Here is a 68,138-nt window from a genome sequence, read left to right as displayed (position 1 = left end):
TGATGGGAAAGCTGAAAGCAAAAGAAGCACTTGGCCGTGTCATATCAAAACTCGATATTTTTCTTCTTGTCATTATTTCAAGAGGCCGTGGGCCGCACTGGCGCAAACAAACATCACCGCCACATGGTCGATCCGGCCCCCGTGCAATGCCCGTGCCCGAAATGTTGTCTGTCGACCAATCCAGTGGCAGTTCGTGATCGATCTCCCAGCGCTTGGTGGTGGAGGACGGTTGGGTTGACGAGGTTGGTCGCTGCCGCCCCACGTTGCCCGCATCCAGGCCCGCTCTCCGGAGACCGACGCCCCCACCGGCGCCCTCCTGCACGCCATGCAAACAACCTCAAGTCAAAGGCCAGCGGTGAGACCAACAGGAAAAGCGTTGATCCCGCCCATTGCCACTGTACCAGTCGCCGAAACAACATCTCGCCCTTGTACGAAACAGTGAGCGAATCTGCGGTGGTTCTGTGGTGTTCGCATCCTGGCCGCTGAAACAGGAGAACAGCAAGGGGCATCTTCCTTCTTGTAATTTTTCCTCGCACCTTTCCCCCCGCGGCCGAACGGTTCGTACGACGTTAGCGCGCCACCTATGGCAACGGAGCCGTTATTCTGGATGTCGGATCACATCCGCCCAGTCTCCGGTTTCATGGTTTCATGGACTTTCTCTTCTTCTTTGGTGCCCGCCGAGGAAACATGATTTATTTCAGAGGCCATTTCCGTCATAGCGAAGAGGGTCAGACGGCGAGGAAGGAGGCCACTTACAACGTTGCATATCCCTTTTTTGGCATATGACAAGAAACATGTCTCACTCGCAGCATGTCACTTGGTGGCTCTAGAAGGGTTGACTGAGACACCGACTTTTGTGCTCACTCAGTCAGCAACAAATTGTCTACCGACCAGCTGTCATTCATCACGCGTTTAAAGTGTGGCAGTGCGCTTGGGTTCGCATTGAAAACCTTCTTGGACTTTTCGGCCCAACCAAAATACGATGTCGCATTCAACGCACAAGATCTCAGCAGTTCCCAAGTCTGTTTTCGACTGCGCCTGTTGCTAACATGATGCTAGCTCGGAGCATGCTTTCTGCTATGATTATCGACAAAGATTTTTTCGAGTTGTAGAGCTCAGCCCTACGACAAGAGCTCTCCCGGTTTTCTGGGCCACTACGGGACGGCCGTTGCAGCGGGTGGACAACTGCCTCGGCGGGACGTTGTGAAAACCCGGACTACGAGTGAACACGGGAAGCCCAGCTCATCGCATCTCCATCTCCATAGTCTCTATTTTTGGGTTGCTTATAACAGGTTGAGTGTGGGCTGATATTGATGCCTCAGTATTATATGGTTCCAATATTTTCTATTTTCCCGGTGCGGCCTCCACGCCTTCTTGTGACTGGTAAGAAGATCCTGAGACACATGCCAAGATGGCAGGCGGTAGGAAGTTCTCCATGAGCCAGCCGCCGTTACTTTTGCAGCGAGCAGCACATTCGCAAATTTGGATGGATATGGGTTGTGAATTCTGCAATGGCAAAAAGACAGAGCAAGCTAGTAAAAAGGCAAAAGGTTGTGGTTGACTCTCCCGCCGGGAATTGAACCCGGGTCTCGAGCGTTGTTGGATGACAAGCTCACATACTGACCACTATACTACGGAAGATTTACAGATGTGATCATCTGTCGTAGCTGGTTTGCTGGGAATGGATCGAGGATTTTGCCTTTACATCAGGAGTCACCCAACAACACTAGGTAGTTCACATGCATAAACTTCGGTCCCTACCCAGACTGACATCATCGTCAACGACTTCAAACTCAGGTTGTTCTCACTCACACAATGAGCTCGGCAAGCATCAACCACCCGACTTCTCTCTCACGGGTGCAACAACACTATCCAAATATCTCTCGGTACAGCCCGAAAAACCGTCTGTCACATCACCACCACACCTTTTCCAGACCAACCACAGGTGCGCGTCAGGTTGCCGATGTCACAGATATTTAAACCAAACGACTCTGGGTGCTACAGAACTTCAGAGATGTTACGCAACGCAAGACATGCATGGAACCTGCTGATCGATGTACTGCAGGATCACGACCGCCGCATGCAGTCTGTCGTGACCGTTTGTGTGTCACAACGCCTTGCCTGATTCTCTCTGAGGAAAAAGGCGGGGATTTGAGGGTTTGAGCGTAAGACATGGCTGGTGATATCGCTATCTTTGCTCCCTTGGGTGGGATGAAATCATCGAAGGTCGTATCGCGAAAGTTCCCCCATTCTCACCTCACGGACCGATTCGGCCGGGTCGGGAACTTGGGATCAGGTACCACAGATTCAGTGACGGATTGACATTGGCATGATTGAGCCATATATGACCGCAGCAGTTCAAACCGTCGAAACCTTATCTTCGTCTGTCCTTTCGCCCTTGGCGGCAAGATCTGGCAGCTTGGATGATACCACTGCATCAATCTCTGTTCTCCAAGCCAGCGCACAGCTGTCAGAAGAACCAGAGATGGCAGGTGAGGCCAATTGCCTGGACGATCACCATCATCACTATGTTTGTGTCGGTCGCACACATGCAGCGGAACGCTGGGTGAGCTTGTCTTTGGATGCCAATGTGTTTGCCCGCACACTCCGACTTTCCCCTCTCTAAGGTATCTCGCTGTTGTCTGGCTGGTGGTCGTTGGTAGTTCAACGTTGGAAGACAAGCTGCTCAACCACACTGTTGACAGCTAACCCCCCACCGGCTCTTCTCTTTCATGCCTCCCTTTTTCTGCTCGCCCGTCGAATTACCCCGGGTTTCACCGTCGGAGCAACTCCGTTGAGTTGAGGGAAACCAGCCACAACACTGCCATCTCCACCAGAAAGTACCAGGACGATATCAACATGTCCGTCGACAGAATAAGAGCAATTGACAAGATTGAAAAGCTCCCACCGCCTGTAGACGACGATGAGGATAAGCATGAGCTCGGTGTTTCTCTCCAACCTTATACTTCTAGCCAACATGGACCCAGAAACCAGGATAGACGAGGCAGCACCCTACTGGGCGACGTCATTGTCGAGATCGACCCTGTTGTTGAGAAGCGGGTCAGGAGGAAGTTTGACAAGACGCTGGTCGTGCTGGTGTTTCTGGCTTATATGCTTGCCTTTCTTGATCGGTCCAATATTGGGAATGCGCAGAATGCGGGAATGGGCGATGATCTTGGGTTTGACGATGAGCACTATCGGTGGCTGCTCACCATATTCTACATACCGTATAGTAAGTGCCTTATGCTCGTTTCTTGGACTTGGTGCTGACAGCTTCTCAGTCTTGTTTGAAGGCTTTGCCCTCATGTGGAAGATCATGCCTCCTCGTATGCCTGCCTCCTATTTTCTCCTAACACATCAGATCCTAACCTAACCCAGATATCTGGGCCACCATAACAGTAGCAACCTGGTACTCCCCCCTCACCTCCCCCCTTTTCAACCCGCTAACCGTCCCCCCAGGGGCCTCGCCTCAACCCTCCAATCCGCCGCCCCCAACTGGCAATCCCTCATGGTCTGCCGCTGGTTCCTCGCCATGGCCGAAGCCGGCTTCGCCCCCGGCGTCCCCTACCTCCTATCCTTCTTCTACCGCCGCCGCGAACTCGGCCTCCGCTGCGGCATCTTCCTCTCCGCCGCCCCCCTCGCAACAACCTTCGCCGGCGCCCTCGCCTACGCCATAACCAGCACCCCTTCCCCCCCTCTCCCGCCCTGGCGCCTCCTCTTCCTAATCGAAGGCCTCCCCACCCTCATCTTAGCCATCATCCTCTACTTCCACCTCCCTTCCTCCCCCACCACCGCCCCGGTCCTCACCCCAACCGAACTTTCCGTCGCCAAAGCCCGTTTATCCCTCCACACCCCCCAGCAAGGTCAAACCCCCACCGGCTGGCGAAGCATCTCCCCCCGCGAAATCCTCTCCACCTTTGAAAGTCTGCAAACCCTCCTCCCCTCCCTAATGTACTTCTCCCTCAACGTCTCCTTCTCCTCCTTACCTGTATTCCTCCCCTCCATCCTCTCCTCCATGTCCCTTTCCCCAAACACCTCCACCGCACAGGGTCTCACCGCCCCGCCTTACCTCCTCTCCTTTCTCATCTGCATCCTGTCCACTTACCTCGCCGACAAAACCCAGCAACGCGGCCTGACAATCATTTGTCTTTCCCTCGTCGGCGGGGCGGGGTACGTGCTACTAGCAACCCTGCCAGAACACCTCGTTTCGGTCCGGTATTTTTCTGTTTTCTTGGCTGCCGGGGGTGTCTTTCCTAGTATAGCCAATGTCCTTCCGTGGACATTGAATAACCAGGGGAGCGACACCAAACGGGGGGTGGGCATCGCGGTGCTGAATATGGTCGGGCAGTGCGGGCCGCTGTTGGGGACGAGGCTGTTCCCCGAGGGGGACAGGCCTGGGTATACAAAGGGGATGGTGGTCTGTGCGGTGTTTATGTTTGTTAATGCCGGGCTGGCGGCGGGGTTGAGGTGGCATTTTGCGAGGAAAAATAAGAGGCTAGAGGAGAGGGAGAGGGCTCAGGTGGTGTTGAGGGTGGGGGATGGAGGGAGGAGGGAGGATGGGGAGAGGGAGGGGATGGTTGGGTTTAGGTATGTTTTGTGATGAGGGGCTTGTTGGAATACCCCAAAAGGCAGTGATTGGGGTGTACTGACTTGCAAGGGAAATAATGAGATGTGATGAGTTTTCATGACGGTAGGGATGGTATTGTTTCTTTGTTTATCCAATGGTTATCTGTTTGATGACAGTGCCTATGCTTGGGAGCCCAATCCTTAGTCTCTGAACTGCCCCTGAGGCAGATACTGCCAGTTCGAGACATATGCCGGTGTCGTCCCATTTCTCCCGTTATTCGTGGCATACACGCCAAGGAGCACCCCTATTTCAGCCAGTTAGCAACACAATGATATCCCTTAATCTTCCATGGAGAACCTACCAGTAAAACCCCAACTAACAGGCTCATTACTCGCATACAACAACGTCTGCATCAAGCTCTGTCTCCCCGCTGGCCCAACACTGAAGCTGTAATGAGTCCTATTCGCAGCCTTGATCTCCAGCCTCAGTTTTCCATCTCTCCAAGCCTTGGGCACAGGGGCAATGATGGGCTTCGGAACAGGCACGTAGGATTCCCCCCTGAACCTGATCTGCGGAATCAGAGCCTCCTCTTCTTGTCCCGCGGGCTGTCCCGGCAAGAGAGTCGCAGTGCTGGCACTTGGAGGCAGCAGCACGATCCCAATGTCGAGATGGTGGTTCTGTGTCAAGAAAGCAGATACACCGGCTTCTTCTTCGATGACTGTGGGAGAAAAGTCAAGGTCGACGGAGAAAGTGAAAAGGGTGTCTTGCTGTCGGCGCGAGATGAAGCTCTGACCACCTGGGCCGGCGTAATTCCCATTCAGAGCGGTCAGGTTGATGTTCGAAGGGTTGATTCGCAGAGTGTTTGGCTTCTCAGGCGGCGAGATGGTAAAGGAGGATGGATTGGGGTAACGCCAGTGCGTGATGTGGGCTGGGAGAGCGGTATCGTTGGAGAAGGTGAGAATCTCGGGTGTCGGATGGTTGACAAATGGCCTAAAGCATGAGGAAAACCGAGATTAGCTAGGCACATGACGAGCAGAAGTTGCGAATTCACAACTTACCCCACCCCTTTGATATCCAGTGCCGCAGGCGGCAGAGGCCAACCGCTCACTTCACCGCTGATGGGTGTCCAAACTGGGTACTCTCCCTCGGGCCAGGATACAGCCGTCATGATGGTTTCCCGTCCCATGGGATAGTGTATGTATTCAGGACCTGAGCGAGTGGACAAAGCAACACCCCACCAGTTTCCATTGCCATCATGAAAGAGATCCGCATGGCCTACGGTTTGGACTGTTGACGGGGGTGTAAGTCAATCGAACCACTGCTGTTATGGGTTATTCGGCGCTTACAAAGACTTGAGGTATTGGCATTGGACAAGACCGGGTTGTTCACATATGACTCGTAGGGTCCAGAAACATTCTTTGAGCGAGCCATCGTGACCATGTGGTTAACACCAGTTCCACCTAGAAGATGGTCAGCTTAGTCCACTTGGACAGAATATATGGGTTGCCATGTTCTTACCCTCTGCAGCCAGGAGATAATACCATCCATCCTTGTGGTAGATATGCGGTCCTTCAGGGGCAAGGCCGCCGGTTCCGTTCCATATGACGTTCCATTCGCCAACTTCTCCTGTGTCAAGGTTGACTTCCGCTTGTTCAATGTAAGGTCTTTAACAGCCATGGTCAGCCCACACCATTTCAAAGTTCAAATAGTTAAAGCAGTACATACCCAACTTGCCATGCGTGGGCGGCGTTGATGTAAGCCTTTCCATCCACATCCCAAAAAGGCTCAGGATCGTAACCAGTAAGATTGAAGTGGATGGCATTCGACCACGAGGCTGGGTCGTACGGATCCTTGCCCTTGAAGATAATCTGCCAAGCAGAAAAAGATAAGCATCCTCTTCGAAGAACAGGTGGTGGGGAAGACATACGTTATCCCATCTGGTAAAATCTGCCTGAGGGCGGTCATCATCTACCAGTGTCGTGACAAGCCAAAAAGTGTCATCATGAAATCTGATGGTCGGTGCCCAAATGCCACTTCAGGCTGTCAGCCATGATACTGTCCTCAGTTAGATCGATTCAATTCCTACCTGGTTGATCTATTCGTCTCCGCCAGCCTGGGGAGTTGCTCCTTGCGGTTCAGCACATGCCCAATCAGCTGCCAGTTCTGCAGGTCCTTGCTCGCGTGAATAGGAATTCCTGGAAAGGCATTGAAGCTCGACGAAGCACAAAAAAAGGTATCATCCCACTCAGGGACAAAGATACAACTTGGATCCGGATAGAAGCCCGGGAATATCGGGTTGTAGATGGTGGAGTTGGCCGCGTGACCCAACGAAGCTGAGAGACGGGCTGACAAGCCCAGTAATAAGAGTGACTTCATGGTAACCAACTTCAACGTTGTCCATCTCTCTGAGAAATGTCTCATGCCAAAGACGATACATGGTCAATATGTACCCGAGTCGTCACCAGCAACCTGGTAGTTGGGCCCCGCACGTGGAGGAGATCAACGTGGGATTGCCGGATAAAGGGGGTAAACAGCGGGATGGCCCATCGCCGGGTATAAAATAGGTACCGAACGTTTAGGCAGCTGGTTAAGCATAAGGACTGTTACCATGCCGATTTGGGGTGTTTTGGTACATCTCGTCGATGTAGAGAGATTGCTGGTTGTTGAATGAGGGTACGGTTTCCAAGATGCTGCCATGGTCGGTGAAAGCTGCCAGGAATCAATAGCTCTGCCATACAACAGAAAAAAGAATTGAAGTTTCATAGATACTCCACAACTAATTCTAGTACATGTGATGGGGTTGCCCATGGGAAGGCAGGAACGTGAGAAGTCGCAGGGCCGCTGCGGGGAAGGAGCCATGCAAGGTACATCAATATGGAAAGGGAACGCCCGTATTGGCTATGCGTCATGAACTACAGCAGATCCGGATGAAAGCTCAAATCATTGTTTTAAGAGCTTAACGTGATCCTACTGGCTGTGTCATCCGGTTAGCTTAAGTCGCGTGGTGTGTGTGAGTTGAGGTCTCACAGAAGCTCAAGCATGGAAGCTCATGACAGTGCCCAGTGCAGACGAACTCAGCCATCCCATGTCAGTAAGAGATACCTCATTCAAAACTTGATGGCACATGTTCCAGGGCAGGAAATACAATGATAAGGGAGCCTTCACTTGCCAGAGAACCTGTTGGTTTTGGCCAAGCTCGCCTCACTTCTATCAAACCTCTTGCACAATACCAACCTCACCTTCGAGACCTAAGATGGGTAAAATCCTGTCAAAGTTGTCCCGGTCGGTATCCGAAATGAGCTTTGACAAGGAAAACAAAAACTCAAACAGCAACGCCAACCACCACCCCGACTCGGACAACACCGTCGCCATCCACCATTCCGTTCCTGGCAATCTCGAGGTCAAGTCCCAGAAAGTCAAATTCCGTGGTTCATGGCCTGATGGAGGATCCGGTTGGGGTGGAGGATATAGTGGGGGTGGAGGAGACGGAGAGGGTGGTGATTGAGAAACAAGCTGGACACCCGACGTTATATAGCAACTCAGGAAATTCAAATTTGGTCGAGACACCAATGTTGAAGATGTCGAATACACTACAGACAAAGGGTTAGGGAAAGTTAACATAAGTATTCTATGCCAAGACATATCTACGCTAGAAGCCCACTAAGAACGCCACCTATGCACCCCGGCCGGCAACTGGGTGTCAGGGGTCTGTTAGCTGCGTCACTCGCTAAACTTCCGCGCTCCTCAACATGGACGAAACCTCAACCTTTGATCACGGCGCGATCGCCCACCGTCGAGCGCGCTGACCATCTTGAGTATTCAACCGTCAACTAACACAATTATCGAGCCTATCCATCCATCGCGCCCTCAAATAACCCACCTGAACCCCCTTACGCACCTACTCCCTCCCATCAACCCCCCGCCCACCTTCAAAATGCAAGGCTTCAACATGGGCCGCTACGTCCCCCCAGACCTCGAAGGCCTCCTCACCTCAGGCAACCCCCTCCACAAAAAACATCCCCTCGGCCCCCGCGCCTCCAAACCCGGCCTCCTCACCGTCCGCTTCGAGATGCCCTTCCCCATCTGGTGCGCCACCTGCCCCCAACCAACCCTCATCCCCCAAGGCGTCCGCTTCAACGCCTCCAAGTCTCGCTCCGGCTCCTACCACACCACCCCAATCTACACCTTCACCCTCCGCCACCCCCCTTGCTCCGGCACCATCACCATCCAGACCGACCCCAAAAACACAGACTATGTCGTTCTCTCGGGCGCCCGGAGACAAAACGTCGCTACCTCGACTGATGATTTAGTCACGACGAGCATCAAGACGCAGAGGGAAAAGGAAGAGGAGAGGAAGACGGCGTTTGGGAAGCTGGAAAAGACGATTGCGGATAGGGAGCAGGCGAGGGATGCGACGGTTAGGATAGATGAGTTGCGGGATAATAATGAGAGGCTGTGGGAGGACCCGTTTACTGCCAACAGGAGGTTGAGGGCGGGGTTCAGGGAGGGGAGGAAGAGGCGGGAACGGGAGGGGGAGAGGGATGAGGGGATAAGGGAGAGGATGGGGTTGAGGATCAAGTTGCTTCCTGAAAGGGAGGAGGATGGCTTGAGGGCGGGATTGGTTGATTTTGGGGGTGTGTCCGAGGGGAACGAGGGGATGGGGGTGGAGAGGGTTTTGGCGAGGCCGTTGTTTGAGGATGGGAAAAAGAAAGAGGGGCTTAAAAAGGAGGGAAAGGGGAGGTTGAAGAGGGAGATTAAGGCTGACAGGATGAGGGAGAGTTTGGTGGAGGAGATTAGGACAAATACCAGGGCGATGAAAGACCCGTTCTTGGTTGCTTTTGGGGACAACAAAAGCAGCAGGGACAAGGGGGGTGGTTTGCTTCCTGGGTTGAAGAAAAGGAAGCGGGGGGCAGAGGATGAGGGTGAGAAACCGATACCGGCACCGGCACCGACGCAGCCAGAAGATACCCTCGCTGGAGGTGGCAAAGGGGAGCTTAAGCCGACAGCACCTGCAGGGCAGCGTGCTCTACTCGTGAGTTACGACTCTGACTCGGCTTAACTCCCGGAGGGACGCGGAAAAGGTTTGCATTTTGTTTTATTTGCAAAGCATAGCGATTATACCCCATACTCATGAAAAGATTGATTGTTTTTCGCTTTCCCCATTTGTCGGTACCTAGTGGCTTTGACTAGAACTGCAACTACAACTACAACTTGGGATACTATTAGTCAAGTCATACTCTGTCTTATCGGCGCTGATTGGCTGGCTGCAGCTTGCTCCAGATCTGTAGCTGCTGCCTTACTCTACAACACTAGCAGTCGTTGTAAAAGTTGCTCTATAACCTTGCTCCTGAACATATATAGTGAAGTCGCCTAAACTGTGTGCAGTCAGGTTCACAGTCTGACTGTTTCTCACACAAGCCAACCTCAAACCCTTTGTTGCCGGAAGTCCGGAGCCAAGCAAACCAAACAACACATTCACAGCCTCCGAGTGTGCATCAACCTCCAAGAAAAGAAAAATAATGGATATCAAAACCAGGAACCAGAACCGTTAGAAAACCCTTAGTACCGTACCAAGCCATTGCAACTCCCTTATCCACCCATACCTGTAGTCCATCCATGATTTGGTCAAGACGAAAAAGCATTCAACACACCGCTGGAGTACCCCTCGGAAACAAACGACAAATCCAACCCTATACATCATCCATCTTACCAGCTGGCTGCTGTTCCTCATCGTCGTCGTCGAAACTCGCCACCGAGGACAGATCGTCGTCGTCTTCGCTTTCGGCGCCGGCATCGTCGGCTGCTTCTTTGCTGGCGTATTTCTGGACGTACTCTGTCATTGGGATATCGTCAGCAATTTTGTACTTGTCCATTTACGACCCGAGGATTCCGGTAAAAGCGAGTGACCGTAAAAAGAGAGCAGAAGGCTACTCACCCTTGACCTTGATATCATAACTTTTCGGCTCCCTCATCAACAGCGCCGCCGCCTCCCCATTCAGCGGATCCGTCGGGTTCGGGTAGCGCAGCAGCTGCGGGAGGAAGACTTCGAAAATATTGATCATGTCGAACATGGGCGACCAGGTTTGGTTGATGACGTCGAGGCAGACCGATCCAGACCTATAATCCCCCAGTCGTTAGCCTCTCATTCCAATCTTGCCTATATGCTTCCGTGTGGTCAAACTTACAGCTCATCAATATTAGGGTGAAAAATCCTGTTCACGAACCCAATACTCGGCGACTTATACGGGTACTGATCAGGGAGCTCGACATGAACCTTCCAGACACCACCTTCGAAGGGAGCTGCACCGGGTTAGCTATCCCACCTCTTTTATCGAGCAGATATCACATACTCTCAGTAGGCCCCTTGAACCGCACGTAAAACTCCTGCCTATCGTTCCCACCACTCGCATCAGTCATGAAGGTTCCCATCTTGCAAACCATCGCACCGTGTGGAGTATCGGGCCGCTGTAGCCATCGTCGTGGCGTCGAGCTTGACTTACACTGCAAATTAAGCATAACCTGTTAGCATCCCACCGCATCAAGCCCCTTGCCCCACGCTGTCGGGTATATGTATGTATACGTACTATTATCATTGACCAAGGTGACCTCGTAATCGCTCATGAACCTATCGACCCATTTCCCATCAGTCTTGGTTTTTTATCACCCTCCCTCGCAGGTAGACGTACAGCTTCATGACATCTGTCTCGATGCGGCGACGCGGGGAAGCCATCTTTGCCGACTTGGATCGCTACGTTACCAGTCGTTTGGGATGGTGTGGCTTTCAAAGGGACACGCCCGCGTGGAGTTTTCGGCGTCGGTCTTGTCAAAATCGAGGAGTTTGAGTTAGCGGGTGGCAACTGGCAGGGCGTTCGAGGTTTGAGGGATCGGTGTTAGGAAAGGAAGAGAGGATGTAGTAAGTAGCAAGCAGAGCCACAGCAGGATAGGTATGGCGTAAAAGGAGGAGATCAATCCCACAGGTGTTTTTTTTTTTCGCTGGCCTACCTTGATGGTTTTCTTTTTGGAGTTGGCAGGGGCGCACTTGCGAAAGAGGCGAGCGAGGGCTGCTGCTATTAGGTGTCGACGATCGGATCGGTTGACTCAGCTGGGTGGTGGTGGTGGTGGTGGTGGTGGTGGTGGTGGTGGTGGTCTTATGGTGTACTAGCAGCGGTGGGTGTGGCACGTAGTGTTAATGCGGGATGCGGGGAATGGGGGGTCTTTTATCTGTGGTTGTTTGATGTGTTGTACCTGAATGGCGGCTTCTTGTTTCTGCCTTTATTAGGTGCCGTTTTATGCAGTTACAGAGAGAGGCGTTGAAGGGCTTGCGATTTTATTGGAAAGGGGGCAAAAGGGGAAGGGAAATGATTGCTTCATGAGGTGGTAGTCCCTTTCAAAGGTCACGACGTCAGACAGTGGAAGTCACCCGCCTGCAGCAGCCTCAAGGTGGATGCGTTGCCCGCCCGCTCTGGGCCTCTTCCAGCCGCTCGGACAATTGCCAGTTGCTCCGAGAGAGAGAGAGATTCGATGAGGCCACCCAAGTACAGGAGAAGCCAAAACCAAGAGTATCCCGCAATGGTTGGCTTTTAGGCCATCACGCCAATTTTGTAATCAACAACCCAACTGCCCGATATTGCCGATCTCTCTTGTTCCTGGATTCCATTTGGATGTATGAATGGACATTCATGAGTGTTCGATGATGTGTCAGTGATCGGTGGAGACAGATGACGCCATGCGATTGGAGGGCCCAAGCATTTGGGAGAGTTGATGTTGGCCCGATGGCGGTCAGGTCTCAGGCACGCCTTTGTCTTCTTTCAACGGGCCCCTTAATCCGGACTGACAGTCAAGTCTCCAACATACAGAATATCCAGGCTTTGATCTCTTGTATACCGATATCTTGTCAAGGAGACCACTTTAAAGCAACCCGGGCCTGCCGGGTAGTCCCCGCGGAGTTAAACAGACAAGTACAGCGAAGCGGGGTAGGGAACAGCCATCTCCTCACCTTTTGTAGATGGGCATACGACACCATAGCCCAATGGGCGGTAGCTGAGGGCGAACGGCAATGGCAAAGGCGGAGGAGTCACGCGTGCCTGGCCGGTAACATTTGATCCTCAGAGCTGACCCGGAATCGGGCATGCAAATCGACGGCTTGGCTCCGGTTTTCTGGCTTTGCTGTTGCAAGTCCAAAATGTTGGAGGGGTAAGAAATCTTTGAACTCCGCTCACAACATAGTCTTATTAAAAGACTCAATATCAAAAGTACATCTGACACCAAAGCAACCACAATGGCCCCAAGGCTGAGAGTAGATAACACAATCAATAACAAGGCTGCCACTTCAGCTGATGGATGCATGGAAGTGTTGAAAGATGTCTGATGGAAAAGCACTCGGCGAAACCACTGCCTCGGCTCCAGCGGCCCCAGTTCCAGCTCACCGTTCATGACCAATCATGTTCCACCCCGATCGCCCGAACCGCTTGCAAAGAGCCGGCCTCAACCTTTTTTCGGGGTAAGAAACCCGCCCTGTAGTTTTACTGGGCCTCTGGGTGGAGGGGCGCCGCAACAAACAAAACTCCAGCGGATTCAAGAGAGATACTCAATTGTACGCAGCAAAAACCATCATGACCCTGCTGATTAAAAACTGCGCGAATTCGCCCCAACCATGCTCATTTTCAGATTCCCAAAAACTCTTCTCTTTCTGTTCTTTGCAGAGGAAAAAAGAGAGCTGAGAAACAACCACCACTTTTTTCCACTTTGAAACAAGACGTCACCGTGCAGCAAGACGCACACGCACACACACACCTCTTCAGTGACAACAAGTACACCCTATGTACCTATCATCACTGTCCTCAGTTGCTCGGAGGTCGTGCGCTACCCTTTCCAGGGGCACACGACCACCACCAACAACACTATCAACAACATCAACACTCAACACCACAACACCCTTTGCCTCTGTATTCCGCCAAAAACATGCATCAAATCAGCAAACTAGAAGCAGCTCCCACTCCCCCATGGGCACGCCACCCACCAACCCCCGCAAAAAGGTCACCATCGGTACCCTCCGAGCCATGCACAAGAGGGGTGAGCCTATCACCATGATCACTGCCCATGACTTCCCCAGCGCCCATGTGGCAGATGCCGCCGGCATGGACATGGTCCTCGTCGGCGACAGCCTTGCCATGGTGGCCCTCGGCATGGAAGATACATCAGAGGTTCTTCTGGAAGAGATGCTGTTACACTGTCGATCCGTTGCACGTGCCACCCGAGCTGCCTTTACTGTATGTGTTCTATTCTGGTCCCCTCTACTCTGCAATAGACTGACTGACATTCCTCCTAGATTGGTGACCTTCCCATGGGCTCATACGAGATCGCCCCGGAACAGGCTCTTGAGACAGCCATCCGGTTTGTCAAAGAGGGCCGCATGCAAGGCATCAAGCTTGAAGGCGGCAAAGAGATGGCTCCCACCATTGCCAAAATCACCAGAGCCGGCATTCCAGTACTTGGCCATGTAGGCCTCACTCCTCAACGGCAGAATGCCCTGGGTGGTTTCAGAGTCCAAGGCAAAACGTCTGACGGTGCTATGAAGGTGCTGGAAGATGCACTCGCCATTCAAGAAGCCGGGTGCTTTGCCATGGTCCTGGAGGCAGTCCCTGCCGAGGTGGCATCCATCATCACTGAGAAGCTCTCTGTTCCAACTATTGGCATTGGTGCTGGAAACGGCTGCTCTGGTCAGGTGCTTGTGCAGGTCGACATGACGGGCAACTTTCCCCCTGGAAGGTTCCTCCCCAAGTTTGTCAAGAAGTATGGCGATGTCTGGTCAGAGAGTCTCCGGGCCATTGAGACTTATCGAGACGAGGTCAAGAGTCGGCAATATCCTGCCCCTGAGCACACGTACCCGATTCCAAAGGATGAGCTCGAGGCGTTCGCGGAGACGGTCAAGGATGTGTAAAGAATATTGGGATTTGGGGGTGTTGGATGCTTCGCATGGCGTGGTTGTCCCTTTTGCACTTGGGTTCAGCGTTGTGGTTTATTGTATGCATTGGCGGTAACTGGTTTTCTGTTTGGCCATTTGATTGCATTTTGGCGGATACCATGTTGTGTTGATAGGTAGTTAGGATGCCTTTGGTGCGTTTCATCAAAGGACTCTTCAAATAATACTCAAGGATAATAGCTTCATGCTTTTGACTGGGACACATAACTTTGTCGCGGTTTCGGTCATGCCAGCATGGTTGACTTACTATCCAAACGCAGGAGTAATCGAGTAGGACACATTCAGTCTGTTTTCCGAGTCTTTGAAGCACTGCAGCCCGTAGTGTTAGCAAAGTGTCATGTCAGTACAAGTCGAGTATCGCTTACCCTCCATAGGTTGCCCACTACCTCGTCTAGTGACGGGGCAAAGGTGCTGTTAATGTAGAGAAACACACTGTCTGTATCCCTGACCTTGAGAGATCTCCTCAGATGGGCTACAACACTCTCAAACTTGTAGCTGCTGGAAACCTTGACCTGCTCTCGAGGTACGGCCGGGGCTGCTCCGACAGGCCGGAAACGCACGATGACTTTCTCCTGAGGGAAGGCTCCGGCAGCGGCGAGGGCAGTTGTGGCATCACGGGGCAGGGTCATTAGAACTGTGGATGCTGTCATGGTAAGGGGCAGATCCGGAGAGTCACGACCTTCCAAAACAGGGGATGCCGGTGGTGATGTATTGGTGTCGTCCGCTGTCGGGCGGGAGGGTGAAGGTGAGGATGCCATGTTGGCTAAGATATCGGTTGCTGTTCTCCGCCCTTTGGCTATTTGTTGTCAGAGATGATGGACAAAGCGGAGTGGCGGCTCAGTAACGAGCAAACGGATGAGTATCTGTGTTTTTTGTGAAAGGTTTCCCAAAAGAGGAGTCGTAAGCTTTGAGGTTGTCCAGTGCATCAGGGCAACCAGGCAGCCCCACGATCGATCATCAATCTTGGCATGTGCTTCTTGTGGGGGACCCCACCCCACCATGTGCTATTTTCAGGGTTAGGGTATAGGATGAAGCTGTCAACAACCACACGCTTTGCCGTCCATTTTGACGACAATGGCTTTGGAAATGTCAGCGGGCCGGGCCGACCTTACCAGGTTGGCTGGTTTTGATGTATAAATATCAAATCCACGCTTTAATAGCTCCGCGACGCAAATGGAACGAAATGGCACGGCAATTGCGGCTCCCTGTTTCCATCAGGCTGCCGAATCGCCCGACTTTACTTACCTAGCTAAGAGGTCTTTGCTTTTCTTCTCGCCGCTGAGTAACAAACATGCAACGCAACCTTGACCGCTTCAACACCTCAGACAAATATATATATATATATCAAGTGGCATCCGATGCTTCCATGACTTCGAGAATATCGTTATTCGTGATGTGGCAGTCCTTGCATTTAGATTAGGAAAATCCATAGCCCGGCGCAGGTCCAGGCGGGACCAGAACATCCAGCCATGTTCCTTGGAGTTGTCAATATCAGGGTCCAGACCCCATCAGAACCTTTTGTCGTAGGTAAGGCTGACACCCAGCAGAGGGGTTGCAGCCAATCACAGCACGGCGCCGATCGAGCTACTGCCGGCTTGGCTGGTGGAGAAGCACGCACCCGCAGCCTTCTCCAAGACAAAAAGTGGCATGATTCTGCTCTCAAATCAGCCCAAATCAAAAGAGTCTGCGTCAGAGCTCCAATCCCCCGATTGGCCTCTGGCCGCCTTCCCAAAGCTCCCCAGAGAATCCGTAAAGTGTCTGAGTGAATTTCCCAAGCCCAAAAGTCAGGCCATCTCGACAGCAACAGAGATCCAGCAGCCCAATCGGCTTCTAGCAGCAACTCCTAGCGACCTCCTGGAATACCAGGGTGCCACACCCATCGAGATCTTCAACGATCCCAGGCCCCAAGAAGCCATTTGCAGTTTCACTCACTTCACGAGGAGTGTTTGTTGCTTGTGATCACTGATTTTACCCACCTCCCACACGTTATCCCGCCGCCACGCTACCAGCAAAAAAAAGTTACAGCCTCCCTCTGGTGTCCATCTGTCTGTGTGTATCTTCGGCCCGGCTCAACAACACCACCATCCATTTTTACCCTCTCTGGCCGTTGCTGCCAGTTGCCGAGACCGAGATCGTCTTCCTGCAAAGTCGTCCGTTACTGTCAGCCCGCCCCTGTCTGGCTCTAATAGGAAAGGAGATTCTGCCACTGGACCGACATTCAGTCTTCCTGATGCTGCTCTTCGACACTACTCGACAAGGGCCCTAGGTACCTCCCATATTCTCCTCGAGCCCGCTTCCGACTTCCCGCGCTCTCTCTGTCTGTTTCTAGTACACTTCCTGTACATAGCTCTCTCACACATACAGCCCGACAACATCACCTCCCGCTCGTCAGCTACCGGCCTCCATAAACCGCATCTGGAGCGATACCTTCCGGGCCAGGTACACAGAGGCACTACGCTCGAATACGGATCTCGAAGGACTCGACGCCATAGGCGCAATAGCCCCCCTTTTCACTCGTTATCGCCGCTAAAGTAATACTAGACCTTGCCGGTGTCGACTCGACCGTCACCTTCGTTGTGTACTTTTTTTCCTGTCTTCTTCTTTATCACTCCTATTCCCCTGTTGGGAACCCTTTCCGGACTGCTCGCAACACGGCTACTTGCATTGCAGCATTTGTCCCACGATAATAGTTCGCTGTTCGCCACCCTGCATTTCCCTAGAACCTCCGACTGGGACCTCTTAATTCAACCTACCTGTATTTGCCATCTTGTGGTAGCTCCAACAGCCCTTGGCTAGGTGCTGCCATATCCGTCAGTGTTCGTGGTCTTACTACATCTCGTGACTATCGGCACCCGACTCCGACCCTCACCGTCGTCCGCTGCTGTGTTCAACCGCCAGCTCATGAACATCTACCCACTGCTGCGTCTCTGTGGCTGCTGATCTTCTCCTCGGAAACCACCCGCCGCGCCTCAAGCATCCAAGCCAGCCCCCGCGCTCGATTACACAACACACTCACACTCACATTCACACTCAGTCACTCAGTCACTTACCTCACCGGTGATTTCAACCAACTCATTCTGTCGGCGCCTGCGCACCCTTCTTGAACTCGTCCAAAGCAAAGCAACCTTTTCAACCCAATCCAGCAACTTTGCCACTCAATTCGGTCTTGGCACAGATCGCCAAAGTCTGAACTGTGCACCTGCAAGCATCCCGTTGTTCGTCTGGAGGCCAGACAATACCAAGACCGAAACGAGGCTTGGAGTAAGACGCCTCTCGTCTCTCGATTTGGGTAGACCTTTCGGCCTTGCCATCACTTGACGGACAAGACCCCATTTCTGCCAAACAAATCCCCACCAAAAAAAACCGTTGAACTTCTGGACGAAAAGTTTCAACACCACCTGGATCCCGTCCCGGCGACTTTACCCCTTTTCTCTCATCGGCCACCCCAAACGGCATGCACACGCAACCATGGACTCGGACCCGCTAAGACATCTCGAGTTCTTCTCGATGCCCAATAACCAGGTATGACTTTATGAGCACACACAAGACACTTTGCTCATCACTCCTTCTGGACCTGACCTGGTGGGCCCTTGGCTCTCTCTTGCTGACACATGGATTCAGACGGTCAACCCGGTCGACCAGCCATTCATGACCAGCACCTCGGCTCAGGCACCACCAATATGGAACACCACCGGTATGGGCCTGGATGGTGGCATTTCTATGTCACCTTCCACAGCACCAACCCCTCCGTCACTGGATTCCATCGCCCAGCCCTCCTCGCTCACCGGCTTCAACAGTATCCCGCCAGGCATTTCTTCCGCATCCCAAGCTTCAACCCACAGCAGGCAGCCGCGGCCAGTATTGCCAGCACGAGGCGTGCGGAGGGACGCCCACGAGCGGAAACGGTCAAGGCTCAGTATGGACGCAACGCCGCTAGATTCTGTGGATTACTGGCTGGATTTCGACAAGGATGAGGGGCTGGCCAGTATTCCCGAGGGCGTTGAGGCTTCTAGACGTGAGGGAGAACTAAGACCACCTGTAAAGCGGAGGTGAGTGTCGGTTGGATGGGCGCAATAGCAGGCAGGGTACAGTGACTGACACGAATAGTTCCAGAAACACTGCGCATGCGGGGGGTAGGCTAAAACACGAGGAGATGATGGACGACAGCGCGTTGGACAATGCTCTCTCGGATGACGACGACGACGATGACGGGTTTTCTTCGATTAATCTTGCCGACCACATGTCCATGATCGAATCTGCGCCACCACCCGAGGTTCCGCCGCGGGAAGGGCTCTACTCGACGCCGCTTAGCTGGGAACGACCGCAGCCGGGCCTGCGCATGGACTCTTTGATTGGTCTTAACAATCAGGCTTTGAACGAGGCGGAGCAGAGGAGGCTAATAGCGATTGCCATGAATCCGGGGTCGAGTATGGGAGGGTTAGGGTCGAATCTGAACTTGAATTTTACGGGATTGAACCCGGGGATGAGCACACCTTTTACGGCAGGGGGTTCGGGCAGTGGAAGTATGGGAATGGGAATGGGCATGGGGACGGGAATGGGGATGGGAATGGGGATGGGTGGCGGTATGGGTGGCCCAAAACCAGTGTCACCGCCCCATTCGACGACACCTCACCCGAAACCGGGATCTTTGCACCAGCCAAAACGACAGGGCAGTGTCAGTGACAGCAAGGCCAAGGAGAAGGTCAAGGCGGCAGGAGGGGACCGGACGGCGCATAACGATATCGAGAGGAAATACCGGACGAATTTGAAGGATAAGATCTCGGAGTTGAGAGATGCTGTTCCATCGCTGAGGACGATACCTGAAAATGAGGAAGGGGAGGACCCGAATCAGCCGTCGAGGGCGCCTAAAGTCAGCAAGGTGGGTTTAATATCGACCATGATCAAGCTCCTACCAATAAAACTAACCAATACTGCTTGTAGGGTGCGGTCCTGACTAAAGCAACCGAGTACATACACTGGCTCGAGCGTCGAAACAAGCAGATCGTGCAGGAACACCGCGAGCTCTCGAGACGGTTGCAGGCCTTTGAACAACTTTTGAACGCGACGGCAAGACCGCAGTACATGATGCCGACGTATAGTAGGACGCTTTTCGATCCGAGAGGGTTCTGTTGACATACAAAAACTATCACCACCAACATCATCACCAATCAAGCTTTCTTCTATTTCTTCAAGAAACACATTTCTTGTATATACCACTTTTTTTTATTCTTTTGTTATTTAATTCCTACTCCCATCAAAAAATTGGCGGCAAAGCGGCTTTCTTTCGTCATCTGTGTGTTTGTTGATTGAAAGGGATGTGGCGTTTTGGGGTGGGAGCATTTACATTTTTTTGGAGGGTTCATTTTGGAAGCATGCTTAAAAATAGGGGTTAGGGGGTTGGATGGGTTGAGAAAATTACATGTTGATGTTGGGGTTTTTGGGTCGGTTTTCTTTTGGGTTGGACAGGCCAGGTCTTATGCTCGGGCTATCATTGTCTTGGGAACTTGGGTCCCATTTTCATGATACCGATGATAGTTTACTTGGGATGAATCGCCATGAAGAGAATGGAGAATCGTATCTCACATTGGTTTCTTGGTGTCGTTGAGTCGAGTGGTATGAAAATTGTGTATGTATGCCTTGTTACTGACGGCTCATGATCGGCAATAGCAAGAGATTAATAGCAGTAATTGGCAAACCGTCAAACTAGGCAGAGCAAGTAAAAGGGGGAGGTACTTTCTCTGGCTCTGGTGGAACAGCACCTTAACTTAGAATATCTACCCATGAATCAAATGTTAATATCAAACATGGCCTCTTTGTTTCTACAGCTTAATGTATGTGTCACCTTGCTTTTATTTACCCCCTTTTACATACCCTCATCACCTATCGTACAACAACTACACCACCCTACCTCAGCGCTTCAATATCCTCCACCTCCTTAACCGCCTCGGTCGTCAGCACATGCGGCCCCTCCTCATCCACCGCAACGCTATCCTCAATCCTGACCGCCAACCCCCTAAAATGCTTGGGAAACCTCTCATCATCCGGTACATAAACCCCCGGCTCCACCGTCACGCAGTGTCCCTTCTTCAACGCCACCGACCGTCCATACCCGGGAACATCATGAACATCCAACCCGACATAATGCCCGACATGATGAGGAAACAGCACATCCATCAGATCCTCCCCTCCCTGCCCCGTCCACCTCTTCGTCCCCGCTGTCAACCCCTCAAACCCCAACAACGCCAGCTGCTCCCTCAACCCATTCTCCGCCGCGCGGTGAATCTCATCCAGACTAACCCCCGCGTTCTCCCTGCACAGCGCCACGCACTGCCTCTGAACGGTAAGCACAGCATTGTAGAGGTCTTTTTGAGCAGGGGAGAATTTTCCAGACACCGGCCAGGTCCGCGTGATGTCAGTGACGTAGTATCCGTACTCACCCCCCGCATCGACCAGCACGGTGGAGTTGGCGGGCAGGTCGGACGTGTTATGCACGTAGTGGATCATGCAACCTCTGCTTGCGCCAGCAACAACAGGGACATAGGCTGGCCCGCTGAGGCCGTGCTGCGTGAAGCCGTAGTCGAGGTAGGCGTGGAGGTCTTTTTCTAGGGTCCAGGGGCGGCGCATGGCCGAGGTGATCACCCTGCCCGAGACCTGGCCGGCGTGGCGCATGGCGGCGACTTCGGCGGGGGATTTTATCGCGCGGAGGGTGTTGACTAGGGTTTTTAAGGGGGAGGTGGGCAGGGAGAGGGATTTGAGGAGGGGCCCGATGTTGGAGGGGGTGGTGAGCGAGGGGGGGATGTCGGTGAAGATTTTGGAGGCGCCGCGGAGGAGGGAGGGGAGGGTGGTGGAGGCGCGGGAGATGTCGTAGCTGTTGTCTGCGTTGAAGACGTCTTCTGCTGCCGAGAGGCCGGACCAGGGGCCGGACCATTGTTCTGCGCGGGGGTCTTTGGGGCGGCAGAAGAGGGAAAACAGATAGTCCTCGGGGCCGGGGCCGGTTTTGCGGATTACGGCGAGGGATTCGGGCTCGAGGAAGCCGGTGAGGTAGAGGAAGTTGGAGTCTTGACGGTAGGGGTAGAAAACGGCGCCGGAGCGGTATTTGAGGTCGGCGGCGGCGAGGAGAGCCACGCCGTCGGGGGGGAGGGAGAGGGCTAGGCGGGAGCGGCGGGAGGCGTATTCGCGGGCGGTGATGCCTTGGGTTACTGTGAGAAAAAAGTTAGTGTATATGTTTGTGAGCGTGTGAGGTTGGTTACATACTTTCGCCTGGTTTGAGAATGTGAGGGTGTGTCTCATAGACGGGTTGGCCGAATTCTAGATCGGCTGCTGAGACTGAGGTGGCATAGTTGCGAAAAGGTTTTAATCTTGCACCGGTAAGGGTGAGTGATTGTTGGAATGGTCGGTATATTTGCTGTCTATTTGGGGATGAAACCAGACTCAGTTGCCGTAAGGCAGCTCTGCCTCTTGATAATCTCATGATGTCTCTTTTTTTTTAGTGGTCTTGTGAGCTTTGGTGGATGAGATGAGGCTTTGATAGGCGAGAGAGAATTTAGTACATCTCAGCAAAATGCAATCCACACAAAGAACGTGGGCAAATCTCAAAATTCCACACCCAATGCCTTCTCACAACACGCTATTCCTCGCAACTCAAGAAATTCTCAAGAGTATCTCACAGCCCAGATAGGAAAGCTGGATCTTGAACAATGTCGTCAGATGGGCTGTGCCAAGCTTGAAGATGTCGAGGTTGGCAGTGCCGACAAGTGGCAGTGGATATGCAACTGGGGGGCGTTGCCGTGCGCGACAGAGGGGGGCAGTTGGCAGCCGCGTCGGTGGACCCAAGTTTGTTGTGCTGAACTCAAAGTGGGCTTAGTCGCGGGAAAAAGCTTGGACACTGATGTTGACTTGCCGCTGCTTTTGAGATTGCGCGACCTTTTCCACACACACCGAGAAACGCCCCAGTTGCCGACACACCTTCACTTTGATAGACCTTGGTTTGAAGACTGCTGCCGGGCAATCTTTGAGCCATTGAAGGTCTGTGGTGTTTCCTCATCCATCCCTCCAGCTCCAGGGCTTCTCTCAAGTCCTCAACTCCCAACGCGTCGCCATTTTCCGGCTCCATCAGTCGACGCGTCCATTTTTGGTGTGCACGCACGTCCACACTCCAGCCCGCGTTGGACGGTCGTTGCTGCCAGCACCCAGCCCCTCCACATCCGACTCGCACTCTCGCACAAGACCGCGACCACGACCGCCCTTTTCCTTCCCATACCTCACTCAACATCAGACAGACTGCCCCTTAGCATGTTGAGTGGGCTTTCGTATGGCCGCAGTATCTCTATCGCCCGCCCCCTTCCACCAGCTCTCTGCCATGTCGACCGCCAGGAGAGTTCCTCTTTCGAATAATCCCAATGTCGCCAATTCGCCTATGCGTACCTCGGCCGCCCTCAATGGTGCCAAAAAGGTTCGCTCCCATGCTGAGCTCCTTAGGGAGGAGCCTTATGGCCAACCTCCACCAGCAAAGCGCCAGATGATCGAGCGCGGTGTCGCATCCCCCAGCCGAACGAAACCATCCCGAACTATCGTACACAGAGGAACCACCACCCGCGCTGCTGTCACCACCTCGCAAAAGACTTCACAGGGAGCCGTTGAAAAGGCTTCTCAATTAGAGCTCGCCGAGTGGAGGGCCACCTACAGCGCTCGCTTCCCGACCTGGGTCTTTTACTTTGAGAGTGTTCCTGATGAGCAGCGGTCCAGATTGGCCAAGCGGGTCAATAACCTTGGTGCTGTAAGTGATGGTGTTTGAGACTCGGATCAGTTGAGCCTGAGAGACTAACGTGCCACTTGGAACAGCGCGAGGAAAAGTTCTTCTCGATCGATGTGACTCACGTTATCACCACCCGGCCGATCCCCCGTGCCGAAAAAAACTCGGCCCACGATCAGGAAAATGCCGCCGAATCCCATGGCTCCGAGCAGCCAAAGACGATAGACCCATCCCTGTTAAATCGTGTTGCGGAGGCACCTCCTGTGAGGAGGAAGCTTGTGTTTGATACGAGTCGGAGGATGCCAGTCCCAGGGCAGGATGCCAAACCACAAAAGTCACGCAGCACAGACATCTTGCTCCGCGCTCAGGACATGAAAATGAAGTTATGGTCGGTCGACAAGCTCACGAGATTTCTTGAAGCATTGGAGGCGGAGCCGCACAAGAGCACCAACCATGGCCGCACAGGGACCGGCAAGACGACGGATCGATCTAACCTTCGTCATCTTCTTCAGCAGGAGCGGGTACATGGCCCGTCAGATCGTGATCCGACGGTTGCTACCAAGGAGATGCATCACTTCAAGGGCCCGTATATCTACATTTACGATATGGAAGAGAAGACGAAACCGGTCATGGCCCGCGAATATGCCAAGGTTGCCGATAAGAAGGATGGAGAGTGGCCGCAGTTCCGTGTAGCTTCTGCTGGCCGGTGCCCATTTGTGCAGGATTATGAAATCCCAGAAAAAGAGAACCGCGAAAAGACGAAAACAAAGGAGCGCGCCGCCAAGGCAGCTGCCGCCGAAAATGCTGCCAAACTTCAGCCTCCAGAAGTGCCAGCACCCAAGCCCGCTACAGGAAAGCGGACTCTCGCCGTGATGGAAGACGGGCAAAACAGAGGCACCCCGCCAGTCGCCGCGGCTGATGCGTTGGATCGATCTAGGGTTTCCAACCCTCCCCAGATGGAGTTCCGTACCCAGAACGCCTTTATGAGCCATGCAAAGGCAGGCCGTCTCCTTGCTGGCGAGCCCGTTGCGTCTGGTCTCCAGCAATCCGCCGTAACATCGGCCATCCGCTCCCAGATGATCTCCTCCACTAGTGGTGTGCTAGGTGCCAAGGCGGGCACCAGTAAGGAGATCCACGGGTTGCAACGTAAGGTTCTGGCGAAGGCCGGTCCCCCTGCTGTGTCCCAGGACTTGAGCTCGCGCCGCATGGCTGAGATGAGCCACGATAGCACCACGTTTGTCCGGTCTGCGAGTGCTAGCAGAGCTACACACCGCAAGCTCGAAACTGTCGATGAAGAGGAGGCGGCGAAACAGAGAGAGAAGCTGCGTAGAACCGTCAGTTTGCCCGTTGCACAAAGACAGAAGCGTGATCCCAAGCCAGGGTATTGCGAGAACTGCATGGATAAGTTTGATGATTTTGACGAGGTAAATATTTTATTATGATGTTGTTTTGCTGTGAAGCAATGCTGACGCAACCTAGCATATTCTTACCCGCAAGCATCGCAAGTTTGCAGAAAATGACGACAACTGGGTTCAGCTCGATGCCCTCCTCGCACTTCTCAAACGCCGTCCCCGTCACAGACACGAAGTTGACAACGACGAGTGGTAATTTGGTTCACACTCCCATTTCGTTCCGCGCTCCTCCTCCGCGTGATACCCATTTCTGTCTCGATCCTCTTCTTCGCATATGGCACATCTTGGGCCTTTCTTTATGGGTCTTGGGTTGGGTTTCTCTTATCTCCTTTCTTTCGACGGGCTTGTGATCGACGACTCTAGCATTTGCATGGGGCGCGCTGTCTGTCTCATCCGCAAGAGACACCATTGGTAGGAGGCAACAATAACGTTACGAGCATATCTTTCAAGAGGTGGGGTGGGGGGGTATAGCAAGCCAGGGTGGGAAGGAGTGAGCGGGTGTTATGTGGAATTTTTTTGGCTTGTGATGTTTGACTTATCTGTAGTTGGTGTTTGGGTTGGTTGGCTGTCCCCCCTTTTTTTCGTTTTTTTGTTATCCAACTGGTCAATTTGGTTTGATCGGTTCGCGCGGTTCGTGTCCAGCAGTTGACGGGACAGAAAAGGGGGCAATCATTATCACGGGAAGGGGAGAGGGGCGCATGAGACCAGATGACGGGATTACTAGGCAGGCCTTTTGCTCTGCTCATTGGGCTTGGCTTGCCGGTTGTTGGATGTATTGGGAATGAGCTTGCCCATTGTTGTTGAGCGGACAAACCAAAAAGGCAGAGGGATAGGACGGTGACGGAATAGTAAGGAAGCCAGATGATGCTGTCGATTGATGATGGGTTGACAGCGAGGAGACGAGAAAGACTTTTGGAGGCTGCGGTGGTTGCGCGGCTTGGAAAAAGGAGGTCTCGTCGAAGATGGGTTCCGCAACTTACTATCTATATATTATGCTTTGGGCATGTGTATAACTGTATGCTAGGATTATGACAAGGAATTAAAGGGATTACTGTATGTTTGGATCGTCTGAGTGCTTGGTGTGATGTGTTGGAGGTTGCGCCACGTTGTCTTGAATCTTTCCAACTCTGAGGTAGGCATCCCTTTAGATTCAAGCTATGCCATCATAGTCTAGAGACAGGCCCGAGGTCAACCAACGTTCAGTATCAACCGTCGTGTTTCGTCATCCCAAGATAGGTAGTTCACTGCATTTTGTGATACCCGTCTTCGGCGGTTGGGAAAATGGGTTGCCCCTTACAAGTGTCATCTAGTTGCGGTAGTTGGAAAAGTCTTTTCCACAATAAAATGATTCACCATGAAGTCTGCCGTTTTGTCCATCCAGCATGCCTTGGTTCTAGCCATCGATAGAGAACAGCATAGCAAGGTAGGATTGATCATCTTGTTCTCCAAAGCCCCTGGGCTTCCCATTCGATGCTCTTTCAGCTTCCTCCTGCTTCTTGGCTATGGAGTAGGTAAGAGTGATGCATCACCTCCCTCTTCCCGGTCGGTCCAGGTTTATGGCGTTGCTGAACGCAAAAGTAAAAGTTTTTCACTGATGTAAAAACAAAAATGGAGAGAGAGAGAGAAAAAAAAAAAAAAGGCTGATGTGAGGCAGAATTGGCAAAAGATATTGGGCGACCCCGGAATCGAACCGGGGTTTCTTCGGATCGTATGTGATGTTCTTGCGAACAACCACAACGAAGCGTCCTGACCACTAGACTAGTCACCCGGTGAGGTAATACTGGTTGATGGTGGGGATGGTAGAAGATGGGCATATGTAAGGGTCTGGCTAGGAGCAGGCGCATTTTTTCCCTGAAGATAGGCAGCTAGCCACATCTGGGAATAAGGCTCCACAAATGACCTTTAAACTCTCACAAAAGTCTTTAAGCATTACTATAGCCGCAAAACGTGGATAAAAACAGGTGTGTATCATGCAATCTATCCCTTTTCCACATTTCTTTATATTTTATTACTTACTTATGCGCTTTAAAGTAGATAGCTAATGGTAAAAGTTGTGGTAAGAGTTGTGGTAAGAGTTGTGGTAAGAGTTGTGGTAAGAGTTGTGGTGAGGGTTGTAGTGAGGGTTGTAATAAAATAAAGGTGGTGGTGAGGATGGTAGTGAGGGTGGTAGTATAAAGGTTATTAGTAGATGCCTTATGTTTAAAATTATAATTTGAATAAGCTTGCATTTCTGAGGCTAGCTTTTACAGTGTTTTTAGTTGATTTGATATTCGAGAGCTTTTGCAAAAAAGCCTTCTATAGCTAGTTAGCGTGCCTGTCTTCAGGAAACAATAATGCCTGCTCCTAGCCAGGCCCTATATGTAAGGTAAAGTTGTGTGTGTGTAGGTTGAGTGGGGTTCGGGGTTGAAAGTTGGGTGTGGGGTAGGGTTAGTGTGGTGATGCAAAGTTAACGCCTCTTTATCTGCAAAAAAACATTTGACTAGTTGAATGTAATAAAAGGACTTGAGGCCTCAAAAAAACTTGTAAGAATAATTGCAACTTGGAGGGGTTGTTAGCATAGTGTTGTGGTGATAGGAGATGTGCTCTTCCAGGTGGCTTCCGAAGTCGACTAGGTAGGTTTGCATATGAGAACTCAAGATTGTTTGGCTGACTAAAAGAAAATCAAGGATAAACTTTGGATGGGTCCGTCCATGGTAAAATTAAGATATGAAACAATCTGCCTGTTGTTTGCTGCCGTCTTTCTTAAAGCTTGTGGACATAGTGACTGACTTAAAGGCCGGCAAGCCCACAGCGGTGGCAGTGGCTACGGCAAGGAACACTGAGAACTTCTAAGTGGGAACTCATTACAAAAAATAAAAGAGTAGTAAATATGATAGAGAATAATGATAAACAGATCTGTTGTACATTCACTAGTAATTTAGGTACACCCGTAAAGTTGGTGTGCTTTGCTTTTAAAGCGATTCACCACTCACCACCTCCCACACTCCACAACTACTTTAACCCCTTCCCACCCCTGATTCCCTTGTTTATTTTGCTCTCTCCCCTCAGTTGCCACAGCAAGCCTCACCAACCAATCCCAACCTCCCCCCTCCCACCAAGCCTGGTACCCACCTAAATAATTCCTTGCTCTGACCTGTCTACTTCTCTGACACTTCCTTATCCCGACCTGTCATGTCCTCACAATGTAAAACCGGACAGAAGCAACACCCATCAGCAGATCCCCCATCCCCAACAGCACAATGATGCCGTGTGACAATTTCTCCCTTTCAAGATCGGCACTTCCCACACTTGGCCCAAACCTGGTTCCGGCAGGCTGAATACCAAGGAAGATGCCCTAGTCACCGGGGACACAGCCAGTCATGATGACGACGGGACTAGACAAGAAATTGGGGGTCACCGGACCTGCAGAAATGGTTACGAGCTTATTCTCTTCAGGGGCCTGTTTTCTGGGAGGTACTTGGAGAGACTTGTCGGCTACGGTAGGTACCTGGGCAGTACTAGATGTAAGTAGTGCGGTCGTCCCACGCAAGGCTGAGGGAAGTTGTCGTCCCAACAAATGAGCTCAACTACGCTCTCGATGTAAATAGGTAGTGTGTACATCCAACCTACTACAAAGTGATGATGAAAGCCATCATCGGCGATTGACTCCCAAACCCCCTTGTCTGATGAGGTGATCATCATTCTCACCGGTGAAGAAAACTTGCTTCCCCCTTCTGCACACTCCCATGTGTGATTAGATTGACAGGAGCCCGCACCGCAGCCTCATGATAATTCTGACAATGGGTATCTCATAGCTAAATGTCAATGTCAAGTCCATATCCCTGTCCCATACCCGGCCCTTTCTGCATTCTTGCCCGACGAGAATATTTCGAAAAAAAAATAAGCACCAACCCACGCCCCATGACGTCGGCTCCCGTCGGGCATTCCTGTCGTGACCGTGGGGGCGGTTGTCCTAGTAGCACTTCCTTGTCTGAAAACATCTGAGATTAAAAGAGTAGCAAAAAAAGACCAACTTCCTCATTAGGAATATCCCACAGACTGACTGCCTTGTCTTGCTTACCCCTGAGTAAGAAAAGCGGCTACGCAAGGGGGGGTTAAAAAAAGAAAAAGTCTAGATGCCGATGTTCACTTGCATGATGCACTCTTTCACAAAAGAAAAGAAAAAAAAGAAATTCACGTTTGCCGCCGCCGCCAGTCTCAACTTTGACGGCGGCGTTGATGAATGAATGTGCTGTAAGAAAACCCCCCACACTCTGCCCAGAGAAAATTGCCGCCCGATGCCGGTGGGCAACAAACCCGTCATTCACAGGGGTCCGGAAGACTCAGGTCCAGCCCGGGCCTGCCGTGTCCTGTCATCAAAATTTTTCTTCCTTCTCGCTCTACAGTGCAAATAACTTTTCCCTCTGACCCGTAAATATTGAAAATAGGATCGGGTATTACCTAACCATTCCCCGTCATCAAATATCCCCGGCCGTCATCGCGTTAATCTTAGTCATTACCCGTCAAACTTGCGGAGGGGAAAAGGTGGGTACACTTTCGGCCCCGATTCAGCGGAGCCCCCGAGTTTATTGTCTATCCACATTCCGTGCGAAACCCGAAGCTTTTGTCAACGTCAGCCGGCCTGTGGGACATTAGACGCCGAAGCGGGGCGCGGTGGGATATAGTACATAGACAAAGCGGGGAGCAGTTGTTTGTGACAAATTGCCTGCCGGTGGAAAGAAATTACCGTATAAACTCGAGAAATACATATTTTCTCCTCAGCCAAACCTGCTTTTATATATGGGACCTATATCAACCGAGGTAATTGAACTGCTTTCCGGACTTTTTATAGTTACGCATCAGTAAAAGTTCAGCTAGTTACGCTGAAAACTCTATAAATACTAGCTGTAAGTAAACCTATAAGTAAAAAAATAAATAAACTAGACTTATTTTTTTTAAAAATATATAAAGCTACTAATAAATGCTTAAAAATAAGTTTTATATTTAATAATATTAAATAATCTATAAATTATAAATTAATGTAACTAGCAAAATAATTTTTATTATATCTGTTAATGTGTGGGTACTACTAAGTGCCATATTTACTGCTCTACAAATTAATATTACAGTGGGCAGCACTGCTATAAGCAGTAGTGGAACTTCTCAGCTTGGATCCCTTTCGAATATTCTTTACAAGGGACCTTTGAAGGCTTACAGGGCTACTGTGGCCTGAGGCTTAGTCAATAGATACTAGAACCTTCCAAAGTGGCTACAAGCTTACGTAGTAAGTTGCCACAATAGTGTGATTTATAGGGCATCCTTGCTACCGAAAGTTCTATGGATTTCCGTGAGTCTACACTAGACCCACCTAAGCCCACCAAATACCCCAAAGTGGTATAGGGGCTTCCAGGGCCTACAGGACCCACGGGAGGCCTACGAAGGCCTATATATAGACCTCTCCTCTCTCCTGTAGAATAGTTCCTTTCTTTCTTTCCTTAAGGGCAAAAGCTTAAGGCTAAGGCCAAAGGCCAAGGCCAAAGGTAATAAAGGCAATTCTTATTCCTTATACCTCACTGTATTACAGTGCTTTACCTTCCTTCGGCACTGCCGTCGTATCCTCCCGCTTCCGCTTGCGCACTGCTGTATTTTACAGCAACCCTGTATAGGTTCTATATTATAGGCCTATTAGGGCTCACTAGCTAACATTAAAGAAGGTTATTAAATATATTCCGTTATTATAAAAGTATAAAAAACTATAAACAAAATAATTATATGATATAAAAAATAATACAAATTAAAGTGTAAAGTAAATTAAAAATAAGCAGCTCCAAAAAATATTCTTAAAGTAAAGATTTTTAAACTATAGTTAGTAGGAGTCCTAAACTTGGTGTGATTCCCTCAACTATAGCTTAGAAGCTTATAATATTTAGCTTTAGTACTTTAGTCGTTATATATTATACTTTTAAATCTACAGGAATTAATATTTAAATTAATTAAAAAGGCATTTTATTAATAAAACTTTATATAAATAACCTAATTAATAAATTTAGGTGAAATTAACTGATTTTAGCTATGTATAACTCTACGTAGTAGTATTAAAATAATGAAAACGTAATATAGTAGTGGTAAATTAAAGTATCAAGTGAGTAGCTGTAGTAGTTTAATACTAAGGAAAAGTGGAATATTGGTCTATAAAATAGTAGCCCGGAAGGTAGTTTGATTGGCTCGGTTGACACAGGTCCCATATATAAAAGCGGGTTTGGCCAGGGCAAAAAGACATATTCCTCGAGTTTATACGGTACCACAACTAAGTAGATTTGTTGGCAGCTGGTGATACTATGACCCCCAAGAGCGACAAAACCTACACATAGTAGTGTAGTCCTCCGCGGAAATGCCTAGTGCTCTGATCGATCAGGGGTAAGATTCAGCAAGTTTTCCTGTCCAGCTATACGAATAGCAACAAGCTACTATTGCTGGGAAAACGCAGCCGCTCCCCCGCTGAGGGGGCCAACGACATTGTATTGGAGGGTGGGAAAAAAAGAGCCGGGACTCATCGAGTGAGACAGAAGCCCCTCCCCCGCTTCTTCCCCCTCCTCCCTCTGCTGCAGGCCATGACAAAGTGATTCCGGATTGTGTTTAGCTCCCGCTTTCCCGCCCTCGTGAAAATGTGCGTATTAGCAGACACTACTGCGATGTATCGAATAGTTGAGACGGGATGTCCTGACAGCGTTTTGCTGCATCGCCCTGCAAACTGCACGCCGGTGGAGCCTCCCATGCGAATGGCAAAATTTCTGCGCGACCCGTGACAGCAAGCTGCAGATTCCTTTTGCAGATGCATTTTGGGCTGGCTGAAAAAAAGGTCCTTGCTCTTCCCCGACTCGATGACTTCCATGAGAGGGCGTTGTAAAGAGTGGCGGTGTATCCTCGATTGTTGGCACCACATACCTAGGCACCCGCTGCTCTGTGAATCCTGCCGATTCTCTATGTCCGGACCGGTGTGTGTGTATAGAATAACCTTGGTCAAAGGGAGCTAGTGGTGTGATGCATTTGCATCAATGACCCTCGGGGAGCACCATGGGTGCGTGGCCATGGTGGACTCTCCTTGGAAAGCTGATCTGATCAAGGTCAACCGTACACATGCACTGTGCAGCTCTGTAGCAGTACCCCAGAATCGCGGCATGGCTGGCAATAGTGATCAACAGGACTTGCAGCTGTCAGACATGGGAAGACTTGTGAGGTCTGTCAAGAGGGATTGGTGAACTTGCAGTTTTGCTGGCTTGACGGTGAAACCTCACGTCGCCGAACGACGTGTCACTGGCCTCCCGCTCGGTGTGCAGCCGCGTCCCAGGTTAGGCAATCCTTACATAAGTCCGGCCTGACGACCTGTCATCCATTAATGTATTCTCTGACCGGCGTGGGTAGCTGTTGGGTAATGTGCAGAAATCGAATTGACAAAGTGAATTGGGTTCAAGTGCAGTCAACCGAAGAGATCAGCCTGGATGTGACAGACCAGAGGTGTTTCTGAAAATCTTAGAGCAACAACCAGCACGCAACAGATGCCCAGCGTCAATAACGACGTACCTGGAATAGATGCCAAGACGTAAAGAATTCAAGAAAAAGCTGAGCCATGATTCTTCATGCGAGGCCCAACAGGGCAAGGAAATCCAGCGTACTCCGTGCCTGATACATTACTCTCCTGAGAGGCAACTGGCCTAGGTCTCGACCATGACTGCTCCCATGACAGAATGTTCGCTCGGTCTAAAAGAACAATGTGTTTCCCGAGTCCGCTGGTAGCCCGAGATTACGATATATCAGCTGATACTTATGTTGGCGGTGGTACAAGGTCCAAATTCTTTCCGAGTGAAGTCTTGTACAACATCTGATGGTGGGTTAGGTTAGGGCTCATAGCAAGAGGCGTCCTGTCTCGGTGGTCGTCGGATACTGGCGTTCCCGATGTTCGTCGTTCTGTGATCCGGTTCGTGTAAAAACTGAGCCATCGGATGAGGGAGGCGGGCCGCCCTGGTCAAATACTTTTTGGCCACACCAGATGTCAGCCCGGACCCAGACTGCCACGTGGAATCGTGTCTTGGTTGCAGAGGAGAGGCGGCCAAGAGGTTGAGGAATCCTACCCTGCATCACATGGGCCTCAACCTACTCTAGTTATTTTGGACATCTTTGGCTGGAGGACGTCCAAGCCCAGAGCATTCCCCGCGTCAGCGTAGCCAATAAAGGTGAAGAAATGGCCCGTCAAGGTGTGGATGATGCCTCCTTTGACCCAGGGGCGTCCTCCATCCCAGCGGTGCTGCGGTACATGGCTCGTGCCTCTTTCTGACCTTGTGACCGAAAGACTGATTCCCAGTCAACCAATTCCATCCCTTCTAGCAACCCAAGATCGAAAAAGCTGCATACGGCTAAGCAGAGCGGGAGGACTGTCTCGGCAGGGAAGACCGATCATATTGTGTGCCCGAGGCAACAAGGTGGACAGACAAGCCATCACCAAAGTATGTATGACATTGCTCTTTTCTCCCATTGGCCTGCCGAAGACTAGTGATGCTTTGACTCCGCAAGTGAGGGTATACGCTATGAGTTGACGGCCAACGAGGGATTGGAAGCCTTTGTCTATAGGCGAAGACCAATCTCTAGTCTCTTGGAATGGACCCAAGGTCGATCCATCTCGGCAACTTGAACTTGGTGGTTCTGGGCCACCATCGAAACAACCTAAGAAATTGATTAGCTCGTCTAACTCTTGCAATCTGATTTCTAGTTGGCGAAGGGTCGCCACAGGCAGTGTATGACGAGCCTTGCATGGCAAGGTGAGATCGGTGAGATCGTGGGGAAACCCTGACAGCCCCAGAGTTGGAAACGCCACGTCCAAAAAAAGGGCTGATGCATGTTCCATCGGAGGAATTTTCCCAATGTATTTGCGAACAAGAACGATTCATCTAGGAGTGCTCGAAGGGCTGCGTAACAAATACGTAACAAAAAGAGAGCGAGGCCAACCCGCTCTTTTCCCTCGATTTCTCCTGTCGTCATGAACAAGATAGAAACAGACATACAAAACGACACGGCGTTTTGCTCCAGGTACTCCGTACTTGGTACATCACCGGGTACTGCTCCAGAATTCTGACTACCATCAGCGTAAAAGCCAGTCTGGTTAATCGGATGCTAATACATCAGAAAAATTCTGCAGCTCAAAATGGGCACAACCTGTGAGACAGGTGACCATACAGTCTCAGGCACACCGTTATCCCAGACCGCCGGATCAACCGTCAACAATGGTGGCTTGCATCTCGAGGTGTTGGTGATGATGGTTGCTTGTCTTGGAAGGCCGCTGGATGACAGGATTTCGCGGTTGCACGACCTTGAATTGGAAGGAAGTTGGAAGTTGGTGTGAGTGACGCACTGTATGGATCCATCCCACGGCACAGTGGGTCACTGCTTCTGTCTGAGGGAGTGTTTAGGCGAACGTGGGGGGTCAGAACCTCCGGTCCGGGAATTTCACCCTCACGGCAATTGAACGTCAATTCATCAAGAGCCAACGCCACCACAAGCTCAATATCAGATCTCAATCGTACCTCGATCTTCTGTGCCTATATCTCAATCTTCAGATATCAAATTGTACATTCAGCGGAACAAACACTCCCACCTGGCAACCCGTTCTGCAAAGCTTCAGCTTAGAAACCGATCCAACCCTAGTCACGCGATCTTCGTACCCTCGTACCCCAGCTGTGTGTGGGTCCTGTCTGGCTGCATGAAATACCTCCACAGTGCAAGCTGATATTGACTTCCACACTGGCCTGGTACGTTGTCTTGATGAAGGGAGGAATAGAATAATTTGCTCCGCGAGTTTCGAATTGAAAAGGTATGTTTGTGCTAGCCAACATCTAGACAGCAATTGGACAGACAGACAACCGCCGGGACTCCCACGCCGCGATTTCGGAGCGACCCCCACCAAACCGATGGCCCTTGCAAAGTGCCAAAGATCCAGAACCGAGCTGTTGGAACGTGGAGTTTCAGCCCAGAGCGCGGGAGGGCGAGTTGGGGGTCTTCTTTTCCGAAAAAAAACCACCCGACCACTTCCCCCACATCTTCCCCATCGACAACATCCCATCACAGTGGATATCCTGATACGTCCTCTTCCTGTCCCCCGCTTACGGCAGGTCGTTTATTCCTACTACGATCCATTGCGATTATTTGAGGATGACACCAACCAAGACCTTGCAAGACCAAAGGCAACGTCAGCCACCTGCCCTCACAGCTCTAATGCAGACCGAAGGCCCACCTCGCTGTCGAAAAAGTGTCAGGTGCCCCTCCAAGAACCCCTCACTGCCCCTCCATGGGCGCGTCGTTGCACCCCAATTGATCCAAAAACAGCCAGACGCAGCACCCGCCATTTGCTATGGACGTCGGCTGGCCGTGCCTCATTGGCGCCAGCAACGAGTCCAAGGGTTGGCCAGACGGAATGGGTCTCCCAGTGCAGACGGGCCGCTGAGTTGTCGATTGCTTTGCTCCTCAGCCAAAGGACTACAGTTGCACCCCAGCGTGCCACCGGTGTTTATATCGCTGAGCACTCGAAAGACAGATCGCATGATTAGCCTCTTGTTGCATCCCTTGCTGCTGCTGCAAGGCTGTCCTGATGACCTCGAGCTGGACTGCCAGCCGTGATGCTGCTAACCAGTCGACATTCGCCAGCATCGTCGTCTCGCCATTTCCCAATCAGGCTTTCCGAGCGGCTCACATCCGGGAATGGCGCATCGCAAACTTGGACCTGGCAGTTGCTGTGCACCAGTTCCGTGGTTGAGCCTCTTTGGACCACCGCCGCTGTCGTCGACAGACGCCGGTAGGTACAGTGCCGTGGGGAGGTCGAAAGGGCCGGCCCATGATGTAACACCAACAACAAGGCCAATTACTGGGTCAACGAGCCAATAGGAACCGCACCACCAAGCTTTTGCCCGGTGCTCCACGATACTGTAGATGAAGGACCTCGAAGGGCAACGGGACCGCGGCAAAAGATATTGGGAAACACTTAGTCGATATCTATTCGGCAGAATTTCTGACCCATGCAGCAGACGCTGTGCTCCCAACATAACGTAGTAGATGCAATTAGCAACAGCTAGAACCTCTTCTCTATCTGGGACAGCGAGAAGTCCCCACTGCAACCTGTTGCCGCCAATGCCACACAGCGAGTGTGCACGAGGACACGGCTGTCCCCGCGTGAAATGCTACCGTGGTGTCCGTTGAAATATGGTCTCAATTGAAGGGATGATTTACATCTCGGAGCAGGTCTCGTTGTCAAGCAGCATACGTGGAATTTCACCACACGGCCACATAACTAATCAATTCGCGTTGGCAGGACAAGAATCGATCTTGCAGTGGACACCTGATCAGCCTAGAGACATCGTGTAAATGTCGTCGACAGGGCACTTTGGGATAGGATCTTACCTGGCTTTTGGCTCTTCATACTGACCTCGCTTGCTCACCCTCGGGACCCGAGGCAACAAAAGACACCGGACGAGGCTTAAAGGCGTCTGGCGCCACCCGATGTCATAGGTGCTGACAAAAGGTGTGGTTGCCCGGCAGATGCACCTCGTCCAAGTAGGAAAAGGGGTTTCTCTCTTTCTCTTCTCTTTCATCAAGTCCTGCAGTAGAGGCTCCTTCGCATAACTGCCTGTCATACACTGGCACACAGATGGATGTTCTGGAAACTAATTCTCCGCATCGATACCGGCCAGAGGTCTGTCTATCCCAAGGCCCAAGGGAAGTATTTCCCGCCTGGGACTAGCGCCTTGACCATGCCCTGACCATTTCCCTGCCGAGACTCTAGTGGTACCCGGTCAGGTTTGGCAAGCTAACCCCCACACAACACCCGCAAATCATTCGCTTCTCCAGATCCTGGGACCGCCGGGCTCCAGAAACACCCCAGGTTTTGCTCCTGGGGGCAGCCCGTCAGTCCGCACTGTGCTCAGGTACATGGTCGGGCGAGCCAAGAAAAGTGACCATTGACGAGCCCATCATCCTTGTCGACGACGCCGAGTGGGCGTGCCATATGGTCTTGCGCTACAATTCATAGCCCGCCAATTCGAAGTCACTTCATGGCTCAGCTTGCTCACATCCAGCGCGGTTTGGTCAATGATCAGTACCTCGGGGTTGGTGCCCTCGCAAGTAGCTAGTATCCTGGGCGTTTTCTGCAGCAGGCGTCCGAGACGACAGTCAGAGGAAAAAGAAAGCCCATAATCATCACCGCCCTTGGACATCGACCCATCCATGAGCCATCCGTCACTGGGCCCCCATTCCCTGCCTCATCTCTCTTGGCCTTGACCAGCTCTCCACCAAGCGGATCCCATTACGATCAGCCTCTACATACATATATCAGCCTCCTCCCCAAGAACCACCATCTTCCCTTTTCCATCATCCTCCCAGACTTCACCCAACCACTACCAACCAACCCTTACACACAATCATATCAAGATCTTCCCCTCATCTCTTCTCTTCTACCCTCGCTCACCATCACAACCATATCACCCCGTCATACCATCATCATATCACAGCCCCCACAATGGCTCCTCACAATGACGCACCCTCGCCCAGTGGCAGCTTCACTGCCGGCTTCAACAGAATCCCTTTCCGCCCTGTCGGGTCCTCATCCCTCATGGCAGGCCACGAGTCGCCCCTCAGTAGTTCGTACAGCACAACCTCGGAAGCATCCGACCTCCATATGACCCGACCACTTGTGCCAGGCGTCTATGTCCCAACCATGTGCTTCTTTGAGGAAGGCTCGGAAGATGTAGACACGGACACCATCGCACGCCATGCAGTGCGACTCGCCCGCGCGGGCGTCACAGGACTGGCCACTCAAGGCTCCAACGGCGAAGCGGTCCATCTCACACACGCCGAGAGACAGCTGGTTACGTCGACCACACGGAAGGCCTTGAACGACTCGGGATTCTCCCACATGCCCATCATTGTTGGCTGCGGCTCACAAAGCACACGGGAGACCATCCAGTACTGCCGGGAGGCGTGGGAGGCTGGCGGCGATTATGCTCTTGTGCTCCCGCCCTCGTACTATGCCAGCCTCTTTGCTCCGGCATCCGAGACCATCATCGAGTATTTCACTGCCGTGGCAGATGCCTCGCCCATTCCTATCATCATCTACAACTTCCCCGGCGCCGTGGGTGGGCTTGATCTCTCCTCGGACATCATCGTACAGCTTGCCGAGCACCACAACATCGTGGGCGTGAAGCTCACGTGTGGCAACACTGGCAAGCTGAACCGCGTGGCTGCGGCCACCCGGAAGATGTCCAAGACCCATGACCCCAAGAACCCGGAGTTCCTAGTCCTCGCTGGTTCTGCCGACTTTTCCATCCAGGCCTTGGTGGCTGGTGGCCACGGCATCTTGGCCGGCCTTGCCAACATCGCTCCCAAGGCCTGCACCCGCACGATCGAGCTCTTCAACCAAGGCAAGCATGCCGAGGCTCAGGAAATGCAAGAGATCGTTGCCCAGGGAGACTGGACAGCCATTCAAGGCGGAGTCGTCGGAGTCAAATCCGGTCTTCAAAGCTGGCTAGGCTATGGTGGCTACGCCAGAAGCCCTCTCCCCAAGCCAACGGCTGCCCAGGAGAAGAAGTGGAAAGAGGGATACAGAGACCTGGTCATGTTGGAGAAGTCGCTGTAAGGTACACGGCACTACCCACACAACACAGCGTCAGGGATGCGGGCATCCGCCGAGTTCAACCGGGCCAAGGCGCCCGCAGTTTCTCCCGTCTCTTTCTGTCAGACGGAGCACAGCATGTTTCTTTTTTATCGCTATTTTGAGGGGCTATGAACAGGGATATACCATTACTACTGCCTCTGCTGGATACTTTTGTTGTTGGGACGGAAGTTGGCGCAGAGGAAGCCTCCTGGTATGGGATAAAGAGGCATACGCAGGCACATCAAGGCAGCTGGCGTTTTCGGGGCGAGATATTCACTTGGGACAATTGGCTACCGGAAAGAGCTGAGGAAAAGGCAAGATAGAGATCATCATCTCTCGGCGTCATAAATGCAGGGCACTTTGCAGGGTTTACTTTATGGGAACTTTTCCTTGGATATCATATTTCTTTTCATTTCTCATCACCACGATTTGGGTATTGTCTGTTATGGAAGCCAGCAAAAAGTTAATTGATTGCTTTACCTGTTTCTTGATCCATCATTCTTTGCTCTTGCTTACGCTCATTGGATTGTCCCTTTTACCCTTGTACCAACTATGAGGGCTGCAGCATGAAGAGGACGGACTCTGCCCACTCAACTTCAATCCTGTCAACTTACTCCTCTCATTCCGACTTTCGAAATCTTGTTGTCTCGTTGTTCCTGATGCCAACTTATTTTTAACAGGATGCCCTTTGGTCACATCACACAGCATGTGGTGGGCAGGAAGACGCCAAGATCCGTGTCACGGGATTAGCAATCTATCTTGCACCGAGAGTGTCAGCTCATACCAAGGCGATACAATATAACAGCACGATAAAAAAGCTGCAGGTCCCGCTGCTTTCGACCTGGTTGGACAACGGCATCCATGCTCATCACTCGCCTTCACGACATGAAAAGTGGGCAGTCGGTTTTGGACTCGGATGGTCGGCACCGAACACGGCGAGGGAGGGCTATGGACTCATGCTTAGCAGAGGAGTCTTTTTGACACCGGACACGCCCATGAGCCCCTCATTCAATATCAATCACATGGGAATTGTATGGCAGCCCGATCTCTTTCTCGACCCCGCATGGCAAGTCACTCCAGTTCAAAGGTGACAAACACCCTTCTTGCTCCCCCTCAAAAGTACCACGCCTTGGGACTACTCGGTGCTGCGCAAACTTGTAGGATCTGGGGAATTTGTCCCAGTCCCGGAAGTCAACAACATATTAACTTGGTCGGTAGATAGATACAGGAGATATCCAGGTGTCACAGACCACGTATCTGTATACCTTGAGGCGAGCCCCCTCCCTCTCTGTCCACCCCCGGTAGGCATCAACACTCCGAATGTTGCATTCACCACAAGCAGCTAAACCCACGCGTTTTCGGCCCAAAAATCACAGTACATTTGCAAGTGCATTGGGCAATTAAAGGCACAAGGGTAGGTATATTTTTTCCCTGACATTGAACCTCCGAGCTAGGCGCGGATGCCAAAGCGGGAGAGCTAGGACTTCCCCGCGTTGCGGGAAGGGAGGGGCAGATGGGGGGAAGGGGGGGAGCTGCTGGTCGACGACAACCAAATGGCGGGGCAACTTTGGGGCCCCTTTTTTTTGTTTCTTGGCCTTGGGTTTAAGGCGGCTAACTAGGATTTTGACTTCGGTTCTTCATGAGGAAGGAAAGTTCAGTGCCAAGGTGAGGTAGATACAGGTCCCACAGAGACACACAGCGAGTATTGTGTCACTATGTTCGCATAATGGGCGGTGTCGTTGCTGAGAGAAGACCGAGGTGTTGTGTAAAACATTTCAGACATAGGTAGCGAACTGGGGAGGATGGACTGTTCGGTCTCAGCGGGTTTCGCCGTTGGTGACTGACTCTCATGAGAGGCTGATGAGAGAGCTGATGTGCTCCTTCCATTCCCGACTCCGCTTCAGCCTAGACTGTTGAAGAACTTGGGAAGGAGCAAGCCACACTCACGCTTTCCTGGCATTGTCGGGGAGTTGGGCTAGCACACGGCATCTGCAAAGGCCTTCGTTGGGCCCCGTGTCTTCTCTTATTTTTCTTGTTCTTAAATTTAGTCATTCCCTTACCCATCATGGCGTGGCTTTCCATCGATACAGACGTACAATGACGACGGGCCGAGCCCGGACCTATGGCCTGGCACAGGAAACAAACTTTGTCGCCGTCACCCCCACGCTGTCAGCATGGTCCATCCAGCCTAAGGAGCTATCACGGCAGATGACGCCCGACGACAAGATACCAAGACGCCGGAAACACGACGGGGGAGAGCAAGGAAGTCATGGGATGTGATAACCCGTCTTCCATGTAGCCATGCCGCAGGTCCCGCCCGCCTTCTATCCAAACACCACCTCGACGGGAGAAACGGTCGGCCTGCTTTCGTGTTGTGCCCTCGTGGGTCAGCCGTGGCCTTATCCTGTCGGCAACCAGCAGAAGGAGTGTGATGACAGCGCCGTGCTTGTTCTTTTTGAAGCGCACAAGACATAGAAAGCGATACGAGAGGCCTGCAGCCTCTGGATCAATTATCCTCTACGAAAACCCCATTGCCGCGGGACGCAGACGCCCGTCCTCCCGGGGCCTGGTTACACTACACACCCCATAAACAACAACAAACAGAGACGACAGCGGCGAAACATCGACACAGCCTTTCTATTCTCAGACATGCTTCCCTCTATCGGACATCCCCTACTACTGCTGCTCGTGGCTACCCACCTGAAGTTCGGACACCGGAAGAGTCACTCATCCGTATGGCATGTATGATTCAGCGAGAAGGTCCTGTGCCCAAGACCACAAAGTTGGTGATATTGTTACAGTTTTCCCTGCAGAAGCGGACCCGACAAGAACTGGCGTCGTCCAGGAGGGCGGGTTCTTCGCCACTATGATAAAGCAGAAGAGGCAACCCGCTTTCTCTCCTGAAAGGGCTTGGCGGTATAGTTGCCGACTCCCCGCCTTCTTCTCTTTTCACTCCCTTTTGCAGTATTTTCATGCCTGACTGAGTCATCGGTGTGGTTGTATCTCTCTTGGAAGCAATGCGGAGGACCGCTTCACTCTGCATGGTGGCCGTGGCCCTCCCATGGGCTGTGGCTCAGTCGACAACCCCCGCGTCCTCGCCCCCATCATCACCCTCATCGTCACCTGCGCTAGCCTCCGCGACCCCTATTCCTGTGATCGGCGTCAGGACGGGCATTGACAAGGTTACAGGGAAACCTCCAGCCAGACTCAATATCAATGGTCTATGGGCAAAGGGAGGGGCACAATGGTATTACCATGACACAGAAATTTTGACAGCCGGGAGTCTGAGGATCTGATTTGTCAATGTGTAGGCATCTCTACATTCTGGCCCTATCAGAATTACAGGCGCTCAACGAGACGAACGAGTTATCGTACTTCGCGGTAGCAGGTGGGTAATACATGACACCGTCTCGGCATCACAACCTCCCAAATTCGGCAATAGCTTGCTGACGGCTTTTGCCCAGGTATTCATGGTTATCCCCACAGTGCGTGGAACGGAGTAGGGCATGTAGATGGGGCGCCTTCTAATAGGGGGTTTTGTCCTCATGGTGTATGTATGCCCAACGAGGCTTTCGGTTTAGGATTGTGGGGGGTACTGAGAGTGGTTTGCTGATCTGTGACATACAAGGAACTTCTTTTTCAAACTTGGCATAGGCCATATGTAGCTCTGTTTGAGGTACGTTGGTGGCATTGCATTTGCCCTGCTTGATTCCTTGACCCCCACGAAACTCACATGTTTTCTCTCGGTAGCAAATATTGGTGGCTCGCGCGGTTGACATCGCGTCTAGATACCCCCCAGATCTGCTTCCCGAGTACATGGCAGCGGCAGAGTCGTTGCGGCAGCCATACTGGGACTGGGCGATGAATCCAGCGTTGCCTGTAGCAGCTACCAGGCTCAACATGACGGTGCAGGCACCAGAGGGACGAAGAGTCATACCGAACCCGCTATACACTTACAAGTTTCAACGATTAAAGGTTGAAGAGGGATTTGGTGATAGCGCCCTGACACACTACCCGCAGACAATACGATGTTCTCGATCTGGGGGTGTGCTAAATGATGCCAACGAGTCTAACGAGGGGTTACTTTTGGCGGCGAGGGATTTGACAGGGAGTGTGGTAAGGCACCTAGCTTCAGATGGCTTGATGAGCATGGTTGGGTCGGCGGCTAATGGGGAAGTTGTCGTAGTATGATGTCTTTACTCGGGTCAACACCTATGACGGGATGAGCAGCTCGAGCTTTGAGAATGCCCACAACTTGATTCATCTTCGTGCAGGGTGCAATAACGGGACCATGGCCGATATTAACTGGTCGGCCTTTGAGCCGCTGTTGTGTGTTACACCCTTTTCCCTTTTTCTTTTGTTGTCGTTGGCTAACAAGTCTCTAGTATGCTACACCACTGCAACGTCGACAGGCTGGTGGCCATGTGGCAAACAATTTACTACAACAACTCGATGTTTACAAGCAGCGCTTTGTCTGGCGGGCAGTTTGGAACTCCTGCCAACACGGTGATCACGGCTGACAGCCCGCTCAAGCCCTTTTTCCGGGCTCCATCTGCCGCCACCACCAATGGCAACAGCACGCTACTAGAGTTCCACACGAGCAACACTGTCGCTAATGTCAGCGTGTTTGGGTACACGTATCCGGAACTGCCCGATTGGAGTCTCCCGGCTGAGGCGAGGGCGGAGCAGGTCAGGGCAAAGGTGAATGCGCTTTACGGGGACATGGTTGGGGATGACGGGGCGACGACGCTGGAGACGGGACCGTTGAACCGGATGGGCAAGGGGACGACGAGGGATTATTGGGTGGTGGAGATGAGCGTGGAGAGGGGGGAGCTGGCGGGGAGGTTGCCGGCGACGGTGAGTTTGTTTATCAGGGGGGAGAGCATTGGACGGATGACGCTGCTGGGGATGCCGTGTGAGGGGGTGGCGAGGGAGAGCGTACCGGTGCAGGACATTAGGGTTGGGAATGGGACTTTGAAGGATTTGGACAGGGAGAGTGTGGTTGGGTATTTGAAGAGGGAGGTGGGAGTTGGGATTAAGGGGGTGAGTAACTACCCTATACTTTTTGAGACTTGTGAGGGAAGAAGAGAAAGATGCTAACTGATGATGATGGGGGGAATAGGCGAATGGGGAGGAGGTTTCGGTGGGGAATGTGCCTAGTTTGGGGGTTGTGGTGTTGGACATGGAGTATGCGCCGCGGACGAATTTGTCGAGTTTTCCGGTGTTTAATGGGAAGGTGACGAGGTGGCCTGTGGAGGTGAGGCAGGATTTGGGGGTGAATGAGACCAGAAGTTTGAGGCGAGGTGTGGTGCGGTGGAAGTGACGATGGTGGTGGTGTTGGGCTTCAATGATGAGTGGGATGAGGCGAGAATGTTGTGTTACCGGGTCGGTCTGGAAGTTTTTTGTTCTTTTTTCTTTTTTTTTTGCGGGGAGGGGAGGGCTTGGTATCACAGACTGAGAAAGAAGGTGTGGTTACGCAGGCTGTCACCCTGGTGGTGGTGGTGGTGGTGGGTGTGGAAGGGTAGTTGCTGTTACTCATTCTTTTTTTCTATTTGCCGTTGGGGGCGGGCAAGGAAATAGGAAGAGATGAGGGTGCGAGCAGATTACTTAGTTTGGAGGGTGATGGTTGTTATTGTTGTTGTGTTACAAGGTACCTAGAATTTGACGGAAGGTTTGGGGCTCTGGGTAGCATTGATGCTACTGCCATTCATTTGAACTTTGATGAGAGAGTAAGAGAGAGAAACTGGGTCAACCAAGGGATATGATCAGTGATCTAGTAGGTTGGGTGTTTTGAATTGAAGTTGTGCTTCTTCTTTTTTTGAAATGCTGCAGTTTGGTGAGGTTTTAAGGCTGTTGTGGTCTTTCAACTTGCTGTAGACATTTTGAACTTGTTGCAGTCTTTTAGGCTTTCTGTAGCCTTTCAAGACTGATCAGCAAGTCAAAAATCATTTCACGTAATTCGGGCGGAAGATCCATCAAGTATCTCCTTTGACCTTGGGGTGCAGGAGGATTATTTAGTCCTTTGACTCCCAAGATAATCTGGAGGCATGGGGGCCCTGTTTGGCTATTGACTTGCGGTGTTGTGAAAGATGTCCCGTCCTGAGCTCTAAAGGGAATGAATAAGGGTGCATGGTCAAAAAACCAGACAGAAAGGACCCTCGATTTCGGCGATGCTCTAGACAACAACGGGAGACGGTATGTGGCCTTGTACCTTACAATATACTGTTCCGCCTCATTGCCCTCCACTCTCTCCGTTCCCTTGTGCATCACCGCCACGGTGCCGAAACTCCCCAAACAGCATCATACCAAGGGTGAAATTGTATATATATATATATATATTGATCTTGTTGCTGTAGTTCAGGTCGTTGGTTCTGATGCTGTAAAGCTTGTATCATAATAAATATCGGTCGTTGCGGAAAACCTCATCCCTGAATATCCTAAATCAATCTAGATATCCAACCCAACGCCGCGCTCATCCTGAAAAGTGAAAGTCGTGAAAGTCGTCCTGTATATACCCAAAGATAACCTCCAAGTACCCAATGTAGAAGCCGCAATCAAATCTTCCTCCTCTTGACCTCTAACGTGGCTGCCATTGGCGGAATAACAGTGGCGCCCACCCAGTCGTTCTGCGGCCTCTTCTCTATATGCTTGATGTCGTAATTATTTAGTAAATACGCCAGGATCATCTTCAACTCATGCGCGACAAAGAACCTCCCAGGGCTATTCTGAATGTTAGTGCATGCCGATACATAATTGCCACAGGATAGAAAGCATACCATGCGTGCCTCCCATGGCTAAAGGTCAAGTGTTCCGGGCTCGTAGTTACCATCCCCAGTCTCTTGATCTTCATTGCCTCCTCGGGATTCTTCGGATCGAGCTGCTCTCTCAACTTCACAAACCGGAAGGCATCATACTTCTCGGGCTCAGGAAACGCTTCTGGATCAAGATGTACTCCAGCAAGGTCCAGGGTGAGAAATGACCCCTCGGGCGCGTGCCATCCCTCTGTTGGATTCGTCACTCCTTCAGGTGCAATCACCTTCCTGTGGGTCAAGCACCTGGCGAAATAACTAACGCGCATGCTTTCCTTGATGGCGCTGTCTGTAAGATGGAGATTTGCTAGGCTGTCCTTCGTCCAGTGACCATTTCCTTCCCTCAAGGCCTGGGAGGTCTCTTTGCGAATGGCGTCGATGTAGCCCAGAGATGGGTCTGATGATGCGAGGTCGAGAAGAACATTCGAAGCTGTTAGCACCGTTGTATGGATAGCGGCAAACTCGACGGGTAGCAGGCGCTTGGAGAGCATGACCGGGCTGAGTTCTTCTGCTGCGCCTTCGGCTTTGGCCTGTCGGATGAGCCAGGTGAGCATATCTTCTGGCACTTGCACGTCAGCGCCAGAGTCTATGCGTCCCATGTCCCGGAGACGTTGCTCTATGACAGGCTTCCCGATTTCGTAGGTCTTGCGCCATGCTCGGCGGTTTGTAATGGTGACAAGAGGGCCGACAATGGGGTGGAACACCTTCGGGAAAAAGTTCATGATCAAGCCATTGCGAACGATAGCGTCAGCGAAGGCCACCTGGTTCTTGAGGAACTCTTCATTATGGCAAAGCGGATCGCCGACCAGCATTCGGTTTGTAACTCTGGAGACGATGCCAATCAAAGAATTCCAGATATTCAGCGTCCTCCAGTTCTCTGTATCTGTCCCATAGACATCGTCGATGGAGGCATGAACCTCTTTCTGGATTCCAGGTAGCAAATTGACAATATTGCGGGCAAGGTGCTTGTGTATCGTGCGAATCGGAAACTGATCGTCAACTCCAAACTGGTAGTCGTTAAATAGAGAGTCGCGATGGGCTTCTTTTGTAGAGAGCACTCGGTCTGGCTGTTCGAGCATCCACGCTGTTTGGGACTTGGGAACCACAATCTCTAGAGGGCGGCTCGGGGAATTAGGAGCAACAAAGGCACGACCCTTCTTGTTGTACTACCGCACGTCTATGTCAGTAGGACGCCACGCAGACGCCTCGCGGTAGGGATAAGAGTAGGGTGCGCACCTTCTCATAACCATCGGCAATCCAATCATTATAGCGCGAAACATAATACACCCAGTTCTTGACAGACGCGACCAGGCCTCGACCAAATCCCACGCGAGGGAGAGAGTCTGGACAGCTGGGTAACCGGGAAATGTCGACGATGAATGAGATCACCACAAACAGGACGGAAAGAAGAACCAGGCGCCCCGGGGTTAGCAGCGACTCCAGGACCTGGGAGCTAAGAGCGACAGCCATGACTTGGGGGATCAAGCGACGCGGAAGCCCAGCGATGGAGGGACAAAAGATGCAGTGATTGGGACGGGAGTTTGGATGAAATGTAGCATGGCGATGATGGATGGGCGGGCGGGCTGCTGTTCCTTAACAGCGCCGGATATGAAACGGATCGGTGCCGCCAGAGAGCCGCCAGCGATAGCCCAGGGGTTGAAGATGACGCTGATGCACCGTTGGCTGCCATCCTGGGAATAGCGGGGGCGCTTGGGCCAATGTCTGCTGGCCGTTTCTCCAATATTTCATCGGACATGCGTCATGAGTGCAACGCAGTGCAATGCGAGGAGATAGGGAAATATCCCGATCTAGCAGTGTGTCTCTGGAGTAGGAAATCGTGGCAGTCCAACAGATCATCCTAAACACTCGGTGGCTTGACAGAGCACAGATGCCAAGTTGAAGACGAGGAACTTTGGAAGGCCAAGACTGCATTGGCAGGCGACACCAAACGCGGGGGCGGGGCACGAGCCTTTTTTAGCGTCGATAGCTTGTGTGGGGCTGGAGCTTCAACGACAAGCATCATCCTTTCCTGTCTCGCCTGGAACTGCCAGGGGACACTCAGACGGCCACTTTGGAGTAGGAAAACAATCATGAGGCAGTCCACTTCTTCAGCAAGACACAGCAGTCATGTCGACCTTCAATGGATTAGTAGCCGAATTTCCGGACATCAGGGTCGACTTCTTTCGCTCCCACCCAGATCTCCGCCCTCCACTCGCCTGCTTTCTTAGCCATATCCACAGCGACCACCTCGCTGGTCTGGAGACTTTACGGTCACCATTGTATGTTTCCCTATGATTGCGCTCTCTTGGATAATTCTAACTTGGAGATGTCCAGTGTTTATTGTTCCGCGGCCACTAAAGAGATGCTCCTTCGGCTTGAACGATTTCCATGTCGCATCAACTACGCCAAGGGCATCTTAGAGGCCCGAGTCCAAACATACCGTCACCTCAAGACCCTATTGGTATGAGTCTCGAGTTTGTCCACTGGGCGACACGATTACTGAGTGAACTGTAGAAGCCGCTACCTTTAGAAACACCCACTGTGTTGGAGCTCGAGCCAGGCAACCGCATTCAAGTTACCTTGTTCAATGCGAACCACTGCCCCGGCGCTGTTATGTTTCGTACGTCTGCCAGAATGCTCCGCCATCTTATTCATAATACTGACAGTCGTAGTGTTCGAAGGTGGAGGCAAGGCAGCGCTTTACACCGGTGATATCAGAAGCGAGCCGTGGTTCGTGAGTGCCATAGCAAGATCACCACCGCTAATTGAGTATTCTTGTGGGCTCAAGACATTGGATACAATTTATATTGATACGTCTTTTGTCGATGACGTCGACTTTCCTCCAAAGTCTGAGGGCATTCGCGAACTGCTGGAGAAGGTGTCAAAGTACCCTAAAGACACCATCTTCCACTTTCAAGCCTGGACATACGGGTACATCTTTTGACAGGAGCCAGTGTACTACCTTGCTAACTCAAGCACAGTTACGAAGACGTCTGGATCGTATTGTCCAAAGCCCTTAAAACCAAGGTACGAGCTTCTCATTGTCAGCAAAAGGCTCTGGCTGATGCTGGGACAGATTCATGTGGATGACTACAAGATGTCAATTTATCAATCTCTCGTGGCCAAGGATACCGACAACAGATTCGGGACACAGTTTCACCTCTCTCATGAAGCCCCTGCCCTTGTCGGATTCATGTGTGGAAATACCTACCACTCAGGTTGTCTCACACTCGATCAGAACGTCCGACTGCATAGCTGCGAGAAGGGAAATTACTGCCCAACTGTGCAGAAAGACCTCTCTTCTGTGGTCTGGATCCAGCCCATCGTTACGCGTCTCCCCAATGGACAAGATATTGCAGAGCTCGGTGTCGGTGGCGGCGGAGAGGACCTGGAGAGGGAGGCAGAACTAGATTACCTATTTCTGGAAGATATAGGATCTCTTCTGGAAATGTGAGTCGTTCTCTTGTGCTGAGAGCCGAGTCTTGACTGACATTTGCAGACTTTGTGATACAGAGGAGGTGTCGAATTCGATGCAAGAGCAAATACGTCATTTTCTCCTGGGTGCCGTTGCGAGTGGGCGAAAAGTACCTCTTGATCTTGAACGGTCAGCTCTCGAGGACAAGGACGAAATTAAACTTGCCGATGGGCTTCATGCGATCACGAAGAAACTGAAGCCACAAAACAAACAGCATTCACTGAATGAATCGAATGCAGTGGCGCTTCCAAGAACCATAACATTCCCATACTCTCGCCACTCATCATTCCCTGAGCTCTGCGAACTGACAGATGCCTTCAAGCCCAGAGATATTTGGCCTTGTACTGTCGATTTACGGCGGTGGATCGAGGAAGACATTACCATCGAGGGTCTCTTTGGGGCACAGTGTTCTGACAGTGTGTTTCGACACGACAAGGTTATCCTCAGAAAACGTGCGAAGCTAGGATGTGCCGATCAAGATATGCTGGATACACAGGCCACGACCGCTTCCACGGAAAGTTCGCAACGACATATACTGGAAGTGCCTGCTGGAGAAACAGAATTGTCAGCAGTTCATCAACAGCTTCCAGTTATGGATGCCAACGGACATTCAGCTTCAGCGCTTGATACCCCCCAACCCTCTCCTTCTGGATCAAACTCGGACGATGATGTTGTAATGGACGACGATATCATAATCAGGGAACATGCGAGCTTCGAGGATTTCGATGGAATATACCCCCACAGCTCCCAACAGTCAATAACATCTGAAAATGCACTCGAAGCTCGTATCAATGCCTTCCAGGCGATGCTGAATAACGCCCGAAAACCCGGGGGCAAGAGGATCGAACTGATATCAACGACAGACCATCATACAGTCTTGGACGAGGAACTTGGATTTGATCAAACATGAATCAACGGCTGTCTTTTATGAGGAGTTGTGGTCGGAACTCAATCACATAGAAAATGTCGGAAAATACAAAAGCAAGAACAACTATTGGAGCGCTTGTAAGTGGTCTTGAGACTTCGTCAACACGATGATCTCCAACTGCCGACCCCCGCATTGCCCCCAGCCATAGTCAAAACCGACCCTCAAATACAACTCGACAACCCCATCGGAAAATTATTCCACGAATCCATGCGGTCCACAGTATCAAATCTGCCAAGGATTCTTTCGATACATGACGAACCGTCCATTCAACTGTGGTTCAGCGCGCAAAAAAAGTAATTCCAGCAATCGCAAGAGGGGAGATTCGTCAGATGGGCACGCAGTCACACCAAAGCGGGAAAAGCCGAAACAATATGGAGAGACTTTAGCCATGAGGATCGAGTCGTCCTCCTCCTCAGTAGATCATGGCTAAATGTTACCCCATCTTTTCCCCGGACCACAGATTGTGGGGAACATGCTCTATACCGCTGACGGGAGCGGTTCCAGAACCACATGATGGGAAGAGATGGATGGGAGCGCTTGCCTTGAGCAGCATATAAAGACCGTGGTCCAGTCGCGGCCGGGTTCCTGCAGGTCTACATCTGATCTCACCCGGGTATCTGGGACTCTTTATGTACGCCGGTCGTTGGGTACTTGTTTCGTGGTAACACTGTACCCGCCCCACGATTACCATGGTGCAGGCAACGCCCAAGGCTCTTTGGGCACTAGCTGCTCTCCTCTTTACTTGGTCGTCTCTTGCGGCAAGCATCAAGAGCCGCGGTTCTGGGGGGCTGTTTCTCGACCTTGCCGACCTTGGAGTGGATGTAACAAAGCGACAGACCAACAACCTGGCTGGATATCTGGGCGCCTTCTTCCTTGGGGCCGACCCCTATGTCTACTTTTACCTCAGCAACGGCAACGATGCTCTCTCCTTCAGAGCGTTGAATAGAGGACAGCCAGTTATCAGGCCGACCAAGGGGACTACTGGTGTTCGAGACCCTACAATTGTTCCTGGCGGTGGGAGCGAATCAGGGAGGAAGTGGTATATCATCGGCACTGACCTTCACATTGGGAGAGTATGTTCCAGCAAATAGGACACCAAGATGCAAGTGCCTCAACAGACTGACAACAAACCAGACAACCTGGGATGCGGCCCAACGAACCGGCTCCCGAGGCATTTTCGTCTGGGAAAGCACCGACCTGATCAACTGGACCAACGAGCGACTCGTCACCGTCGAAGACGCCACAGCGGGTATGGTCTGGGCCCCAGAAGCAATCTGGGATCCTGCCAAGGGGCAATACCTCGTTCATTGGGCTTCCAAATTTGTACCTTTCCCCCTTTCCCCCAAACAAAATAAACTTCATCCTCACCACTCATAGTACCCCACGTCGGACCCCCGCCACACCGGCAACCCAACCAACATCCGCATGCGCTACGCCTACACCTCCGACTTTAAAACTTTCTCGGCTCCCCAAACCCTCATCGACAAGAACCCCACCAACATCATCGACCTCAACTACCTCCCCTTATCCCCCACCTCCTTCCTCCGATTCATGAAAGACGAGACACGAAAGACGGTCTTTGTGGAGGTGTCCAACAATGGGTTATTCGGCACGTGGACCAGACCGGGGGGTGACGGGGCGATTATTCAGACGGGGGTGGAAGGGCCGGCGAGTTATCTGGACAATGTCGACCCGAGGAAGGTGCACTTGCTGTTGGACTTTTACGGGAGCGATGGGTACAGGCCGTTTGAGAGTACGAACCCGGGGACTAATTCGGGGTGGGTGGGGAGCAACAGGAATAACTTTCCGAAGAATTTGAGACACGGGAGTGTTTTGCCGATTAATGGGACGGTTTATGAGGCGTTGAGGCAGAGGTGGGGGGTTTGAGTTGGGCGATGGATCAAAGTAATGACTTGGGGAAGAAAAGGCAGAATACGAGTAGAAGATGCCGGGGGCGTTGATATACGTGAAACTCTACCAATATTTGAGAATAGATGAGATATTTCCTGATGAAAATACATACTGGGGCATGACAAGCCCAATGATAACGTATGTACTATCACTAGAGCAATTACTAATTCCTACTTCCAAATCCATCCCGTCATATTCACATGCCAACCTGGAAACCATCAGCCATCATCCCAACCCCGCCGCCGCCGCCGCCCCGCACCTCCACACCTAGGTTTGACAACCCGTCAGATTTCCACGCCCCGTCAAAAACTTTAATTCAGCCTCCAAAAGCCCGGGCGCCCCCTCGTGAAATGGCTTTCTACCATGTGGGGGAAAAGGACCGAGTCCATCCAAAGCAGAAAGTTCCAGCCCTCGTGACTCAGCAAAGATAGGAAAGGTTCGTACAGTATCGGTCTCGGTCGATGAGCTGGATCCCCATCTACATATCTATCTAATCGCCGTTGATAGAAGAGAAAAGCCCCATCCTAGCCGTCCAATCAGAGCTAGCCAAATTAAAGCCAGCCAATCACATAACACGGTTTTTTTTTGGGGGGGGGGTCATCCTGTGCCAAACACATCTGCATTAAGCACATATTCCGCCTTTAAAAACGTCACATCACCAGGACACCAAGCTGCGATTTTATCATATATAAGCCCCATGCATGCGGTACCATATTTCTTACGGTGATTCCACCAGGTACTATTCTCTAATACCTACCAACGCTGACTAGGTATAACCCAACATGCACAGGACAACTTCCTCAAAACAAGAAACCTCAGCCTCGGAAGCATCACCATCTTCCTTCCCCCTACCCACTAATTACCTCCCCCTGATAGCTCTCCCTCTCTGGTAAGCATAATCCTTTTCCCTTTCCCTTTTCGCTTTCCCTTGCCACCAGAAATAACCATAACCAAATTCGCGGAGGGGTATCACTCAAAAGCCAACGACCAACCCAAACTCGCAGCTTACTCGTTTGCTTCGCTAACATGACCTTGCTCCCTCCGTTCTCGGGAAACAAGTGATCTCTCATGACTTCGTAAAAGCGGTGGGCGGAGAAAGAGTGGGAGAAAGAGGCAGAAGCGATGGTTCCTTGGCGGAAGAAGTCGAAGAATGCCATGAACAAAGTGAAGGTGTGCGATGTTGGTAGTGGTGTTGAGTAAAAGTGTAACAAGAGAAGATGAAATATGAACCCTGCAAGAAAATTACACCGTACCCCGGGGAATCGTGCTTTCTTTCCTTTGCTCTCTCCAATGCCCATTTGCTTGACCGAACCCAAGACCCAACAACCGACAAAAGAAACCGACAGAGAGGATATCGTTTGCCTTTATAACACCGAGAATTCCAGACAGCCATTCAGTAAAATAAAAGAAAATAAAAAAAGAAAGAGAAAGTCCCAGCTCAAAAGCTACCCTTGCACTTTTCCCACTTCCAATCTCATATGTGGTAGAACCGTGCACTCAATTTTCTTTTCCATCCAATGCAAAGAGTCAGGGAATACGGACGCAGCGAAAGGGGGATTAGTCGGCGATATACTCGCTTCTCAGCTCCGCAAGAGCAAAAGGAAAAGCCAGGCGGGTGAGCCCTTATTTCTCAATGTCGCCAAGGTCAATACCTGGGAGTGGAAGTGACAACCCCATGTCACCATGCTGAGCCATTGGCTGCTGTGCTGAAGTCGTCTGGTAATTCATATGAGTGGGCGAGCCATAGATGTTGTGATGTGTGTTCGGGTATTGGTATGCTGAGAGGGGAGACCTTCTCGTGCCTGGAGAGAAGCTCGTGCCTGGAGAGAAGGTTGACGATGCTGAATTCGGGCCGGCAGAGTGTGGCGAGATCTGCGTGTCAAGCGGATGCAGAGGCGGGAAAGCTGCCATACTAGGGCGCATAGAGATTCCAGAGATGGCAGGCTGTGTATGCACTGGGTAGCTGGTAGTCATGGGGATGCCGTTGGAAAAGGCAGCCGACACCATGGGCTCTGGTATCGTCCTAGGGTTTGGGTTATGATGGGTGTAATAGCCGCTGTCGTAGCCGGGGTGATTGCCGGCCGAGCTGTTGTGTCGCATGCGCTTGCCGCCTCGGGGGTCATATCCAAAGTCGTAGCTTCCATTATCGAACTCCAGAGCGCTAGTCCTTCTGCCGTGGTGCTGCTGGCCATTGGGACTCAAGTCGTGGTTTCCACCATGCATGTAACCAATCGACTGCGGCTTCATGTCAACCTGGGGCGCACCGCTGGCACCGCGCTTTCTGCTCTGAACAACCGTCCTCGAGTCCTTTCGTAACCGTAGCCGGACACCCTGGTCGCTGAAGGTCCTGGTCAGAAATGTCGATTCCTGCAATCCAGGGAAGGCCTTGTTGGCATAAACCTGGAAAGTGTCCGAAATGCAGCTGGAGAGTTGCCAGCAGTCTTTGGTCTGTGATCTGAGCTCGAAGAGGGTGAACTCGAGTCGAAAAGAGCCCTCTCTTTTCACTGACAAATCCCCAAACACAAAAAATCCACCCTGGGTATTATCGGTATCCTTGAGGTTGTAGAGAGAGGAGACGACTGTCCCGGCCAAGTCGCCCCCTTTGGTTTCGGTTCGCCGTTGTTGCTCATCATTTTCGCCATCCTTGGGAACCAGTTTGGCGATGAGGATAAGGTAAGGATTCTGGAGAAACCTCTGGGTGGGATCCAACCTCGGCGAGACCTTGAGCTGGACGATTGGAGGAGGATCCAGTGGTCGGCGATCTGTCACAACGAGTGTAAGCTGCGTGTTCAGAGCAGCGCGCAATTTTCCATACCTTTTCCTTTCGTGAGAGCCACGCAGCCTGCCTTGGGCTGTTGTCTTATTTCCAGCTGATAATCCTGGGCTGCGAGTCCTGCCATCATCTTGTCGGTGGCCGGCCTGGCTACGCTCCAGTGCGGTGCAGAGACGGGGCGGGAAACTAATTGAGAGTGGTAACAACGTCGTCCCAAGGATGGGTTATTTCTGGTCGAAACTTGGTGGTTAAGTTTGGAGGGAACCACAGTTAACCCGTGTGTGCGCGAGAAAAGTGTAAGGAGCGCTACGGTTCGGTGGAGTAGGGCAAGCTATCGCAATTGTTTGAGCTTGTGATGTGGAGGGAGTGGTCACGAGGGTTTTTTTTTTTTAGAGTTGGTAGTGGCTGATATTGTCGAAGATGCGGTGTCTGAGAAACTGCTGCTACACTGTGTAAGTCGGGGCAGGAAAAAGAATAGAAGAACCACGGAAACGAAGCCACAGCTCTGTGATAACGGTTTTGAGCCTCCGACGCAGCCCAGACTGGATCAGAAAGCAGCGGTACTGTCTACAAACTGGAAGGCGGGGGTTGGCAGGAGAAAAGGAAGGAGGAGAAGGGGGGCGAGGGGAGGGGAGGAGGTATAGGTATAGGTATGGTATAAAAGACACATACGATACGTGAAGCCAACCTGAATGCTGGGATGCTTCAGGTGTATGCAGGTGAGCTGCAGAAGGTGCAGATGGGGGGGTACTTGAACGGTTGAGAAGGTAAGGTAGGTGGTAGGTGTGAGTGGAGGAATGCGGATTGGGTGAGAATGGGTGAGTGGATGCAACCAGACGGAGTCTCGTTCAGTGTGTGTGTGTCGTTCAGTGTATCGTTCAGTGTCGTAGCTGGCCAGGCCCTTCCGGGTTCCTTCCCTCGTTTCTTCTCGCCTGCACCCCTTCCGTCCCGTCTTGGTGGTCTCAGGCTGGGAAGTCCCTCCTGGCCTAATTCCCCGATATCCGCCTCTCCAGAGTTGTCCTGTTTTCGGATTCTGGGGCCCGTAGTCTTTATCACCTCTAAGAAGTGTCCCACATGCAAGCCAGATCAAGACAGACAATCTGTTGATAATCTTTTGACTGGCGTATATGCCCCGAGACCTGGACCGGCCGAAGTTAGTATCGCTTGTGGCGGCGGCGAGGGATGTCGATGTCGTCAAGGCTGGGTTGGAGAAAACCCAAGATGGAAACACACACACCAGGTCGGGGTTCTTCGGGAGGGTGGGAGGGGGGGCGGGGGTGAATAAACTTTGAGTGTTCAACCTAGCCGAGTCGTGGATAGTCCAGCGATGCAAGTGAACAGCGGACACTTTTGAACAGATGGCAGAGTGAAAATCCGGAGAACGGGACAGGCGAAGTCAAGGTGACAATGCCGTGTGTCTGATGTGGGCTGGCATATAAGGTGAGTCCAGTGGGCAGGGGACGGTCCGGTCGAGATGGGGAATGATTTTCTGGAACCGGTCACACGATGGAGAATGATGCGATGGGACAAGATGGGAGATGGGACGGGGGAAGGGACCGGGAGGCAGATGAATTACATATAGCTACCTATCTCAGCATGCTAAGTCGTAGCGCAGGCATGACAAGAAAATACAGGGCCGAAGTGCCACCCACTTAGAGAAGAGCAAGACGAACAAGGCCCTTGAAGCAGGCAAAGTGAGGTGGTGGTGGATGTATAGCCGGGTATCTGTGGTATTGCCCATCACTGACAGCGTGGATGACCTGGGATGCCCGTCTGGGAACATTGCTTCAGGGGGGGTACCCCAGCAATTCGTTCCCGGCTTGATCGCGGCCGTTCGAAGAACTCCCAGGCGTGCCCTGTCGCTGCCCTGTCCTGCTTGGCTGTCACCCTGGCCTGTTCGTTAGCAGGGTCTCATGGGTCTCACCACCCCAACGTAACTCGAACCTGCCATTTCTTCATCTGCCATCAACCGCTCGCCAGTCAGGCAAGCATCCAGGATCGAGTAGTTCGGCGCACGGGAACGGGAGCCCGAGCAGCGAGATAGAGCTGGACACTAAGGAAGCGACATGGCCCGGTCCCAGACAGCCATTTTAACCTCCCGTCGCGAACGAACAAGACTGCCCTGCCAATTTGTCATAATTGACCTCTGCCTGTGAATCGAACGCAGGGCCAGGGTCACAGCTTTAACCTTGGCTACCTTGCCAAAACCACCTCTAAATACCAACCTTGCCCTACCTAGGAGGAGGGTGGGAGGTGGGAGGTGCAACAGTGTGTGTGTATCCACGATCCGTAGCGTAGACCGGGGTGTCTGATGGGCGGATGGGTCAAGATGCCAACGCCGCAGTGGTGGTTGATTGACGATGGATGGAGTGCCATCTTGGCGCCGTTTGCGGTCCTGAATCTCGTTCCCCTCTGAGATGAGCTTTTTTTCATATTTTTATTTTTTCATGTCGGTTCCTGTTTACCCCCTCCCAACTCACCACAGTCCCGGGTTCAGGTGAGCTGGCTTGCCCTCCCGTGGATGCATTGAATGTGCAGCCGCTAGTGGCTGGCAAGGAAGTGAAATATATTTTTACTTTTCCTCTTTCTTGAAGTGATGCTGTGAATGAGTCCAGGGCACGGAGCTCTGAATGCAACCTTGGCATATCTGCGGCCACCGTGGTGGCAGAGGTGCGAAGTACCGGGTACCGCCAAGAGTCCAACGACATCTGGATAAATGTGCCGAAAGTGGTCTGCGTCTGCTGGTCAGAACCCTTGGCTTGCGGTTGGAGCAAGCATTCGACATGGGGGGGAGGTACAGCTTCAAAAGTCTCTTCTACCTCGCCTGTCTCTTTCATCAAACCCTGTCAAAATCTTGCAACGGCACAGCTCCCAAGCATCATCCTGGGGATTACATTCGCTTTTCTCCCTACTCTCTTGCCGGTCTGCTGCCGGTGCTGGGAACAGAATGTGACCCAAACCCCTTTGATTATTACTTGCTTTCCTTTTCTTTCATCATCAATTCATCGTGGCATTGATATATAAGCCTCGACAAAATTCCGAGGAGGCGGTCAGCCGCAAGAGGAGAGGTCTGTGTGTGCTGTGCTTTGCTGTGAGCTGCTTCTCGAACAACGGCCTGTCCCGGCATTGAAAACTGCAGGATGCCCGACAGTTCCGTTGTGAGCTCTGCTGTCGTCTGTGCGTTGCAGGTTGGCATAAACACGGAGTGGGTGCTAGACTTGTTCGGGCCCCCGCAACTGGCTTCCCGCCTCTTTTAAGACAGGAACAGGTTCACCAGAGTCTTGTCCTCGTCACCCTGATGATCGTTTTCGTCTGTATGTAACAATGCCGAACTCGAAGGCTGCAGTTTCGACACATGGGGTTACTGAGATGGCAGGTGAACACTGGCAATTACGGAAGGCTTCGTCGCCGGCATCACGGAATCGGGGCTCCGGACATGTTGGAGCTCTCAGCCTGTAACTCTTCGCATCAGCAGCATCTTCGCTCTCGCACAACGCCAAAGTAGGTAGCGTGATTGGCCGAGCTGTTAGTGCAGTTTATGGTGGTATTCCCCAGACGACGCGCCTCTTCATTCGCTGTAGCCAGACAGAGGCCAGGGCTGCCAGGCCCTTCGACATGCCTCCAGCCCTGGACCGGAACATACACTATGTATGTAGTGTAGCAATCCTACAGCACCCCCTCACCTTAACCGGGCATCATTCATGTCATCTGAACTTGGTGAACAGCGCCAGTGAAGAGGAGGCATCGAGTTCCACGTCAACCATGTGGGTGGCTCGATCGAAAAGTCGTTGGCAAGATCGTCGCTTCTTTGCTTGGGTTGGAGAGTTAGCACGAGTCAAAGTTTCGTGCCCAGCCTTCGAGAATCATCACAGAATCCTTCCTTTTGCTCCCTCTCGCTCAGACTGTCTGTCAAAGCGTCTGCATCATGGCACCGGCCTCCATAAAACACATGGCAGATTTTCAGGAACAGGCAGAGGCAGTCCGCTAATGCAGGAGCGGCACTGTTGAGGAGCGGAGGTCCAGTGTTTCGTCTCGCCTTCTGCTCCTTTTGCGGTTGTGTTGTGGTTGTGCAGTCGTCCTGTTGGACATGGCAGCAGCCGTGTCTGTTCCTTGCACACCACCTCTCGGCGATGGCTTGGAGGGGGTTGATGCAACATCAACAGCAGCCTTCCAGCCTGTAAATGGAACCAATACAAGCTCTTCGCAGGAGCCGTTATATTAATTGGTGCCGGGGCGTATCAGCGTGCATGCGACAGCTGGAGGAGGTGTTCTCGCGTCCAGCTATCAGGCTTTGAACAAGCTCAGAGGCACAGAGCATCTGCTGACTCTCGGTGAGCCAAGAGGGATCTTGGAGTTCCGCGGTGGCTTGATGATGGAATGATATGTCATCAATGCCGCCGCCGGTCCATGATTGGCGTTTTCGAATATCTCGAGGAAGCTTCGACAAGAGGGGGTCAAAGCGATGACCGTCCAGATGACATATTGCAGGGGTCGGGGACAGGTTGACAATGGCCCTGCTGGAGATGCATACGCACGCACTCGATCCTGCCGCGTCGACCGGTGTGTTCCTCGTTCTCGTTCTCCAAACGAAGCTGGTTTGCTGTTGCTATCGCAAACGGAGACGTTGATATTTATCTTCTGATTGCTGCGGGTGCCGTTCAAATGTCAACCAAGGAACATCTCTGGCCGTTTTCTGGAGAAGGTTGCTGCTGCTCACAGGTTCGACCCTTCAATGCAAATCTTGGTACCCATGTGCCAGGCCCGTCCGACTAGGGGAGTTCAAGGTGGCATCCTCCACAGCACCAACAGACGCGCGCCGTTCAGCCCGCACTGCACCAAACCACGCTGACGGCGGCAGTCAGCTGTAGCACCTCAACCGCCGGCTGCAGTCACCCGTCCGAGTGCCGACGACAGTGCTTGATTTCCTGACAACTTTGGCAGCGCCGTTTTGCTCTCTTGGCATAAGCTAAAAGTCCCTTCGTTTTCGTGAAGACAGGCGCGAGGTGTGAAGTGATTTGATAGATAGGCACGATACGGATAGGAGATAGGTATCTGTCAACTTCATCAATCGCCCTAGCTGTCGTCATAGACAGGGGAAGCTTTGACCAGTTGCGGGGAGACATCTCAGACACACGCTTGCCACTTTGGGAATCTTTGAGTGGATTCAGACCTACACCTCAAGCAAAGATGAGATGGGATGGCATGTCAGTGCATGTCAACTTGGAATTTCAATGGAGGACAAGGCGTCAATACCAATGCAGTCATCGGCAACTCTCCGGGACCTCTTCCTGCCGTTCGGCATCAATGAAGTGAGCTTTTCGGTGGGATCTAACCGAGCACCCCTCTCCGAGGCTTGCAGCCCTTCCAATCGGCAGCCTCCCGCTCCCTCCATGCACGCACACCTCTATCGGACAACACACAAAAGCAACGAGGTGTAAATATTGTCTTCCAACAAGAGTCCTGCGATCTGCAGAGCTTCATGCTCATCACTCCTCCCTCCTTGAGAGCGAGGAGAGGTAGCTTGTCCTCTTGCTCGCCTCTTCCCGTCCGCTACCACCAATGGAATCATACCGAGTCCATCATACATCTTGGGCGGCCCGGCTACCTGAGCCGTCCTTCTGGCCGACATCTATCGGGTTCTCATGGCAGAGACACACCACCGAAATGCACGTTGGATTCGTCAGCATACGTTCGCAGAGTACAGGAATGAAGGATGAAAATCGACAACACAGCTACCCCTCCTTCTATCGTCTCCGAAATCCACCATGTTGCATTCTCTGCTCAATACAGTTGTGTGCGACGTCTTACCATGCCAAATTCGGCCTTGGGTGTGGGCTGCAGGAGCCAATGAGAACGAGGGTCCTTATCCCTTGGGACCTATATCACAGCTATTAAGACCACATCAAACTTTCGAACCCGCCTCAGTCAACCCCTCCATTTGCTGGACTTAGCCGTGCCGCCCTTTCAAGCTTCCCCGGTTCATGCCTGCTCGCTCTCTGTGCCCATTCCCGAGGCATACAGGCCGACAATCGAGAGGGGGGCGGATCCGCCGATTCCGTCGTCGAATGAAACCGCATTTGCGAGCTCCCTTCCGGTCGACAGATGTCAGTCTGCTTTTACGTCGAGAGTAGATCGCTGAGTTTGGTGATCGTCGGCTTCCCAGGCCATTGCGGTTTCAGATGGCTGATCTGATCGCTGGAAGGCATCTAGAAGACCCATACTGGCTACGCTGAGAGCCTCAACTCTTGGCTGGGTTGTCCCCTTCATGGCATCAGTTTTGAGCCCTAGACCACGCACACGATGGCCAGGAACTTGTCTGCTGGTGTAAATTTGTGAAGTGTGCAGTGTAAACACACACGCTCGAGTCCTTCATCAAGCTCGCCCCCCGGAACCACAACCTCCCGTGACATGTACCTTGTACATGCATTGCATATAGGGTCTTTCTTCCGAGGATGAGATGAAAACCACCGCCTCGAAATGATTTTATATCGCAAGAATTTATGGGCATTGACTAATAGTGCTGGAGAAACCGCGCTCTATATTCTATCCCTGAACGGGGCTTATGCCGGGCTTGCAACACATTACAACAGTCAGTTGATCTGACAATGGAGCTAACAAAAAACAGTTGGATCCATTCTGAAAGAGTCAGCAATCCTTATTCGAACCAGGGTATCCATTCCGTGGAACATACGATATACTACTGGGCACCATAGCCACGGAACGGCCTGGGATGGTGGCCATGGCAAAGACAGTCTGAATGCCTCTCCCCCGGCTTGCCTACGGAGGTGGTATCGCTCCGCACTCTAGGACTTGCTGCTGGCCGGCCTTATACTGGCCACACTCAAGGCCCTTCCCGCCTATATCGGGGTCACTGAGCTGTGATTCAGCAGAGCCTGGGGAAAAGAACAAAGAGTCCATCAACGATTCCGGTACCGACTTTCCCAAAGCCGAGGCCTCTTCTCTCGCCTACGGCACAACCTTCATGCTGGGCAATCTCGTCTACCCAAGAGGTCGTCGTCCTTCGGTTGCCCACTCGACTTGCCGCTCATCTTATTGCTGGGCATTTCAAAGTCATCGAGGGTGCGTCCCCGATCTGAATGAGCGAGTGTCTGCCTCGTTGGCTGTTCGTCTTGGCCTTGCTGATTCTGCTTGTGCGAGTTAATTTGCGTCCCGCGGTTTACTACCCGCCTCGCGTCCAAAATACCGCTCATCTAGGGAGCCAAAAATATCGCCATGTATAGGGGTGACGGGGCGGTCCTGCATTGCAACATCGATATATTCTTGAGGCTCTTGTGGGTATAGCTGTAAGACGACACCTTGCTTGCGTGGTGGACTTAGCAAGTGAGATACGGTGGTGGCGATTATCAGAGAGGCGAATGAGTTTTCTGGACATGGTGACCGCACCGCTGGATGTTGCGTGTGGCCCGCCGTGCTTATTCTTGAGGGCAGGGTTCCGGGCTCCATCAAAGGTCCATCTCCATCACTATCTCGTTCTCCGGGTTGTGGATATAATGGCATATTCCAACCATGCCGCCGAAGGTGCGCCCTTCACCGCATTCCCAGCACCCCTGAACTTGGCAGAGAAGGCCGCGAAGTTGATGAGGCGAAGATGCTCACTGGATCCGGGCTGGCCTTCATGCCAGTCGGTCTCATTTGGCCCGATTGTGTCATCCCAACAGCACCACAAAAGCTTTGGCGGAGCAATCTTGCACCGAAATAGCTCATCATTGGTGCCAGTTCGACACCAATGGTCCTTCAGCAGCTTGGCCAGGCCCTCGATATCTCGGTCGACAATGGTGAACTCATCACCAGCAGCCTGACTATCATCATCTCGGACATCTCCCCGAACCCAAGTTGGCGAAGAGCTTGGGTTCTCTCGTCCATGGTCCACCACTCCTCTCAGGCCCCTCACCCACATGGCTCGATCTCATCTGACAGTCGGCTATCTCTGCCGATATGCCCACTATCTTGAGTTTCTTGTGATCAATCAGGGCGACCTCCTCGTGCAAAGCCGGCCAGATCGTGCCGGTTATGTTGGTGGCGTTGTCTAGACCCATGAAAGTCAGGCACAGCAGGCAAGTCGTCTATGCATTGCAGCAAAAGAGGAGGTGAAAATACAGACCATGGGATACAGAGTTTATCTCAACGTCGGTGGCAGTGCCAGATGACGGATTTGTTTACTTTTACCATTGGCCATCATCGCCCTGGAGGGGGGGTCCTGCTCAGACGCCTTCCCTCACCCCCCCTTATTCCCACTTTTGGGTTTGATCTTTGTTTGAGTTACTTGCTGTTGCACGGCACTTCTTCTTCGCTCCGTCTTCACGCTGCTCCTTTGACTCCTTTGTGCTGGTGGTAGTTTGGACCTGAGCATGGGCTCTTCAGGGGAGACCAACCACCCACTACTCTTCTCTCCCCCAAACACTCTTGCTCCCTCACCAGGCAACCCAGAATTTGACATATATCAATGATTTTGTGTGAAAGAGGTGTCAAAATCTGATCAGCCAAGCCAAGCTTTTTTTTTGTTCTTCTTTCATCAGGGTAACATCGGAGCGATGAAGGCTTGGGGTGGAACGGTGGTGGGAAGGTGTGCGTGCGCACGTCCTTATCAAATGGATGTTATAGACTTGTCTGGACCAGTCGAATCCAGCACCCTCCAACAAAAGCAGGAAGGCGTTGCGTTTTTCCCACTCTCACACCACCCAAAACCAAGAAGAAGATTGGTCTGGTTGTGGTTCCCGCTTTTCCGGCCGGCCCTTTCGGCTGGCAGTGCCGCCTCCGCAACAGATGTCCCTTCCTTCCCCAGAGATTACCCCCAGCAGTTACAACCATGGGAGAAGAAAAGCAGGATGCGATGACTGGGGGGCGATGAATTGCAGCGCAGCAGTTGGAGAAGCAAATATCTGGGGAATGCCTGGCCATTTGCAATCTGAACGGGCAGGGCAGTCTGGATGATATGATGGAGGGTGTTTTTCAATGGTACGCATATATCAGAGTCGAATATGATGGATGTGTGCACGTCCATAGCGGATGATGACAACGTGAATGCTTGTCACTAGGTACTATGGCAGCAAATCCTCCAGCGAAGAAAAGGATTGTCGATATCATCATAATTTAGTAGTTCTAAGATATACCTACACTACACTATAGCCTCGTATCAGTCCTTGTGCATATTCTGCCTGTTTTGCTTTGCCTTCCCATCAAGCCTGCATGTTTCAGGTATCGCTCGCTGCACGAGAAGACCCGATGCAGCCACACGCCAACGGCAACGTCAACGGCTCATCAGAGATACACACGTGGTTTTTTCCTTGCTAGGGCGGCATACGCACTACACTACAACAAGTTGAGAGAGAGTATTGGAGAACAACCATCCGTGTATGTGTGTGTGTGTGTGCTTTCCGATCTTGCTGGTTTCTAGCTGCAGAATGCATGCAGATTAGACAGGTGTGTGTTGAAACGCATTAAGTGGTTGTAGTAAGCAACCCCATCGCCACTTTTCTCACAGGAGAGTGGCAGCGCTGACAAAGGCAGGTCGGTCGTTGAGAAAGGTTGCTTGCTTGCTTGCTCTGCTTCCCTACCTGTCCGGCAGCAGCAGGTTGGGCTTCGCTACCAAGTTTTTTGATATCCCCCCCCACGATGCACGCGCACAGACACACACTCTCTTTTCCGTCTCTTCACAGCTAATGGTGGTGGTGATGATGTAGGGCGTTTTGTTATTGTACTCAGTGCCAAAGAGACAAGCCGATGATGTCTGTAAGATAGGAGGTCCGATTTAGGAATAAGGGACAGGAGTAAACGTCCAGACAGGCACGCCACATGTGCAGGCCTGCATACCTACCTACGCTCGGTCCCCCCCTTACTACGTCTTTTGGCTGTTTACGCTTCGTTACGACACGCCTTCTTTGGGGATAGCAGGAAGGATTCTGGACACTGCTAAAAAGACGTTGAAGATAGTTGGCCAGAACGCACCTCCTCTACTCAGTTCACCCCTGGCCGTACAAAAACACCTCGATCAGGCCCCCCCCTGCCCTGGCAGCAGCAGGGCAGACAAAACTCAGATCCCAGCCCAGCCTCATACCTAGTGCAGGATAGAGAAACGTTATCACCGGTGAGAAGGAGATCCGGGGCTTCAGTGCCGGGCCAAAACTGGACCAGTTCCCAAGCTGTGATTGGCAAGAAATGACAACGGGGAGCTCACCGGTCTATGACTGCAAGTTCTTCAGGGGAGGGCATCCTTCTTGCTCGGTGCCTACACTAACAATTGTATACTACCTGTGGTGAACCTGCTGCTACAACTCGCTGACCCTTGAACAGACATTCAACCCCCCACCCTTGTCCATGAGGCTACTGCAGGACAATGGCAACGTCTGGCAACGAACTAATGGTACAGCGGTAGTGCGTGCATTTCCCGTTAAAACAAAACATTCCCCAACAAGGGGTGATCTCTACACTCGGAGTTGAGAGGTACCGAAGGGGGCCGAAAGGGGGGGGGGGGAATATACCGCCCTTATGGTCCCCTTTTTGGAATATTCTTGACATCCATGATTATCTCCCTCCCTCTGGACTCGGAGTTGACAGGTACCGAGCGGCATTTGCCTTTTTCTCATTTTTCGGTCTTCTTGCTGAGCATGAAACTTTTTTGCCAATTAATTTATCTAGCGCCGCTTGTCGCTTGTCCCTTCCCGTTGCCGCCCATATGAATCCTGCCAGGAATAGACGCGCACCCCCTTCCCCTCCCTTGCCCATTAGTAAAAAGTGGCGAAATGGTATTTTTGGGTTCCAGGGAGGCAGCCCAGCAAGGCTTTTGGGTGTTCAATTCATAAAAGGATCTTGAACACATGCACACAACGAAAAAAAAAAGTTATGCGGTGCAATGACAGGTGAGATAGATGTTTGAATCTGGAAATTGCGGAGGTGCGGTTGGCGCTATACCGGTGTTGATATACCTTCCCCTTCTGGGGTGGCCTGCCTCGCTGGTTAGGAAATGTGTCTGTCAGTCAGAGCGGCTGTCAAAAGTGCCAACTGAGGTGTCAAGAGGTGTCAGATGTCGTGAGTGTTTACGAGTTCCTTGAAGAGAAAGTTCTTTGGGGACAACGGTGTCTTCTCAGACATCGATCGAAGATACTCAATACTCTTCGAACGTAAAAGCATTCTGAGTCTATTGATGACGTTGATTTAAGAATTGTCTCACCTTCCACTGATCTAGAGATGTGACACATGATAGAACTCGGACCAAGCGAGCCGTGCGTATCGTTACCGAGTCAGCCAGCACAGGCATGCCTACTGGCATACGAGCTCCTTTGAAAACACTGAAGAGAGGCTACTCCCTGAAGACTTTCATGACACAACAGAGACAATTACTTGTTTTCACCCTCAGGTGTGCCACCCAATCAAACCCCAAGAGCCCCGAGCCGCCCGCGGAGAGCAACGGAATGTGGGAGCCAAAAAGAGATCTTCAAAGATTCTCAAGACAACCAAACATTACACTTCACTGTAACTCTCCAAATGTCAATCCACGTCTATCCCTTTCTCCCGACCCTGAAGACGATCAGTCGCACAAAATCTACTTTCCAGGCTTTCCAAGGAGAAATCATACTCCAGAACCATTTTGATCCCCCAACTTCGCCACCTCCCATATTAAAAAAATCCCCAAAACCACATCCATCAGGATTCAGGTCCCTCCTCTTTTTTCCCCCTTCCTCCTCCCAAACCAGAAAATAGACGATCCCAGTGCCACGTCTCGCCTCCTATTTCTGGTTTTCGACTCCTCATTTTCAATCTAAAAACCACGTGGTAATCATCACACTCTCCCATTCAAAGTAACCTGAAATCCACTGATTTGCTGGTTAATTTGGAGACGCACCCTTTCCACGCAGCAGAAGGCAACCAAAAGCGAGCGGATAAGAAAGCCAAAGGGGAAGGGAAAGAAGAAAAACACCGCCCAGGCTGACATCATCACTGGATTGATGCTACACTGGAGGTGAACCTAAGCCCTTTTCTCCGCCCGTCGCGGTCCGCCGTGCTCCTGTATCTCCTTGGAGTTTGACTCTTCGTTTTCATGCCAACGGCGGAGAAAGCTAAGCCGGCATGGCTTGCATGGCCGTCACAGCGAGCCAGCAGAAATGAGGCCGAATGCCGTAAACACCGACCGAAGCACAACAAGAAGGGAAAGGACACAGGTGAAAACCTTGGTGCCAAGTAAACGTCAATCGATAAAGCCGTCTAGGCATGCAAAATCGGACCCTAAATATGTTGAATCTTGGGCGAGAGGTTTCGTTCCAAGCCCAATTGTTGTTGATGTGTCTCGGACCATATCACACCTGATGACGGGTGAAGTGTGGGGAGTGATCACTTCTGGTACCGAACATGGGGCAGTTGATGGTTGATGGCTGGCTTGCTGACTAGTATCGACACCAACCTGGAAAAGGCTTAGTAGATAGACGAATCAAAAAAGCCGTTGCAACGCAACGGTCAAGACAAGGGGCTAGAAAAACTAGCATCTTACCCGACCGGACCAGTTCTGGACAGGGGCCGGTACTTGGATGACGGATCGGGCTGCCTAGCTGTCAATAAACCTGTTGGTTTTCACCGGACCAGACCGGACCAACGAATGAACTCGTAGACTGTGAAAAATAGAAACAACAACAACAACAACAACAACAAGAAGAAGAAGACACCAAGAAAGAAACAGCTAACCCCCCACATCATTGCTTGCCCGTGACCTCATCACCCACTCGTCATCAAGTGCAAACACGGAACTTCCCTTGTCCTCACCCTCTCGGTCGCAGTGAAATAGGTCAGATGAACAAGAGACAAGCCTGCCGGCTCTGCCTTACTGGTTCCTCTGGCACGGTGGAAGGCGAGGGGTTGAGGGGGGCCTAGTTCGGCAACCGTGATTGGGCTTTTTCTGCGGTCATGACGCGATGTAACAGCGGCACACGGAGCTCGTTGAAGGTGGAGAGCTCGACCCCTGGCCGCTTTGGCGGGAGAGGAGGTTGGACCCGATGTTAACGGCACACCACACACTCCTTGCCAATCTGCCAGGTGGTGAACATCGTCTCTCCACTCTTCACTATCGGCTGTGCAGGGACCGCATGTTGAATCAGGTAAATTTAGCATCACCGTGTCCGATTGTAAACATTCGAGATGAGTGCTTGGAGCTGTATATGAAGGGATTGGAGGACATTGAGTCATGTGGCTACCCGAAATGGGATGTCCATAGATAACGTTCCTGCACATCTTCAACGGTGGAGGGTGAGCGGTGGGTAAGGAGAAGACAAGAGGGCTTGTTGGATGATGAATGAGGGGAAATACTGATGTCGTCGTGCGGAGAAAGTTGACCGGACCTGTCGGGCGGCTTTACGCAGCGGCGTGGGTGAGCAGGAACATGGCGAGGACGCTGTGAGGCTCCTCGATGGCCCATCACCGACCGTCTTCTTCACACCCTCTCGTGATGGGTCCTTCCTCTAGTGGCCGATGTCAGCAAGCACTCACTGACTTGATAACTGGAAGTGGGTGTAGTAGGTGTGCGGATGAGTGCCGGTCGGCAGCCGTATGTCAGCGAAAGGATCCGGGTTTGCGCGTATCATCCCGTATCGAACCCACCAGCATCGGACCTCAATATAAAAAACCCTGGTCATCTTTCACCAGCTGAGTTCAAGTAGCGAAACTCGTTCAATAAAGGTCCTAGAGAGATAACAAGCCTGGGTGTCGGAACCGAACTGGCATCCGACATTGGCCCTGACTGAGGAACCGAATGTGAACATTCTTCAAAGGGCCGTGTACTCGATGGTTGACATCTGTCGTCTCTGGTCTTTTCCCCCTCGATGGAGTCGCATTCAAGGTCGCATAGACACGAGGATG

General features: G+C 51.9%; 15 protein-coding genes across 15 annotated transcripts, besides 2 other annotated features; 9 read left to right on the top strand and 6 right to left on the bottom strand.

Moving 5' to 3' along the window:
• Positions 1-1,561: 1,561 nt before the first annotated feature.
• Positions 1,562-1,641, bottom strand: a tRNA (tRNA-Asp).
• A 1,867-nt stretch (positions 1,642-3,508) lies between these two features.
• PODANS_4_7410 (uncharacterized protein) lies at positions 3,509-4,600 on the top strand (the record flags this gene model as incomplete). The annotated part of the gene is made up of 1 exon (XM_001906059.1): positions 3,509-4,600. One exon carries the CDS (start codon positions 3,509-3,511, stop codon positions 4,598-4,600), a length of 1,092 nt encoding a protein of 363 aa, XP_001906094.1.
• Positions 4,601-4,767: 167 nt separating this feature from the next.
• Positions 4,768-6,988, bottom strand: PODANS_4_7420 (uncharacterized protein; the record flags this gene model as incomplete). The annotated part of the gene is made up of 8 exons (XM_001906058.1): positions 4,768-4,871; positions 4,929-5,557; positions 5,626-5,854; positions 5,914-6,027; positions 6,086-6,231; positions 6,293-6,435; positions 6,495-6,600; positions 6,654-6,988. 8 exons carry the CDS (start codon positions 6,986-6,988, stop codon positions 4,768-4,770), a joined length of 1,806 nt encoding a protein of 601 aa, XP_001906093.1.
• Positions 6,989-8,501: 1,513 nt separating this feature from the next.
• On the top strand, positions 8,502-9,626 carry PODANS_4_7430 (uncharacterized protein; the record flags this gene model as incomplete). The annotated part of the gene is made up of 1 exon (XM_001906057.1): positions 8,502-9,626. The coding sequence occupies one exon, from the start codon at positions 8,502-8,504 to the stop codon at positions 9,624-9,626; it is 1,125 nt and encodes a 374-aa protein (XP_001906092.1).
• Positions 9,627-10,257: 631 nt separating this feature from the next.
• Positions 10,258-11,297, bottom strand: PODANS_4_7440 (uncharacterized protein; the record flags this gene model as incomplete). Its single annotated transcript, XM_001906056.1, has 7 exons — positions 10,258-10,400; positions 10,503-10,684; positions 10,753-10,867; positions 10,918-10,955; position 11,068; positions 11,152-11,192; positions 11,254-11,297. The coding sequence occupies 7 exons, from the start codon at positions 11,295-11,297 to the stop codon at positions 10,258-10,260; spliced, it is 564 nt and encodes a 187-aa protein (XP_001906091.1).
• Positions 11,298-13,386: 2,089 nt separating this feature from the next.
• PODANS_4_7450 (uncharacterized protein) lies at positions 13,387-14,507 on the top strand (the record flags this gene model as incomplete). Its single annotated transcript, XM_001906055.1, has 2 exons — positions 13,387-13,836; positions 13,896-14,507. The coding sequence occupies 2 exons, from the start codon at positions 13,387-13,389 to the stop codon at positions 14,505-14,507; spliced, it is 1,062 nt and encodes a 353-aa protein (XP_001906090.1).
• Positions 14,508-14,795: 288 nt separating this feature from the next.
• On the bottom strand, positions 14,796-15,307 carry PODANS_4_7460 (uncharacterized protein; the record flags this gene model as incomplete). The annotated part of the gene is made up of 2 exons (XM_001906054.1): positions 14,796-14,858; positions 14,915-15,307. The coding sequence occupies 2 exons, from the start codon at positions 15,305-15,307 to the stop codon at positions 14,796-14,798; spliced, it is 456 nt and encodes a 151-aa protein (XP_001906089.1).
• A 2,698-nt stretch (positions 15,308-18,005) lies between these two features.
• On the top strand, positions 18,006-19,682 carry PODANS_4_7470 (uncharacterized protein; the record flags this gene model as incomplete). Its single annotated transcript, XM_001906053.1, has 4 exons — positions 18,006-18,071; positions 18,171-18,598; positions 18,657-19,428; positions 19,491-19,682. Coding segments are annotated over 4 exons (1,458 nt in total), but the record flags the coding sequence as incomplete, so codon positions are not given.
• A 771-nt stretch (positions 19,683-20,453) lies between these two features.
• PODANS_4_7480 (uncharacterized protein) lies at positions 20,454-21,839 on the bottom strand (the record flags this gene model as incomplete). Its single annotated transcript, XM_001906052.1, has 1 exon — positions 20,454-21,839. One exon carries the CDS (start codon positions 21,837-21,839, stop codon positions 20,454-20,456), a length of 1,386 nt encoding a protein of 461 aa, XP_001906087.1.
• Positions 21,840-22,908: 1,069 nt separating this feature from the next.
• PODANS_4_7490 (uncharacterized protein) lies at positions 22,909-24,909 on the top strand (the record flags this gene model as incomplete). The annotated part of the gene is made up of 3 exons (XM_001906051.1): positions 22,909-23,325; positions 23,391-24,725; positions 24,781-24,909. 3 exons carry the CDS (start codon positions 22,909-22,911, stop codon positions 24,907-24,909), a joined length of 1,881 nt encoding a protein of 626 aa, XP_001906086.1.
• Positions 24,910-26,383: 1,474 nt separating this feature from the next.
• Positions 26,384-26,481, bottom strand: a tRNA (tRNA-His).
• Positions 26,482-37,248: 10,767 nt separating this feature from the next.
• On the top strand, positions 37,249-38,364 carry PODANS_4_7500 (uncharacterized protein; the record flags this gene model as incomplete). Its single annotated transcript, XM_001906050.1, has 1 exon — positions 37,249-38,364. One exon carries the CDS (start codon positions 37,249-37,251, stop codon positions 38,362-38,364), a length of 1,116 nt encoding a protein of 371 aa, XP_001906085.1.
• Positions 38,365-41,399: 3,035 nt separating this feature from the next.
• PODANS_4_7510 (uncharacterized protein) lies at positions 41,400-43,705 on the top strand (the record flags this gene model as incomplete). Its single annotated transcript, XM_001906049.1, has 8 exons — positions 41,400-41,629; positions 41,694-41,770; positions 41,847-41,932; positions 42,011-42,058; positions 42,133-42,498; positions 42,569-42,711; positions 42,768-43,425; positions 43,505-43,705. The coding sequence occupies 8 exons, from the start codon at positions 41,400-41,402 to the stop codon at positions 43,703-43,705; spliced, it is 1,809 nt and encodes a 602-aa protein (XP_001906084.1).
• A 1,231-nt stretch (positions 43,706-44,936) lies between these two features.
• On the bottom strand, positions 44,937-46,661 carry PODANS_4_7520 (uncharacterized protein; the record flags this gene model as incomplete). The annotated part of the gene is made up of 3 exons (XM_001906048.1): positions 44,937-45,102; positions 45,159-46,357; positions 46,428-46,661. The coding sequence occupies 3 exons, from the start codon at positions 46,659-46,661 to the stop codon at positions 44,937-44,939; spliced, it is 1,599 nt and encodes a 532-aa protein (XP_001906083.1).
• Positions 46,662-47,318: 657 nt separating this feature from the next.
• On the top strand, positions 47,319-49,576 carry PODANS_4_7530 (uncharacterized protein; the record flags this gene model as incomplete). The annotated part of the gene is made up of 5 exons (XM_001906047.1): positions 47,319-47,470; positions 47,526-47,652; positions 47,722-48,122; positions 48,168-48,641; positions 48,691-49,576. 5 exons carry the CDS (start codon positions 47,319-47,321, stop codon positions 49,574-49,576), a joined length of 2,040 nt encoding a protein of 679 aa, XP_001906082.1.
• A 707-nt stretch (positions 49,577-50,283) lies between these two features.
• On the top strand, positions 50,284-51,481 carry PODANS_4_7540 (uncharacterized protein; the record flags this gene model as incomplete). Its single annotated transcript, XM_001906046.1, has 3 exons — positions 50,284-50,667; positions 50,729-50,917; positions 50,972-51,481. 3 exons carry the CDS (start codon positions 50,284-50,286, stop codon positions 51,479-51,481), a joined length of 1,083 nt encoding a protein of 360 aa, XP_001906081.1.
• A 1,647-nt stretch (positions 51,482-53,128) lies between these two features.
• PODANS_4_7550 (uncharacterized protein) lies at positions 53,129-54,408 on the bottom strand (the record flags this gene model as incomplete). Its single annotated transcript, XM_001906045.1, has 2 exons — positions 53,129-54,267; positions 54,321-54,408. 2 exons carry the CDS (start codon positions 54,406-54,408, stop codon positions 53,129-53,131), a joined length of 1,227 nt encoding a protein of 408 aa, XP_001906080.1.
• Between the last annotated feature and the right edge of the window lie 13,730 nt (positions 54,409-68,138).

This window comes from Podospora anserina, chromosome 4 (genome assembly GCF_000226545.1).
Source record: "Podospora anserina S mat+ genomic DNA chromosome 4, supercontig 4".
Classification (NCBI taxonomy): domain Eukaryota; kingdom Fungi; phylum Ascomycota; class Sordariomycetes; order Sordariales; family Podosporaceae; genus Podospora; species Podospora anserina.
The sequence above is the reverse complement of the archived record's forward strand: the minus strand, read 5'-3'. Positions and strand labels throughout refer to the sequence as shown.